General features: G+C 36.2%; 2 protein-coding genes across 2 annotated transcripts; both read right to left on the minus strand.

The window, feature by feature from the left end:
• Window positions 1–209: 209 nt before the first annotated feature.
• On the minus strand, window positions 210–31,672 carry LOC124369197 (proton-coupled amino acid transporter-like protein pathetic). The gene is made up of 8 exons (XM_046827062.1): window positions 31,517–31,672; window positions 25,195–25,425; window positions 22,939–23,060; window positions 21,512–21,596; window positions 12,234–12,506; window positions 9,812–9,990; window positions 7,120–7,286; window positions 210–3,836 (listed from the first exon to the last, which is right to left on the minus strand). The coding sequence occupies exons 1-8, from the start codon at window positions 31,670–31,672 to the stop codon at window positions 3,451–3,453; spliced, it is 1,599 nt and encodes a 532-aa protein (XP_046683018.1). The 3' UTR covers window positions 210–3,450.
• A 16,717-nt stretch (window positions 31,673–48,389) lies between these two features.
• Window positions 48,390–50,071, minus strand: LOC124369255. Its single transcript, XM_046827191.1, has 2 exons — window positions 49,361–50,071; window positions 48,390–49,295 (listed from the first exon to the last, which is right to left on the minus strand). Exons 1-2 carry the CDS (start codon window positions 50,069–50,071, stop codon window positions 48,480–48,482), a joined length of 1,527 nt encoding a protein of 508 aa, XP_046683147.1. The 3' UTR covers window positions 48,390–48,479.
• Between the last annotated feature and the right edge of the window lie 22,018 nt (window positions 50,072–72,089).

Below are 72,089 nucleotides of genomic sequence, written 5' to 3' on the forward strand. Positions count from 1 at the left end.
CCATTTCTGAAAGGATATTGCAATGTCTCATTAATTTCTTACTCTAATCAATAACTGTTTACGTTTAAACCATTTTTGCCAATACTATCAGATTATTTATGTAATTGTTCCAACACTGTAATGATATAACAATCTGTAAAAATCAAACTCAATATATGGGTTTTCCTTATATCAGAATTGGGTTTAGGATACAGTATATAATAAAGTAGTTTTACAGTTTAATAATATATTTTTTATTAAATTTTTACAATATAACCGGTATGTTAATCTAAAGGCAAAAGCCAACTAGTCCTTTTAGTAAGGATTTGTTTTAATTCACACATTGTAGAAGAAGATTTATATCAAACATTTTCTTAGATTATAATAAAGTGATAACTACATACATACAAATGAAAAATATTTACAGTTTACTGTAAAAAAATGAACAAATAAATTTTGTGTTTATAAAGAACCTTACAAAATAAAAACATTATAAAAATAACAATAAGATAAAATGACATTCTAATAAGGCAACAAGGCAATCACTGTTAGCTTAAAAGTCTAATACAACAGGAACTTTGTGAACGCATCTTATTGTAGATAGCCTAGAGCCTTTTTGTTTGTGAAACATGGAATATGAACATTCAGTAAATGGATGTTTAATTGGTGTATAAAGTCATTATTTATGCTATAGCACACCTTACAAAAATTGTGTATAATAATTCAAATGTTTGTCATTCAATACCAAGTTATACATTTACAGCTATGTTGATCAATTAAATAGCTAATCAGTGAAAAGTTGTACGATTGACTATTTATTTTAGCCTAGAGCCTTATATTTATTTTTGCATGGCCTTATATCATTAGAATATGGAATTCCATCTGCAAATTTTAAGTACACAAATTGTCAAAATAAATAAAAAATATATGTGTGAATATAACATAGTTCTTGAAACTTCTGTTCATTAAGTTACAAAAATTTTTACTGTAATAATTAATAATTATACAAACAGAAGTACCACTTCCAAGGAAAGTTATATACTCGTAACAAATTATTGTATGTTACCTTAATAATATTAAGTACAAATTTACAACTGATGCCTCAACACACAAGAGGTTGCACCCATTTCAGGATACTAAAGCAAGTTGCACTATTTCATAATTAAATGGGAGATAATAAATGGAATAAATCTAAGTATAGTGTCTTTAACTGTCTTACAAAAAAAGAGTTTATAAACACGTTTTTTTTATTAAAAAATATCTACAATACTGTTATTTGATCAGTATTGCCATTGCAGTGTTCTACACAAATGCCTGTATGTGAGCAATTTAGAGTGTGTACATAGAATGTTAAAAAATTTTGGGAAAATATTTTGGGATATAACTAAATAGTAAAAATAAAAAAATAGTTTCTATAGAATTATGGTCTATTTCACTTCGTTTAGCGTCTGTCTGTCTCTATTTTAATTAAAATATTAATCTCAGAACCGTTTAAGTTACGCCATTGTATTTTTGCATGTTTGTATGTTTTATTAGGATGTTACTTTTTGCTGGGAGAAAAATCTATTATAAATAGTTTCAAAATTGAGGCCCTAATCCACTGCTAAATTATTGACTGGATTGGATTGCACCAGTAGTAAACACATTTATTTCATTGATAATTATACATTTATAACAAGTAACAAGTAAGGTTGAAAAATATTATAAAGGCCGCTCTTTTGAAACTATTAACAATAGATATTTTTCTCTTAGCTGGAAGTAACATCCTAGTAAGACATTCAAACATGCAAATTTACCATGCTGTGACTTAAAACTGTTTCTGAGTTATGAAATTTTTAATTAAAAATACATACAGATGCTAAACAAAGTGAAATAAACCAACGTATTATAGGAAGAGTTTGGTTTATTTTTTCATACATAACAATATACCAAAATATCTCCTCTCATTTTTTGAATGCTCTAAATAAATTTGTTTATAAGTGTAAATCCAAACATGTATCTACTAATAGATAGCATTAAAGATGTTACTGAAAGTATTACATGAGTATAGAAAACCTTATTCATAAACATCAAGTCGAGTACAAGCCTCGTGTGAGTTTTACAACAGTATAGTGTGCTCAGACAGTTCGGGTGTAGTAAAGCGACCGACTGCCTCAGGTCCTCATGCATGCTGAACCAATAAAAATAAAAGTCTAAGAACAACCAACAACCTAACCTAGTTGGACGAGATCACTGTTCTACCACTATAACAGATTTGATATGTTTTCTTTTTGTTTGATTTATCAACTGACCAAAACAAAATATCTCAAGGAACCTCTTCATCTTACCCTAAATTATAACTTACCATATAATAAAGTATGCAACAACTTTATATTACTCTTTTTGATTTAAAACTTTGTGAACAAAATATTTTCATTCTTTAAATTTATAACTTCTTTGAATACATTGACTCAGTAGATGATATAAAAGGTTGATAAACTATAGTAATATCCTTAAGTACATTCAGTCTATCATTTTTTCTGAGACATACTATTAAAATAAGTGTTATAAAAAAAGACTTTGAAATGATTTTATATTCAATATTATTATATGTTTTGTAAAATTTAAACTTTTACTTTACTGCTTTTCAAATTCTATATTTAATTTCAAAATTGAATTTAGAAGATAACTCACTTTTTCAGATAAGTTTCTTATTTATTTAAGGATGGATAATGTTATGTAATAGATTACATCAATCTCCAGGATAATATTTATTTAATACTGTATCACCACATCACGGTTAGTTAATTATAATAGTATAAGAGCCAAGAGCCAATTTGTACTGCATAACCACACAACTTGGTTTTTCTAAGAAAGAAATTTGTCATCAGCTGCACTAGTTTTGGTGAAGATAGGAATGGGAGAGTATCAAAAGGATTAAACATATTATAAAATAATGTTTTTCTCAGATCATAATTTCATGATACAATTAAAAATGACCACCATACAATATATCACCCTCAGACATGAAATAAACAGACTGAGGTTGCCATTTTCAGCCAAATAGTCGGTCTGTATATGGTTAGCTAACACTGATTTAACATTTACTTACTGTATGTGTCTGACATATGTGTTGCTGAGTGTGTTACACTAAGAAAAATATTATCTAAAAATAATATTGTTTCATACAGTATTTTTAATTCCTTTGATAACCTCCCATTTCAACTTCTGCCAAAACTAGTGAGGTTGACTATTGATTTCTTTCATAAAAGAATTTTATCTATGGAAATTAAAAAAAAAAAACATGTTCTGTGCCTATACAATACAAACTGACTCTTGGCTCCTCGACTATAACTCATTTATATAGTCAAAAGTTATACTAAAAATATTAAATCATAAAACATTAAAATATACTTTTTTTGGAATTCTTAAATTTAAACACCTTTTTGTAGTGTTTTCAGAATGTAAAAGGAAACCTAGAAACACATGTTCCTATGAAAAGGAGTCAGTTAGGTTGGTTACAGCTGCAAGCGTGTTGTTGATAATTTCAGATGTGTTTAATGGTGTCAGGGTATTCTCTAGCAGTTCTAACATCTCTGTTGTATTGGCACCGATCGTACTGTTCATGTTGTCGGAGGGACTGTACAGTGTAACGATGTCCCGGATGCTAGTGTAGGAGCCAAACACAAGAGCAAATAAGCCAAATATGAAAACCAGAATGTTTTTGTAGATGACCCAATTACAGGGGCCGAAGCCAATGTCCCAGTAGGTGATGATCTCAATGAGAATGGGGATGATGAGACCGAGGAGGGAAAAACAGAAGGCTCCGATGAGTCCGATGAATGGACCAATGGAGGGGACTGCTACAGCCAGGAAAACTGTAAACATTACACAACTTTAGTTAATCTTGTTACATAATAAGATATTTGTGATACTACAATATGTAAATATATCAAGGAAGTTTGTTTGTGTTTCAAAATTGAGTTGTGACTCTTAACATCCACGTGAAAAAGATGAGCCAACTATGATTGAGCACAACATAACAAGAATGGACTTGATGTGATCAATACTTTTTATAAACAATGTCTTTAAGACATGTTAAACTGTACTACAGTTTAAAATGCTTCATGTCTAAAGTTTTACTCATGCATGCCACTTATTTTAGATTTCAATCCCACAGCACAGAACGTATATAGAAATAACTATCAATAATGCACAGATTTTTTTAAATACATCTCTGCAGCCTGGACTTAAAATTTTCATAATCCAGATTGCTTTTTTCTGTATTGCATAGCATGGTAGAGATTGCCTGCCTAGGTATCATTTAAGACTGAAATATGGCTTTCACATAATGCATGGTATGCTTTTATTGTTCCTTCAGAGGCTCTCGTTGTGACTAAAGTTTTTTTTTATCTGACCATTCTAAGAAACATCAACATGTATGACATAATTATTTGTTTTGTCAACTGCTACAAGATTTAGAAATTTTTCATGCTGAAGTTTTTTGTCAATATAGATTTTATTAACCTAGCTTACTTGTTTATACAGCCTCTAAACTGCACAGTAAATAATTTGTTATGTATAAAAATAATGTTAAGTTAAATAAATATAAATTATTGTAAATTTTGTATATTTGTGTTATTTATATGTTAAAAAATACAATCGTGTTAAATGGCAAGAACTTTTTTATTTGTTGTTTTGTACAGGGTGAACCTAACCACCTGGGCCACCAATTGTAACGGTATAAAATAATGGTCCTATATATATATAACTAAAAAGTTCAATTCCCAAAAAACTTTGACCGGCAGGTAGTTGTAGAGTTTCATACCCATGTAGGAGGGTTTTCGCTTACATAGCCTTAGGTGATGTGCTGAGAGGTTGAAGATCATATGCAGATCCTTGTTCCTTTCAAGATTCTTCCCATCAGCGTACCTTTCACATCATAAATGTAGAGTGAGATAACAGTGATGATCTTCAAAGATTTAAAAGAATCTCTACAATCTCCTGATGGTAGAGACTGTTATTGGTCCTCTAGACTGCCTCAAACTCGCCCCCCTGGACATTGTTCTTCGGGCTATGGCCAGGAGGAGTGCCTACTGTCTTCAGCAAGTAGGACTCTGGTCGGGCTGCAGCGGTGGGCACTGTAGAATTAGCATCATGATTCAGGGGGATGCTCTGCACATGATCACTGATCAGATGCCACAAAAATTTTCTTTTGACAAACCCTTTAGGATTGTAATACCTCCTAGGAACAATTGGTCAGAGGGAAGGAAACTTCTTCCACCAGCGGAGCTTGAATGGTTTACAGACGGCTCTAAAACAAAAAGCAGCACAGGCACTGGAATTGTGGGGGTGAGACCATGCTTGCAGGGAGCTGGTAGTCCCTATAGGTCCTTATCCAACAGTTTTTCAGGCACAGCCATTATGGAATGTGCTCATGAGAATCTTCATCTGCGTTATAGGAGTAAGACGATCAATATTTTCACGGATAGTCAGGCAGCTTTGATGGCACTGGACTCTTGTGTGTTCAAATCCAAACTTGTCTGGGATTGCTATCAAGTCATTTGTTCCCTTACCAGAATCAACAATCTTACTGTTTTTGTTTTGGGTTCCTGGTCATGAGGGGATATCTGGGAATGAAAGAGCTGATGCCCTGGCCAATTTGGGCTCAGCGTCCAACATGACAGGACTTCAACCATTCTGTGGTATTTTTAGGTATGAATCCTTTGGACTGTCTTGAAATGGGTGCATGTTGAACATGAGAGAAGGTGGAGGCTGCATGCTGGCCTGAGAATGAGCAAAATGCTCCTACATTAACCTTCTTGCATGGTGGCATCTGACCCTCTCTCCTTAAACAGACTGTTCTCTTCTCAGGTCTAATTATTGAATATGATTATCTGAGGAAGCATCTTCACAGAGTCAGCATCCTTCAGGAGGATCCGCTCTGTAGAATGTGTGACGAACAGGATGTAACTGTCGAACACTTGCTCTTTGATTGTCCTACAATAGCAAGGGAGCGGTATGCCATCTTTGGCATCATTTGGACAAGAGTGGTGAATTTTCCCAGGAGGACCTGATAGGTTATTTTCGGCGGTTTATGGAACTACTGAAATCATAGACTGATAGGCCTCATCGTGTGCTTCCGGGATGCGCAAAACGCCCTTGAGGCTTAAGTGCATGGCAGTAGGCTGCCCCATAGAAGAAGAAGAAGATGGTAGAGGCCTGCTAATGTTCTGTCACTTTGTTTTGTACAATGATGATTTGATGGATTCATAGCAAATCTGCACCCCTTGCAACAAGGCCATATCATATCTAGGATTTGAAAAGTGAGACGTGTACTATTTTTGCTATTTGCTAAGAGAAACTATTTGTTTCACCAAAAAGTGGCTGGTGTTAAGTTTCTTGCTGAGATTTTCCCCGTGCTGAGTCCAGTTTAAGTTGTGTTATGCTAAGAAATGTAGATTATTTTTCTAAACTGACACTAGGAATGGCCGGAACTTCTGATGATATTCTTACAAAAGCAATTTGGTTGGTTTTTTAGAGGTTTATCACAAGACAGTTTGTATAGTATACACAATATACTGAAAGACCATGTTAAAGACATAGGATGAAAAACCTGGCTATCTGCAGTACATTGATTCAGGAGCAGAATTGAATCATTGGAGCCTTCTAAAACTTTAAGACTGGAAGATATTTTGTTGATCTTTGCGGATATTTTTGTTTCTAATCAGAGATTACATAAAATCATTAAAATGTTGGTTTTTGTTTCCATTTGTACTGTTTCATGTGGCTTGGCAAATGTAATCTCTATTCAAAATTTGGATAATTAATGAGTGTGATATTAGGTGGATGGAAGCTCTCAACACAGGATAGTATGTCACCAAATCAGACAAATTTGTGTTTTTAAGTGACATGTTAGTCTTTCAAATATCTTCTGTGATCTTGGGTTTCAAAAACATTGAAGTTAAGTAAGTTTTGTACCTTTTTTTGTAATTTTAAATAACATAAAAGGTTACACTACATTTTTTTATTAATATTGTTAAAGTCTACTAACAGAATATATTGTCAAGAAGCAATAATATCTTAATATTTCAAGATTGATTCACAGATTGATTATTATCTTTGAAAATTGTAATGTAAGTAAACTTAAAAATATCTCACCAGCGATGGCTGTCAGAGCTGTCCGGACCACGTATTCCGCTAGTCGTGCATTCTTGGAGTATCTATCCTTGAGTCCTGACCATACAATGTCCAGGCAGACGTAATACTGCAACCCGTATGTACAGAACACAGCCAGACCTACCAATACCTTGACTGATTGTGCCAGCCTGTAAAAAATATGAAACAATTGTCAGATATGCTAGGTAATATAATCCATCAGTAGCAGTTAGAACTATCCCCGTCTATGTACTATGCAATTCGTATAGTGCCTTATAACAAGATTCTCCTGCATCTCAAAATTCCCACAACAAAATCAAAGTTTTCCTACAACACCATCTCAGACCGGTTAAGGAATGAGGTTATCTACATGGTTAAAGAATATTTATATGATTATAGAATATGTAATAGTCTCATTCACTCACATCCACAGATATTTTAAACCAGTATAGTATTTAGATGTTGTAATATGCAGTATCATACAGTAAAACAATGATTTGTTACTATCGATGTTATAGTATCGAAATCTTTAACGCTTCAATAGTATGAACATTTTTTTGTTTTTAACCTCTGAAATCCATTGTATACTTAACTTGGTGTGCATAAAATTTAAAAAATCAAAATATACATGTACCCCAAATTTAATGCTGTTTTCATAAATGTATAGCTTATATGACATTATATACATTAATGTACTATGTATTTTTAAAAAATTCATAAAAATGTACAAATTCAGTTTTTTTTTTCTAAAGAAAGTGCAATAAGCATATAAGTATTCCGTCTCTCATTTATAAAAATACAATAAAACTGTTTTTAATCTTCATATTTGAGAAGTTTCGTACTCTTTCTTTGCAACCATATAAATTTTATTGCAATCAGGTAATATTTACTACTGCAACACTTTGTCAAACAGTTCAAACTGTAGTCATACACTGCTATAGTTTTGACTTTGAGTAAGTCATCTTCTGGTGTTGGTGTCAATAAACAAGCGAGGATTATCTATCTCGCTTTTAATATTTATTGACACCAACCCCAGAAGATGACTTATTAAAAGTCAAAAGTACAGTAGTGTATGACTACAGTTTGAACTGTTTGACGAAGGTACGTAGTTATTGTTATTATCACGCACTTCTGGTGGCAGGTTGTTTGACGCATTCCTATGTTGTATTTCCATACCCTAATAATATCAAATGAACATTAACTGAAAAATAAGTGGCAAAAGAGGTGAAATATATTCTTATCATTGCTTGGAAGGTTGAGAGTAGTAATGCCGTTTGCTGTATCTTCATACCTACTGTAGTCAAATAATAGAAACTAATTAAAAAAGAAATACAGAAAGAAAATAAATATTTACCATTACTCAGTTTTGGGTGGAGTGTTTGCTGTCCTCTGTTATATTTGCTATATTACTATATTTTATGTAGTGAAACTAATATTAATGTAGAAGAAATGGTGAAAGAGAAAAAATATTTACCACTTCTCGGTTAGCAGGTTGAGTGTGATGTCCTCTGTTCTATCCTCATACTTGACGTAGCAAACTAAGTATTAACTAAAAGGGAAATAAGTGAAAAAGTAACAAAACTCTTTATAAACTTTCGGTTGACATAGGTTGAGTGAGGTCTTGTTCCCTGTTGTGTCTCCATAATTGATGTAGTTGGACAAATATTAACCCATTGGCTTACACTCTATCTCTGTTATGAAACAAAAGGTCCTCTGTCTTATATGAGATTATATGAGAAATAGTTTGCAATTTAACTGCTAGATCACAGTGTTACCAGTTTCTGTTGAAGTAAAAGTTGTAAAATAACATAATTATTAGCTAAAGTTATTTATTTCATTAAGTTTCTGTCCTGTTTTACACAAAGTTTAAACACTGAACTGTATATTGATAGTCATACATGTGATATATTGTGAATAGTAATGTGTAGCGAGGCAAACAGATAATTATTGTATCAATTTTATTTTGTCTTTTATATTATATTGTGCAACAATGAAAATTTGTTCTATTATGCTGAGCCCATCAAGTGAGAGATCTGGATTCGAGTCTGCTACAGTCCTAGCAAGTTCTTTTTGTCAATGTTTATTGAAATTAGATATATATGTATGTATACATATACATAGTACATTCATAAAATTTTTATAAATGGCAATAGCCTAATTTAATTTTAATAAATATTTAATCACAAAAAGTACGTGCTCTGCCGGGACACCAACACAGATCTCTCACTTGTCGGGGGAATTCTCTACCACTACACACACATATATTGTATTACTTACTACTTACTACTTTTAAAATCTTCGGTTTGAAAAATTATGTGTTATTAATAACACATGCCAATAACTTTTTGCCACCAAAAGCCAAATAGTTCTTTTAATGAAACTTTTTTTCCATATACTTGCATTTTAAATTTTGATTGTATTTTAATTGTACAAGTATAAAAGAAATTCGATATAACTTGTAGATAATGTAATTGTACTATAATTTTGACCAGTTAAATGCTAGTGTATGCTTCAAACAACAGTTAGGACTATGGGTTAACTTAAGTGAAATGGTGAAAAAGCAAAAAAAAAAAAAATATTTTTCACTACTCTGTTGGTGGGTTTAGTGTAATGTTGTCCTCTTGTAACCCCATACTTGACGCAGTGAAACAAAATATTGGCTGAAGAATAAATTGTGAGAAAGAAAAATATTTACCACTCCTCGGTTGGCAGGTTGAGTGTGATGCTATCTGCTGTTGCATCTCCATACTTGACATATCCAAGGAATCCCATGAGAATGTATATCAGTGTGACACCACTCATTCCCTGGTTTAGGACACCGCAGAGCCCGGTGAAGTGTTGGGGATGGGTCATTGAATTCTCCAAGGGCATAATCTGTTACAAGAACAATCCAATCACTATCTCTTATAAGCCAGATCTTTTCAACTTTATATTTCCAATAAGTTTAGGAGGCTATTAGTGGTTATAGTGATTTTCTTGTCAAGTTGACAATCTTAGTACCGTACCATTCTGATGTAGCCTTAAATTTCTCTCCGAAGTATTAATATGTTTAATCAGATGTTAATTTATTGTTTGACTTGATACAATAAATAAGATAACGAAAAATAGTTAGCAAAAAATTAAATTTTTGAAATTAAATTTATTTATACAATAATCATTCATTGTGTAGAAATCACTGATTTGTCCTGAATATATCCCAAGTATCCCATAGTATATCCCATTTGAAGTTACTTAAGACATACTTAAACAAACGAAAGAATGTGATGCCACTATAATATAGTGGCACATATTATGTGGTCTGCCTGAGCTTCAAATGAACCACCATCAGTACTGTTCAGGTGATCACAGAAGGCGATTAGACGGAAATTTTTTTTTAAATTTATCAACATTCATATTATTAATAAAGTTTGAGTTTTAAGAACTAAATTCTTTGTATATTGATTCAGGGATGGTTAGTTTACAATAGCTACTTTATTCGAATGCAAAGACTGAATGTAATGCTCTCTCTTTAACAGCAAAGCTGATGCGGTGGTGGTGAGCCAAATCACACATCACATCATCATGACTCAACAAAGCTCACCTCTAAAGTTGTTATTTGGACTTTTACATTTAATTATTCAATTAGATCACGATTTCTTTTAATTATAAACATGTTTGAAAAACATCAGAAAAATCTGTAGAAATAAGATTAGACACCAATTTTATTAATGTAATATTATGTTCATAGCGATTGCGTAAGTGTGCTAATGGTGTAATATTACATATTGTTATATTTTTCATTTTTATGCCATTGTCTACCCTAGTCCTGTCTGTGTGTACTAACTGTGCAAGCTCCTGATATTTTCAACTTGTATTTTGTCCACAACATTTTGTTATGTCCATGCTATATTTGTTTAGCACTAAATAAACCAACTATAGCAGTCATTTAGTCCAGCTTGCAGAAAAAAACATATTTACATTTGGACCCTGTTAGTGTTTTATTAGATGGTTAGTATTAATACAAAAACATTCAAATCATGTTAATAATTTTTCTAATTTAGAATCATACATAATTGTGAGAGTTTTTCTGTACTTCCTTTCGTTTAGTCTAGATACCATCATATGAAATTAGACCCCCTTGGTTGCCAATTATGAACAACAAATATTTAAAAAAACCTATAGAATCAAACAGAATAGAGATTTCTAATATGGAGTCACAGTATGATTATAAGGATTTTACCTAGAACGAAAACTCTTTTAACGTATTAAAAAGGTTTAGGGAAGTTTGTGTAGTAATACATTTTATTCTTTGGAAGAATTCTTTAGTACCATTCTTTAATGTAAATCAAAGTGATTGGCCGATATAAGATTATGGTTTGATTGCAAATTTTGTGACAGGTATGACATAACATTAATTAATATTTTTTCATATGTAATAATCTTTTAATTTATTGTTACTGGTTTTAAAGCACTTCATTATTTTTAATTTTTGTTAAAATTTTCTTTTTAATGTTAGGTATTATAACTGTTGCATTTTTATACTTCACTTATTATCATACAGTTTTTATTGAATCTTTGCATTTGTTAATCATATAAACTAGAGCCTTCTCTCTTCTCTTCTTCATAGTGCATTTAATATACTGTATTTAGAAAATTATAACTACTATACTTTCCCATAATTTATTTTGAGAATATATATTTAAACTGACAGTTGTCTTTTAATACTGGTACATAATTATTGTAGCTTAAGTAGGATATATAGAATTGTATAATAATGACACATGTCAGTACAAAATCTGTTTCGGTAACAAAGATATTGATTGAATGAATGAACAAACAAAAAAGACCCATGTCCGTTTCCTGATTTTCTATAGTCATGTTTCTGTCTTGATGACTGCCACTGGTCTGTTCTCAGTGATTGGTCATTGTGTGCATATCTATCAATCACACATTTGTTATGATCCCCTGGCTTATGTAAAATACAATGCTTTGGTATGATTTCCTTATTTTAATTTATATTATAGTTATGTGTTATGTTAGTTATCTACCTGAGAAAGATACCATAATGATCTGGAAATGTGTTACTGAATTTTTGGATCACTGAATGATGGCAAATGTTAAAAAAATGGATGACTTACGACTCCAATGGCCTCCATAGCAAAGATGCAGATGCTGAAGAAGGCAGGGATGCCTACGATGTTGAACTGTGGCTGCTCACGAGGTGAAGGCATATCCTGGACCAGATAGTAGATGGTGATGCCGAGTCCAAGTCCCATGAACAGATTAGCCACCATTGACACCGGGGCTAGAGATTTGAGATTAGGCACCCAGCTCAGCAGGATCAGAGGTAGTAACAGAGCTATAATGTAGACTCGAAGGTCGAGTTGTACATCAAAGTAGTACTCTACCACCTGTTCATACAACATTCTTTAAGACTACAACAGGCTTTACTACTCTTACTTGCCAAATTGTTTCCTACAAATCTCCTAACTACAAGCATAGTATTTATGATTGGATATTTTTGTAGTTAAGTGGGAGTGGCAAACATCCTGTTCAGATCTCAATAACTGTTTAAGATAAAACTGTTTGGTGTGGAATGATCCACTCCTTATACATCGTTTTAAAAGTTTTCTGAAATTAATAATAATTTGAAAATGGGTCATCCTTACTATTTAATTATAAATTTGGCGATGAATTTGGGTGAGTGCACCTAAAAGTTGTATGCAATTTTTGTAGAAAATGTAAAGAAAAACGGCTCATGCAAAGTTCTTTTTGAAAAACTTCCAAGAAAGTGAAAAAAGACAAAAATGTACCTAACCTATTTGGTGTGTGAATTTTACTACACACAAAACTATCTAATACCTAGGTTTATCGGCAATAGCCAATTTTAAAGAAATCTGTAATGGCTCTATACATTCAATATTCACGTATTTAATGACAATGAATCATATTTTTATTGCTTATGGAATCACAAGTGTCTAATAACTAGTAGTGTTTTATCGTTTCTCTAAGAATGTCTTCAAAATTATATGAAAAGTTTACCATAAAAACTGCAGTATTATTATGAAACTCTGCTAGAGATCAGAACTGTAACTTTACTATGATAAGGTTTTGTTCATGGTTCAGCACAGTTTGTAGTGTAGAGGTTGTTCAGTTGTTTCTGTTAAGAGGCCATTGCTTCAAACAGTGTGATAAAATTTTTGGATTAGTGAGAGCTGTCGGGGTCTTGTGTAGTGCACTTGTGTATATAATGAATTTGAGGATATATAAATAAAAGCTCATTTTACATAACTGGTTTATTTAGCATTATGAGGAAAACCATATATCACTTGGAATAATCAAGGAAGAAGTAAACAATAACTGTTTTTGATATTTTTAGAAACATATGTTTGATTGTTTACATTGAGCAACATAAAAGAATAATAGTACAATATTTTAAACATCTGGTTAAGACACCGTAAGAGTACACACAACAAAAGAGGTCATTGGAACTGCAAGCAATGGCTGAAACACAGAGAAACTATACCAGAGAGTGACAATAAGCACCATTATTGAAGTGAAGCAGGCAATCGCCCTAACATGGTGGCAGTAATGCCTGACTCAACCTAGTGTCGTCCGCTAATCACTTTTCCAGCTGTCATCGCTACAGTCTCCCTGAGCTCTTACCTTCGATAACATCACTGAGACTGTTTAATTCAAATTTCAATACTGATATCCCTTCTTGTATAGGAAACGATTGCAGAAACTAATGAAAACAGTGTGCAGATGGCATAACATTTCACAAGTAAGTTCCAAATAATAATGAATAAATGTTATTTTGCAAAGTGATCGGAATTATCATCGTCATTAGCAATTACCATTAGTCTAGTGAGTACATGGTGTACATTCAATATGCACTTTAAGTAGTAAATTTGTAATTGTCTAGTAATGTTTACTATGATTATATTTTAAATATTGCCTAAATGAGAGTGCATTGAAACTATTATCCTCAGTGGTGTAGTGGGGCCGGAGCAGCGCTCCGGCATAGCTTTAAGAAGCAGAGCATCGCTCCGGCATAGCATCTAGAGCCGGAGTTGTGAACTGGAGCGCCACCCACCTGTAAGGAGTGGTAAAGTAAAGTAAAGAATGTCTTATTTTACCAGGCGAAGTTAGGGCTAAGAAGCCCTCTCTAACACTTAACCTAGGAACCAACGGCTTAAAGGTGACTTCCGAACCACCACCAATGGCCGGGCAGGCGGGCCGCTTGCAAGGACAGGATCGCTCAGCGGTCACCTGTCCAAGCAGCAGCCACGCTCGGCGTTGCTTGATCTGGTTATCTTGCGATAACCGCCGTACCCACTACACTGCGCCATTGGCGTGGTAGGCGGGTGACAAGTCCCTGGATAATAAAAAGGCCAGAACAAACCCGCATTACTTATATGTCCGTTGAGTGGTATCAAGGTAATTGTAGGCGCTGTGCAATAGACAACTTTTGTAACTCACAACTAGCGCCTTCATAAAAATTTCTCACTCTCCCTCTCCCCCTCCCATGACAGGTGTGCCACATCATCCCGCCCGTCCATCTCCTACTAACTGCAGGAAGTGTATACTTACACAGACAGGTCGAGACTTGTTATTCGTGTTCCCGGTCTCTATGTTGTTGTGAGTGCTTGTATTAAGCTGTTATTGTCGAAAGTCTTAGTCGTAGTGGTTGAATTCAAACAGCGTACCGTATATACTGTTAGTTTTGTTTGAGTCGAGTCCTCTATAATACATTTGTGAAAGCCTATTTCAAATTTTTTAATTGTTAGTTTGTGAATTTTGTGAAGTGATGGAACCAAAATCTAAACAAAAATATATAACGTTATTTTTTAGTGCCCCTAATGTATGACTGACTCAAATCCAATTCCTGGAACATCAAATTCAAAAGCTAAAATTAAAATAAGTAACCTCGCTGAGCCTGAGCCTAATGAAAATGAAGTTTGAGCAGATGACCCCCCCCCCCCCCACAAGAACACAGTGGCCTGAAATTTGGACAGAAGGTATGTGGGAGAGAAAGAAGGCGGCTTTTCCTTGGATAGACTCAAAGGAAGGTAAATTAGGCTGTAAAATTTGTTTTGAAGTCAGTAATTTGGGAGCCTATAAAAAAGAAACATGTTTTGCTTTCTTATGAGTGGCGTTCGTACAAAGTTTGTTTTTATGGCTCAAATAAAACAAATCAACTCAAATCTTTGAGGAAAAAGATTATTTAACATAAACAGTCGAAAGCTCACCAAATCGCTCAAACAATTATTGACAAATCAAACAAACATTCGATGCCACAAGTAATTGATCAAATGAATCAAGGTCAGCTTGATTCAACTAAGGCTGTGTTTAGATCAGCATATTTTATTGCTCAAAATGACCGTCCGTACAGTGACCATTTCAGATTGCTTGAGCTACAAAAGCTAAATGGGGTAGATATCGGCGTAGGCCTTCATTCAAGGTATAGCGCGGTCGAAATAATAGATCATATTTCAAAGGAAATGAAAATGCGCATTTTGAATCAAGTAAAGGAAATTTCTGGAAAACTGTCAATAATCATTGATGAATCCACAAGCATTAGTTCTAAATCCGTCCTCATTGTATATTTAAAATGTGAATTTAGCAAGGATAAACCACCAAGTATTTTATTTTTGGACTTAGTCGAGCTTTCTCATCAAAAAGCTTAGACAGTTTTTAACAGTGTTCACCAGTGCCTTGAAGGATATGGTTTTAATGGCGAGTACTCAAAACAAAACTTGGTTTCCTTTACAAGCGATGGGGCGAACGCCATGTTGGGAAAGCACTCAGGTGTAGCAAGGAGATTTTTATCTGTTTACCCTAATATTATCATATGGCACTGTATGAATCACAGACTGGAACTGGCTATTGGGGATGCCATAAGTGAAGTAGCCGGGGTTAACCATTTTCAGTCATTCATGGATAAACTTTATTCATTTTACAGCACATCTTCAAAGAATAAGCGAGAGTTAAAAGAATGTGCACAGGAGCTCGATATTCAAATGAATAAAATCAGCAGAATTTTAAGCATGAGGTGGGTAGCAAGCAGTTTTCATACTGTTTCAGCCATGTGGTTTGGTTATCAAGCCTTAGCCAGCCACTTCTCTAAAGCAATGGATAATCCGGAGAGAACATCCACTGATAGATGCAAATATAATGGTTTATTGAAGAAGCTGACTTCCCATAAGTTTTTGTTAAACTTAGCATTTATGTATGAAAATCTTGCTGAATTGGCTTTGTTGTCTGAAAGTCTGGAAAACAGAAGCACGTCCCTTGTATTTGCAGACAAACTGATTCATAGATCAATCAGATATCTGGAATCTTTGAAAGAAAAATCTGGGACAAGAGTTCTGGAGGCACAAGTCACCATGAGGGAAGGCTGTTTTGCTTCTGTAAAGTTAAATGAAAACCCTAAAATCGTATCATTTAATGGTGAGCAGTTGATTTCTAGTGTAATCAGCAACTTAAAGAAGAGAATGTTTACCGCTAGCTTAGGCGAAGGAATTGTCAAGAACGAGGAGTTTGTAGAGCAACTAAAAGTTTTGGAACCCAAATACTGGCCTACTGATATTCAACCTGGGTTTGGCCAAACTCAAGTGGAGCAGCTATGCAAACACTTCAAGTTGAACATCAACAGAGCTGTGACTGCTTACAGGGATTACTTGGACAACAGCAGGCAGGTACCTCATGGACTGCAAGAGCTTATAAACTGCACTAAAATAATACCCTGTAGTTCCGCTGACTGTGAAAGAGGGTTCAGCGGTATGAATAACATACTCACACCATTAAGGAACTCATTGACAGTAAGTCATGTCTCAGCCCTACTGTTTTTAAAACTCCAAGGTCCCCCGCTCCTCAGATGGAAGCCTGACCCCTATGTCATGACATGGCTAAGAAGACATCGTTCAGCAGCCGACACCCAAACAAGAATAGCAGAACCTCCAAAGGAAGGAAATGGGAATGGAAAAGGAGAGGAATTTTGGAACATACTTTAGAGGTTATCGCACAATATTCATTTTCATGTTACCGTTGAAAATATGTAAAAATATTACTTTTACAATATTTAATAGTTTTTAAAATGCATTTTTACGGTATTCTTTTTCAGGCTACAATAATGTATTAGCACGACAACACAGTAATTTTTCAAAGTATGTCTAAAATCATACCTTATTTATTTGTCATTACAAATTATGTTAGCCTAGTTTACGAAATAAAATGTCCTTTATTAATAATCAAAAAGATTTTTATTGCTATACCCAGAAACTCGCCGCTTCCATGGTGTAAGTATAATATATTTATATTACAGTTTTCACCATGAAATAACTACTGTTATAAAGTATATTTAATAATGAACCAGAATATATAACATTTATTACAATCGCTCTAGTTTAAGTGGGTGAAACGACAGTTTAAATAGAAGTCTGCAAATGTAACGCTGCCGTTGGAACGCCAAGCTGACGACACATGCCCGACCTGTGCGAGGGGGGTGGGGGGAATCCACGCGGTAGCACAACTATTATACTTACACTATGGTTGCTCTGGCACAGCTAAATTCGGCACTACACCACTGATTATCCTATTGTGTTTTTACTCTATGTGCCCTTTTCTGGTAATGTTGCCAATTGTTAAGAAAGCTTATGTTATGAGAAATAAAGAACTTCAATTGTTGAAGTCTTAATTGTTTGAAAGAAAATAAAGGGTTCTTAAAGATGAAAAAATCAAATTTTAAGAAAGGTTCTACAGAGTTCCGTCTGAGGTCTTTTTGTTTATAGTTGCTGTTATAATGACTTCTTTCAATGTACTGTGGTTTAGTATTGTATGCAGATGATACATTCTAATGAAAGCATACAAGTTTAGGGGAAGAATATTTCATGACACTAGCTTTAGAATGGATTAATGTCAATGGTTTGGCTATATGAATACCTGTGTATTAGTACTTTAACCCATGAGAGGTCAAGCTCTGAAATCAAATCTAACATTTTCAGTTGTTCTGAAGAATTTCCCATCAGATGACCCTGATCTTCTAATTATGCTCTGTATGGTATATCTAGCAATGTTTTAATATAAAACGAGTGGTAAATGTAGTGATGTATGGTGTAAGGGGTTTGGATAAGTGAGGCAGGTCATTAAATGTTAGTTTGCATCTAACAGTGTACTACATGAGTGCAAAGTTAGGAGCAAACTAATGGCATGACCTACCATGTTAGTGTACAATAGTTTGTGGCAATAGTTAATTGTAGTTTTTATTTGTGTTTGTGAATGAATATTAAGTCTTAAATGGTTTTATTCCACAATTAACAATGATGAGAACATTCGTTGGTGGTTGGAAGAATGTTCTAGTAAAAGTAAATGTTAGAAGCAATGAAATGAGTCTAACATGGACGATGATTCTGAGCATCATGATGAAGACACAAACAAGGATCAGTCCATCTACAAAGATCCCTTACAGACTATTCAAGGAGAAGCTAGGAACAAACACACATCCTTGCAAATTCTTCAGGACGTTAATGCTGGGACCTTCTCAGTAGAGGGACCACTCCAGACTCCGAGTATCTGTTTTATACCTGTATAAGTGTCAAGACTCAGGGACCAGTAAAAATATTCATAAGCCGGTAAGAAGAACAACTGGGTATTCCCTTCCTGTTGAGAAATGGGTAACACTTCCGTGCATTATCATACAGCCTTCTGATTTTGACACAGGAGCTGTTCAGCTGACTTCTCCTAACCTTAGTATTTTTGTATAAATAATAAATGTATAGACTTCATATTTGTATAATTAACTGCATTACAATTTCTACTGTTTCTCACTATAATTATCTCTCATAACATTTTTTGTTTTTCTAAGTCAGCCAAATATTAATACTACGAGTAATATTTTTGATATATATATATATTATATGGTCTTCCGATCATATGTTAGTTTGCTTATTTCAATGCATATGTGACAGATACGGCCAAATACAAAATAATTGAATCGGAAAAAGTAAGCGCTCTGTGGTGTAATGGTAGCACATTCACCCGGCAAGTGAGAGATCCGGGTTCAACTCCCGGCGGAGCAAGTACTTTTTGTGATTCAATGCTTATTGAAATTAAATAAGGCTATTGCCATTTATACAGTTTAATGTAAATAAAAGTCGTTTGACAGGTATTTGGTCTTCCGTTCATATGTTAGTTTGCTTATTTAAACGCATATGTGACAGATACGGCCAAATACAAAATAATTGAATCAGAAAAAGTAAGCGCTCTGTGGTGTAATGGTAGCACATTCACCCGGCAAGTGAGAGATCCGGGTTCAACTCCCGGCGGAGCAAGTACTTTTTGTGATTCAATGCTTATTGAAATTATATAAGGCTATTGCCATTTATACAGTTTAATGTAAATAAAAGTCGTTTGACAGGTATTTGGTCTTCCGATCATATGTTAGTTTGCTTATTTAAACGCATATGTGACAGATACGGCCAAATACAAAATAATTGAATCGGAAAAAGTAAGCGCTCTGTGTTGTAATGGTAGCACATTCACCCGGCAAGTGAGAGATCCGGGTTCAACTCCCGGCGGAGCAAGTACTTTTTGTGATTCAATGCTTGTTGAAATTATATAAGGCTATTGCCATTTATACAGTTTAATGTAAATAAAAGTCGTTTGACAGGTATTTGGTCTTCCGATCATATGTTAGTTTGCTTATTTAAACGCATATGTGACAGATACGGCCAAATACAAAATAATTGAATCGGAAAAAGTAAGCGCTCTGTGTTGTAATGGTAGCACATTCACCCGGCAAGTGAGAGATCCGGGTTCAACTCCCGGCGGAGCAAGTACTTTTTGTGATTCAATGCTTATTGAAATTATATATATATTTCAGATGAATATAATTACTTATGTTTTGCTCAAAAGATGACTAATATTCATATTTTTAACTTTTTCAATAAATTACCAATTTTTAAATTATTGTATATTGAGATCTATTTAACCTACCAAACTATAACTGGTACCAAATGTTAGCAGATTTATTTTCTTTGAAAAAACAATAGGAATACGTTTTTCAACAGAATACAGCTTTTAGGAAAGAAAAAAAACAAGAACTAAAAAGTTAGAAAATTGCAAAGTTCATTAATTACCGTGCAGCACTTCATCATAAATGTTTTGAAACTGCAGATTGTTTTACACCACTATGTATAAATCCTAACAATTACCAACAAATCAAAACACAAATTTTTGTACATATGGATGAATGGAGTGACTGGCCTATTATATGTACATGAAGCTTAATAACCTAGTGTTGCATAAGACGAGAGGCTGTTGTACATACAATTAGATACCAGCTCACCATCTCTCCCAGTGAGAGAAGAAACACATCTACATGAGTATGAAGTTACATAACATATTACCTGAAGAGATAAGAGTCAAAACACATATCTATGCATGAGCATGAAGCTTCACAACTTTGTGTCAGAATAGACACGTATTTCATGTCATAAGAATATGTTTCACTTTATATTGTGTTGTCCTGAATCTGATAATACTTTGTTTTGGATTTTATAAGACTTTGCTTAGAGTGTATAATGTCTTGAATACAATTATCTTATAATATTGACTCACTGATGATATACCCATTGAAGAAGATTTGACTCAAACTAGATAATGTCTTGAATACAATTATCTTATAATATTGACTCACTGATGATATACCCATTGAAGAAGATTTGACTCAAACAAGATAATTAATCCACCTCTAAAACTTTTCCGCTATAAGAGGTCTTTGACTTTTTGGTCACAATTCTGCACAGTTAAACCGGTCTGCCTACGCAAAGTGTACAGTAAATCAGGAGTGCCAAGATGTTTAAGGTGGTACTCCCTAGACACCGGGTCAGTAAGCCTGGAGGCACAGGCTTGATTCCCACTCCAGACAGTTGGAATTTTGTTGCCTGAAGCCTATTTTCCTATATCTGGTCTACATGAAATAAAACCGTGTTCAAAAATATATCTTTAGTGCTGGAGATATATGTTCTATGCTGAACTAGTCTAGTGTAATTAGGCTATTTTATATATTCTATAAAACTAATATTCCAATAACATATACATATTTTTACATAACACATGTTTTTTTTTCTTCAAGTAAGCCTTATATATATATATATATATATATATATATATATATATATATATATATATATAGTATAGTGCGATTTGCCAATTTGAATTCAAACAAAAAGCTCTATGACATTAAATTTGTTTTTATTAATGGCTTAAAACGAACAAAGGTCTATTTATTTTTAAGGACACAAGTTTAATATGGACAAACCCACTAATAACAACAAGTTAAACAAACCATTTGGATGATTACTATTCAAATTATATTTAATAACAGAGAGTTGAGTGAATGATGCACACAAACCTGCTCAAAGTTGGTGCCAATGAGGACTGTGTAGACACTACAGGTGCCAAAATAGGCAGAAAACAGTCCAAGCTGGATAGCGATCCTGGACAGACAAGATAATTTATTTGTATTGAGTAATGGATTATTGTTGACCTGTTACAAGTTGGTGCCAATGAGGACTGTGTAGAAACTACAGGTGCCAAAATAGGCAGAAAACAGTCCAAGCTGGATAGCGATCCTGGACAGACAAGATAATTTATTTGTATTGAGTAATGGATTATTGTAGACCTGTTACAAGTTGGTGCCAATGAGGACTGTTTAGACACTACAGGTGCCAAAATAGGCAGAAAACAGTCCAAGCTGGATAGCGATCCTGGACAGACAAGATAATTTATTTGTATTGAGTAATGGATTATTGTTGACCTGTTACAAGTTGGTGCCAATGAGGACTGTGTAGAAACTACAGGTGCCAAAATAGGCAGAAAACAGTCCAAGCTGGATAGCGATCCTGGACAGACAAGATAATTTATTTGTATTGAGTAATGGATTATTGTTGACCTGTTACAAGTTGGTGCCAATGAGGACTGTGTAGAAACTACAGGTGCCAAAATAGGCAGAAAACAGTCCAAGCTGGATAGCGATCCTGGACAGACAAGATAATTTATTTGTATTGAGTAATGGATTATTGTAGACCTGTTACAAGTTGGTGCCAATGAGGACTGTTTAGACACTACAGGTGCCAAAATAGGCAGAGAATGGTCTGAGCTGGATAGCTATCCTGAACAGGCAAGATAATTTGTATTGAGTAATGGAAGATTGTAGACCTCTTGAAAGAGTTGGTGCCAATGATTAGAGTGTAAATATTTATTATGCATGTGTTTAATGTCATGAGATATGTCTTATATTCTAGAGATGGAATGTTCTGTTTTGAGATATATGTATTATTTAAATATATCACATCTCCATTGAGGTCAGAATGTCTGAGAAGTCATCCCAAAGAACTATGATTAAATTAACTTTGTCTCTGTATTCTAGCACTGGTGAGAGAAGAAAGGGATCATGCTCGTCTTGAAGATCTATTTTTTTTAAATAGCTGAGGAATTCTCCTGACTGAATATTACCACTTTATATTGATGGATTATTCGGTTTATACACCTGCTTTTAATCTTATAACTGAAAATAAATATTATTGCTCCCCACCTAATAATACTGTAACTGAAGCTTTTACCTAGACAATTAATATTATGAGTATAGGATAATATAGAAATGTTTCAGGTATATGTTTCAGTGGTTATTAGCAAACTTCATTAATTTGGTTAAGCAGAAGCCGTCTGCTCACAGAAGATTCAAGCAGTCTGGGATTAAGGATGACTTAAGGAGTAATTCATAAAACATCTAAGATACTTTTCAAATAATTCATAAATAATATGATGAAAAACAAGTACCTTGCCACTTTAGCGAATTTTCTTCCCCATGGAGGCCCATTAGCGAATGCTGACTCCCCGACATCAGCAAAGCTCATTGCTGGAACTCTTGTTTTGTAATATAATACATGTGCACATTTTACCTACAATGAAACATTTGGTTAGATGATATATACATTCATTAAATTTGTATAAAAAATGTCACTAGCTGGTACAGCAAGTAATATATATATATATATATATATAAAATATTTAGATGATCAAATACTTTACATCTTTTCAATATTCTGTGTCAACAAACAGGACAAGATGAATCGTAATTTTAAAAATAGGAAAATTCTCTTGTAGTTTAATTTCATCCCTAGATAGATCTTTTATCCAGGGCTAAAATACATTCTGTTTTAAGATTTATATATTACAGTTTATAAATCTGACACAGCTTCATCAAGGTTAGAATGTCTTAGAAATTATCCATAATGACTATAATCATGTAGACTTACACCCTGACACAGGACACTGTAATACTGAAGGATTTCTGACTTTCTTACCACAACAAAACCTTAACCTTAACAAAACCTTATGACTGGATTGAAGTTTCTCTACCCTTGTCTCAATACAGCTGCTCTTTAAACTCAGTGATTAGTGTATCTATGAGGAAGGATATCATACATTGCAAAGAAGAATATGTTTCTGGTTCTCTTACCCATTTCATTACTCATGTTTAGTGCCAAAGTCTCACACAGGCTATAAACAAGTTCTTAATAGTTTCATGTTGACACTCAGAGGGTTATGCAACAGTGTGAAGAAGGAAACATTACAAGTTTTGCATATTATATCAATACAAAACTTACCAACAATCTTAAAACCAGACTAAATGATTCAGATAACTGCAAGTGGCTTCATCCACTTTTATCATTTTATTTAAGCAGGAGCGTTCTGCTCATATCAAATTTTAAGTGGTCTGGAATTATGTATAATTTATGCATTGGACTTTGGATCCAACAATTTAGTTAGCTGTGGAATTAACAATATTCTGCTATTTTTTATTAAACAGATATATCTGATGATGTTCTCACTTTTCTTTGTTCAAGTGGTTTTTAATGATATGATAGTCTACATCGATCAATTTCAAACCAGATCTTAAGTATAATTAGCCATCCTGTTATAAAAGAAGGAGATTGTTTCTGAGAGTTTGGCTCATTTATAATATAGCACATTAAAGAGAGCTGTTGGGTAACATTACAACTTGCCAAGCTTTTAAATCATTTCATAACTTTAGATCTTTTAAAAGCTTTTTTAAATATTTTGTGAGGGTACTGCTGAAACTGAATACTATTTGTATAATACCACACATTGGAAATGAAAATTGTAACTTTTATGAATTAATATGCAAAACCACTTTCTCGTTTGAGCATCATCAGTATGAGTGCTCTGTATTAGCACCTCTGATTCGAGCAAATTTTATTTTGGACGTTTGCTGTCTTCCCACGATTAAGGGCACTGTAAGAATGTCCATGTAAAATTTCAGTACAATTTGTTGAATAGTTTACGCATGAAAGCAAAACAATCAAAGACACCCTTGTATTTATAATATTAATAGGATAATAATACCCCAAATAGAGAAAAACACAAAACATTTCAACCATCAAAAATTTACCTCAGAAAACAAATTTGTATTGTATATAATTAACCATTGCTGATAATAATTTGGGTGTACAGATTCTCATCACGTATCCATTAACCTTTAAACTGCAAACTCAGTTGTTGCAAGAAATCCATTTCTTTCACCTTGTGTTATCAAGAAAGTCCAGTTGGGTGGTCAGTTAAATAAAAATCTCTAATGCTGATAACTGTGGAATAAAAATGCTCATCATGTACTCCTGAACTCTCAAAGCTTATAAACATTTGTAAGAAGATATTTTGTAAACCGAAAGCTTCATAATCAGCATAACTAAAATTCTATTCAAGCTTAAAATAATGAATCATGTGCGGAAAGATTTGGGCAATGCATTGAAGAAGAGTTTTTTTTTAATAATTTTATATTGAAAGATGTAATAGGAACTTCAATAAGTGAATGAGGGAAAATATTTTTTAAGGATGCTATGTTCTAAAACAGTGACATTTTAATCAGTGTTAAATTAAATTGTCCATTAAACATCTTTAAAGGAAAATAGTCCAAACCCATTTGCAAATTTCCCAAAAAGAGCCCTCCAATTTCATCACAAGTATACTAAACAATCAAGATTGTAAATACAGATAATAATATAGTTTACTTACAATGATATAACAACAATGTGTGCAGACAACTGCTACTAAGATGGTACAGAAGACACCAAGGGCGACTCCTGTGTTCTTGAAAGCTAATGGCATTGACAAGATCCCTGAGCCAAGGGAGGCCTTCAGGAGGTGAGTAAGAGTATCACAGTCACTGAAAACAATGGAAGATAATAAAGTTAAATGAAACAAAAGCGTAGAACTTTTAATTAATTTGGTATTGTATGTTGGTTCCTAGCAATAATGAAGGCAATTATTGTGCTGTGTTGCAATGCATGTCTTGACTGGTAAACAGACTGTAAGTCCACGTTGTAAAACTGTTGGGGCTATTTCTTACCTACTTTTTAAGAGGAGGACACTGGGTCCACAGTCCCGACTTGGGACCCATTGTCCGACTGTTTTCTTTTGACGAGGGATTGACAAGTGATCATACTCAAACTACGGTACCTGAACATTTGTTTCTAGATCTAGAGTTGTGAGAGAAAGGAATATTAATGCATGTAAGTTGTTTTATCTTGTATAACCTTAAGTTCCAAGTAACACTTTATTTTTTATATTTTCAAAACAAAATGTGAACTGCATTTACTGAAACTAATTATTACGCTAGGATATTCATTTTACAGTTTTAAATCAAATATTTTTTATGTGAGGTCGTTTTAAATTATATCAAAAATGTTAGAACGCCTTATTATTACAATGCATTATCATTAGGCTACTTTAGGATACTTAGCACCAACTGCTATCTATCTACCTGCTTACATTATATCTTGGAAACGAACTGACATAGACTTGAAGTGTTACATGAAGCTTTATTTATACAGGGTGACAATTAAGTCTGGAACCTCTTTTTTAATTTTTGAACCACAATAGAAAGAAATACCAAAGTTCAGACGTGCTTACTGGTGATAGTAACGCACACATCTGCCCAATTACCGACCGGATAATCCCTTTGGGGGACGGTCCACAAGGAGTCTCACAAAATTCTTAAATAGCAGCATAGGTCAAGTTTGGTATCAAATTAAAGGTCTTACTTAGCAGAGTACAATGCCGCAAACCGGACTTCAAAAGGTGGATTCATTCAGTAGTTATAGCTATTTGAATTTTAAAACAATTGAACAATGTAAATTATTAAGTATTACAAGTAAACGCCAATTTTTAAGTACCTGTGATCAAAGTAAGTGTTCAAAATGTTCAAAATGTTCCCCTCCCATCATCTGACAATGTAGTAATCAAAGCCAGGAATCAATAATTATTACCAATAACACAACTACTGTTAGAATGTGAAAGTGGCAGATTGAGTCATTCACAGCATCCACAGAAACTTAACGTTTGAGCAGGTATTATAGGAAATCAAATTATGGGCCCATTATTCATCAATGGTAATTTAAATGGTGACTCGTGTCTAGCAATGCTCCAAAATGAGATAATTCCTGCACTACAAGCTGCTCTTGGTCGACAATTTCAAAGAATTTTATTTCCAACAAGATGGCGCGCCACCACACTTTGCTCTCCTTGTTAGAGAATACTTGGATACAATATTCCTTCACAGATGGATTGAAAGATGTGGTGCAGTAGAGTGGCCTGCTCGTTCCCCTGATTTATCTCCGATGGATTTTTTTTCTTTGGGGATACCTCAAAGATAAAGTTTATCGTACTAAGCCTCGAGATTTGGCGCACCTAATAAATCTCATAGTCCAAGAAGCTCAAGATATTCCTCGTGACAACCTTCAAAATGCAGTGGATGGCTCTTACAACCGCCTAGGACATTGCCAGACGATGGGAGGGGAACATTTTTAACACTTACTTTGATCACAGGTACTTAAAAATTAGTGTTTACTTGTAATACTTAATAATTTACATTGTTCAAATGTTTTAAAATTCAAATAGCTATAACTACTGAATGAATCCACCTTGTGAAGTCCGGTTTGCGGCTTTGTACTCTGCTAAGTAAGACCTTTAATTTGATACCAAACTTGACCTATGCTGCTATTTAAGAATTTTGTGTGACTCCTTGTGGACCGTCCCCCATAGGGATTATCTGGTCGGTAATTGGGCAGATGTGTGCGTTACTATCACCAGTAAGCACGTGTGAACTCTGGTATTTCTTTCTATTGTGGTTCAAAAATTAAAAAAGAGGTTCCAGACTTAGTTGTCACCCTGTATACTTGCAATATTGGGTTTGATGATGGTTTATGTTACTACATGATATTTAATTGAGCATGAACAAATATTTCTACATTGGTCTTGTGGGTAACCATAAATTTATAAACAAGCTGAGTACAATCAAATAAAATTTAAACATCTAACATATTAACACATGTAGATAATTAATACTGTAAAAATAAGCAATAGAGTGGAAATCAATATTAAGAGTTAATGACAATATTTGATATCAGTACACTCTTGCTTGTAGTACCCTTTCTATCTCATCGGAACTTTTATTACTTAAACACTGCTATGAAGCTTTTCTCAATGAACAAAAGTGTAAATATATCATGTGGCAAGATATCTCAATGACTTAAAATAGACTTTAAATTTTGCATGAAACTGCATTTCTACTAGACAAGAATGAACTCTATAATAGTGCATGTCCAACTATGGAATTTAGTTTTGCGTAATTTAGGCAATCATTCATTATAATGACACAATATCATTTTGTCTACTAATGGATCTAAACATTTATTTTCTGTATAATATCTGTTTGTCTATCTGACAGCAGGGCATCTAGAGAATGAAATAAGCTACAGATTTGGAATTTTGCATGCAAATTCAGCGAAACACGTAATTCGACACATGGCATGGCGCACTTACACCTTGTGATTAATATGTAAGTACATTTATTTTCTGTGTGAATGCCTTATTCGTACTTTCCTAATTTTATGAATTATTTCAATTTAAGGAGCTTTAATGTAATCATCTAAAACCACATAATCTGTAAAGGGAGCATATCATTCAATTAGGTACCGTTAACTAAAAAATGATGTCTAATGCCTTTAAATATTCTTTTTACTCAGAATATAAATTAATGCTACATATTTTTAATCCCACATTTTCTAAAATATGTAATTAGTTGTCTATAATAATACATTTATTTGAACTGTTATTACTTTTTATGGTTTAGTACTTGGATTAGATGAGGATTAAACGTCATAGCAAAATCGTGAATATCAAATTCGATAGTAACTCAAAGAAAAGGTATGAACAACGCAAGTTTTAGAGGTATTTATTCACTTTACATCTGACTATCTAGATTCTTAAGATTTTTGTAATTACAGTTAACTTTCAATGGGGATATACAATTTAATGTAGCACTATCTTACAAATCTCTAGCACTAAATATTAACAATATGCACAGAGGTATAATATAAATAAGCAGTTTTAGTGATATCAATATTTAACTAATTACAATTCTTTTATTTAGTTAACCTACCTTGGCTTTGGACAACAGCCTACAGTACACATTTATCAAATTTGCATAAGCTGCAATATCGTTAAATAAAAATATCTGGTGGAAAAGCACTTTCCTATCCGAATTATATTCAACTTTGATATAAAAAGTAGAAAGTTAACTTCAGTTTTAGGCTAAAGTATTTTTTACTATACAGTTCAACTTTCATTGTGAGATTCTAATTAATCATGTATTTGGTAATTCAAAACTAGGAATTTCTAGTAACAAATAATGAATTTTCTAAACTTTTTGAGAAGTTGTTGATATTGCAGATTTGTTACCATATTAACATAAGAGTAGATTTTAGTATGAATTATTAGTACATTTTCCTATGTGTTATCTTTGTCCTTTTCGTGACAAAAGTCCGAAATTCTGTTATTCTGACATTTTTCTAATTGCATTATATTTCTTATTACAACTTTAATTTGTAATATAATTTAGCTCCTGATAAGACATTTTAGCACTCCTTTATACAATTACTCTTATTATATAAGCTAATTAAATCTGTAGACAGATAAGTTTTGTTTCATTTTGGTTTATTGGCCAAGTGCCACTATTGAAGGTAATAAAATATACTGACTTCGTATGGTTAACTATTTCATGTAATTTGATACAATTATAAATGTGACACATTAGAAGGATAACACGTTTTCACATATTTGCCATCATTATATGTTACCAAAATGCATAAAACTACATTTTGAGGATTGACATATTAGGGGTATGAATCAAATGGTTGTTTTAATTCTTGATAGTGTTAATAACACAATAGAATATCCATTGCAGTTAACATGCAAGTCTACTGCATATACATAATTACACCAACGATGGAACAAGAGGGCGAATAATTAATACAAACCTACTTGTAAATGAATATTGCTCATTAGTATAATAACGTATTACTCAGATAGTAATATGATGCTGTGTGTGTTGTGTAATCACAGTTAGTAACCCATTTGGTATGTGGTAGCTTAAGTTTTTATTTGAATAAACTATTTTTCATATTTAGTAATTTAGCAGTTTGCTGTGCGAATTTAGTGGGATGTGTTCAAGTAAAAAAAGATGCACGACAAGGTCAGATATAGAAAGTAGGATCGGGTGTCCACGGGTGTCGGCGTGGAATAATTGTCCTACCCTACAAAAACGTGATGTCAGACACCTTGTCAAAATTAGGCGTGTGCCTAAATAATCCTACAATCGTCTTGACTACATCCTGAGTCTATTTACTGAATTGAATCTACACAAATCACGTTTATTCACTTTTATAAATTTGTACCTCCATGACAGAACTCCGTAAACATATAATGCTTTTATATTATATTATCTAAATCGTCTTGTTTGATTAAAATGTTAATTGTATTAAATTTACAATCCACAAACCTATATGGACACGAATATAATCGACCGGGCAACCAACCTTTGGTACGCGATCACCGGCTCGGCTCGTACGACGGACCGTCACGAGGGAAGTCACCATCCAGCAAAAACACATCGTTTTGAACCTTTGCTCACGGTGCTCCAAATAGATGTCAGGATCTAGTAGGCGAGATTCGGCCTTACACACGTTCAGGTCCCACGAAGGTAGCACAACCGGCCGCTCGACTTAAGTGCGTGAACCAAAATGTCCGAAGCTAAGGTTCCTTTCGTACTGAGCAGTATAACTATGGCAACGACTCACCATCAGTAGGATAAAACTAACCAGTCTCACGACGTGACGGTCAGAATAGATCATTTCAGTGCGGTAATCATGTCCATGTGCTAAATAAGCACCCATCAGGCGCACCGTTAGAGCCCACGGTGTTTTTTTTTTTTTTCGGGTGAACTTAGTAGGCATTAACCAGCGACCAAAGAAGAACATAGACTGGCAATCGGGGCGCGCGGCTGAAGCCGGTAATCACCAGAGTGGTGGGGATGGCAGTGGATGAGTCACCCACTACCGAGCGTCCGTGTAGCAGGAAGGGCTCGTTTTCGTTGTTTGCTTTTGCTTGCCACCGATTATAGAATTTATATTATTGGAAGTTGGATGTTTTTTTAAGAATGATCAACTAAAATATACTTCGCTGGAAGTTGTGTACATTTTATTTCATTGTAAGTAAGGAATATAAACTAAATACAATAAAGATACTGTAAAAACTATACTGTAACCTGAATTGAATGTTAGAAATCATTCATTGATACATACTGTAACACCAAATAAACAGTAACATTGTAAACTGTAACATCACATAAAAAGTAAACTTACTATTTAAGTTAGACATTTAAGTTATTCCGTATTGTAAAAGGTTGAATTTATAGGCTTTAAATCGTACATATAATATTTCATTTTATTATGTACTTGTGGTTTTTGAAACCCGCTACAACGATTAGTTGATTTAATCAAATTTAGATATATCCCCATAATAAGTTATTAATGTTTATAGATTTGAGTATAAAAAAAGGTTGAGCATTTAAACATTTAACCTATTTGCAGCGTATGGAGGCGAGGCGGCGGATACGTGTTTGCGCCGCATGAAATTTGTATCTGCTTTATACCTCGTTTTTCGACAAACTGTTCACTCCAAAAATTTATAAAAAATACTACGGTAAAATTTGGTTTATTATCTCAAACTTTCTCGCAGACGAAACTCGCCTGACCAATAAATAAAAAAAGTAGCAGCCGACTCATTATTTCATGTTCATCGCCAAAGCTCAATTTGGTTTTAATTAATTAATATTTATTTTATAACACTTGTAATAAACTTTTAAAATGTTTATCTACTACATCATCATTGCCATAGTATTGACTAGAAAATTGTGAAATTTCAAGTTTTTATCCCAACTCTAACTGTATAATCCAACGGTGTTAATGAAACGCGGCAAATTAAAATGTATACTCGCCGCGAGCTGGTGCCCGGCCGGTTTGTCACCAGAGTGGGCGTGGGTTGGCTTCAACTGCCGTAATGTATTGGGTATAGGGATTTCCAGTCTATGTTCTTCTTTGGTCGCTGGCATTAACAGCCACCTCTCAATAGATTCGTGAAGTCCAGGTTTCATTCTTGAGATTTCATTTTATTAGGCAGCATGTTGAAAAGTTTAGCTCCTACGTAGACAGCTTTTCTTCAAACAAAAAAGCACTAGTTTTTGCGCTGGTAAACTGAAATTTTTCAAATGATGAGTCGAGGGCATGTAGATCACTGGCTATTGCCTGTTCTTTTTATTCTATAGGGAGCCAGGCCTAGACTCAGCAAATACTCGCGGAGCCAGCTTTCATGACACAACGATAGTAATTTAATGCACACAACCTCAATTCTTAACTATACCCTTTAATGTGTTTTATTACATATTCTGTTTCTTCGAAAATGCAATATTCTAATTTGAGCTATGTCTATCAGATCGCTCTCCAATTCACCGGAAAAAGTGCATGAAATTTAAAATAACGGCTCTTGGTCCTCGGATGTCGATTGACATGTTTTTCTTTACTCTAGGAAAAAATATAATGTTTAAATAGTAATGAATTGAAAAGTCTTTAAATTGGTCTGAACATAATAATCATGGCAACATAAAAACATGGAGTAAACAATTTAGTAAAGAAACGAACAAATTAAGTTTACAGTATTTACGGGTATCCATATGTAATTCTGCATTAACTTACAAGCACGCGTTATGAAGATACTTTGGGGATCGGTTGGTTTCCCACAAAGAATGAATATTTTAGCGTAACCTGCAATTTAGTCTTCAAGGTAAATAAATGACACAAAGCACGCCATTTTTACTAAAGGTTCTTGACGAAAAATAGGAGAACTTCATGTATGGTAATTCAATAGCGAGGGTAGAAATGGGCGTTCGGAAGCACAATGTAGACGGTAGATAAGTCCGATAAACTAAATGTCCACTGTGAATCCCCCTCACCATGGGAGGAGAGCAATTGCAAGGAGGGCACTTGTAAAATATTATAGATGGGAAATCAGGATTCTAGAAAACCCAAACTATAGTCCGATGTAAGTAAACGGTTTGTTTATCAAGTGATATTTCACAGGCATCGCTGTAATACTGTTCAGCAGTTATTGCTTCTTCTCTTATTATTTTCAAAAATCTTTAGTTTTAAAAATCAAAACCGCATAAATAATCCGTCTTTTCTAGCCTTACTACTGTGCTTAATGCGTGTCTTGAGTTGCAGTATGCCGTACGCGTGACTTGTATTCAAACAACTTGACTTGTTATATAACCAGCACACGATTTCAGGCATAAAGCCGGTGATGAGATGGCAAGCTAACTTTTGAATTGCACGTCCCAGTTCCATATAAATTATTTTATTTGTAAGCTGCCTTTTATTTAACTTATTTCTAAAACGCCAAATTCCTAATAATAATTTGTAGTCTTTTCACTCAAACTTTATAAATCATATGTTTATTATCTTCATCATTTATTGAGTTTGTTTCTTTATATTTCGATACTTTTATGACCATACTTTTTTTCTCAGTATTCTATTGCTCAGCATTCAACTTAGATGTTAGTCAGCCTAAGAACTAAAATGTGATCTCAATCTTTATGACACAACGATGGTAATTTGATCATGCACACACAACCACACACACTAATGAATAATCTTTTGCCATCTGTCTGTCTCTTAACAGAACATTTTTTTACCTCAAAGTATCCCGTAACGAATACAAGTGTAATTCCAAAATTCATGATACATTGAAATAAATTTATCTTGGCGCTCAGAAATTCTGATGTAAAATAAATTCCCAAATATTTAGGTAGTGAGCTCACACATTATCCGCTAGTTCTCACATATATGTTTTTTAAAGGCAAGTCCTTTATAAATAGCGTTCCTGAGATTAACTGTTAGTCGATGACCTGATTTCAGGAAAAAGTTTTGACATACATACACATAATTGAATTTCCAAACACGAGTTTCTAAGTCTATGTGTAGGGTTTGAAATCTGCGGGCAAATTAGTTTCTTGGTGTTTAGATATGAAGGAACGTGGATATATATACATTATTTACATTTACATTACATTTTGTTAAATAGATCTTAAGGTATGTTTTTACATTTGGGACGAGTAATTCTAAACATTTGAGTTGTATTTTTTTTAGATTATAAAATTCACTGCACGGTCTTAAAATCAATCGTTGACCCCTAATATAAACATACGAGTATGTGTATATTAAAACTAGTATTATTGGGCTTGAGAATAAATCAAGAAAATAATTCCACTCATTCTATGGACTGTACCTCTAATCTTACTGCCACTTATTACAAAATGTTGTAAAACATCTCTTGTAACGTATCTACAATTTCCAGGACAGGGAAAAAGTTAGAGCTATCTGTAATATTGTAAAATATCAAACTAGAAGGGTGTGATGATATGTATCATAGTTGTATCATAGGGTGTAGAAGTCATAGTTGAGATACATCCACATTTACTTCATACAGATACAATGACACAATTATGGATACACACGACAGGTATTTTAATTGTTATTGTGTTAACCCCAAACCATTATTTAATATCTTGCAAGTAAAAGATCCACAATCTTATTTTGATATTCTGTCCTTTGTTCACGAGGTCTATAATGCTGACATGTGACATCTGTACAATTTTTAGATACTCATATAACGATGGTTGTTTTTGTATCATGTTACTGTTTAGTTGCCAATAGCAAAATCTTGTGAAAAACCTCGAACTCATTCATTACAAATTATTCAATGACAAGGCTTGAAATGTAGTTTATTCTTAGGCGATAAGGGTTCGCAAAAAAGATTTTTAAAAAATATAGCAGAGTAATAACAGGAACAGCAAATGCCCAAGATACCTCTAGTGACAATTTTTTTTTCGCATTGGTGTCTCAAAAATTACAAATAGCATTACTCCTACAATACTCCTATAGTATTCTCTGTTGTTTTAGAATTCAACTAATTGGGAGAATGTGTGGGAAAATCGCGTTTGGACTCACTTACCTTATCGCGGATTTTCCGAAAAACATTGCTGAGTTATAAAATCGCAGAAACCCGCACAGAGTTTAACCCATTTAGTCTAAATATATCTTACAGGTGTTACAATTTATCGCCTGCGATTTATGATAAAATATCTACGAGAATATTTTGTGTAAAATAATGTATGGTGGCCCTAACACCGATAACCTTCCAGAAGCATTTAGCCTACGACTGCAAGAACGCGCGGACGCCCGACGGGTTTCAGAGCTTCTCCACTTTGACCCTCGGTTTTACTTGTGTGCGTCGCTTCCCAGCCCTACGATAACTGCTCGAGTCTCGCTCTTCGATGCTCCCCCCCCCCCCCCCACCCCCCCCCCCCCCCACCCCCCCCCCCCCCCACCCCCCCCCCCCCCCACCCCCCCCCCCCCCCACCCCCCCCCCCCCCCACCCAGGTATCTATTATACTGCTTATCTTTAATTTCCTTATAGGTCAGGTCAACTTACAAATAATAATTTTTCATTATTTGTACAGATCATATTCATACAGTGTATAGTTTATAAATGTCCTGTAGAGCTCTAACAGAATCGAATGTCTTCTAAAAAAGATTCGATGAAACAGATAATAGGAAAGGCCCCTTTTGTTATTTTTTGAGTCCTTAGACCTCCAATGATAAATGAACATATGTAATTCCATATACATTATAATTTGTTTTCTTTAACCGGTTATTGTAAGGAATTTGAACAAATTTAATACTTTTGTTTATTTACTGTATACATTGTTTTGTACGGCATAATGTTTATACACTACACGCTAGTAGTTCATTTGCTACTCCTGTCTTGCGTATCTTCTACTCGAACTCTCCGTCTCGGTACTAAAACCTAACGATTCTTGTTTTTAATCACAGAGCTATAATGTAAATGTCTATGCTAATACTATTGTACTAACTAAAATGAATTAATTAGGAATACCAATTAAAGTTACATGTATTTATGTTGCTCGGAAACAAATAATAATCGAAAGAAAAATATTGTACACAAATCTAAATCAAAAAAGAAATAATAATTTTTAGTATTTGTAGTTTATAAATTATTCTTAATTTGTTTCTAGACATGGGAAAGAAAGATAAGGACAAGGGAAAGGGTAAAAAAGGCAAGAAAGGAAAGCCGTCTGTCGAGAATAAACTCCAAGTCGATCCAGAAGTACTCAAAGAATTAACAAAAGATCTGAAAGACACGTTTAGGGTTTCTGGAACGAAGACGCCTATGTTGGGCAGTTCAGTGATACGGGCCGAGGGTGGCATAGCCCGGGGATGGTATCGGGAGGTACTTCTCGGCGGACGGTCATGTGTTCGGTGGTCGTTGGGAACAAGATATCTTGGTGGAGGCCGATAAGATCTCCTATCCCGACGGCTGCTGGTACAAGGGAGTTTTGGACTCCCAAGGGTACACAGGTTCCGGTCACTACAAACCTTCCTCACTTGGGGATCCTGGACTGTGTCTTCCTCCAGAGTCGGCCTCTCGGTCCCGTTATTCTGACTGACGTAGACGGACACCCGTGGCAAGGTGCTGCGACCCCTGGTACTCTCACACTGGTTTCCCAGAAACCACTTCTTCGACTCGGAGGACGCCTTGTTTGAAAGCTAACAGTCTCTCAGAGAGCCGTGTATCAAGACGGAGTACTACTAGGAAATAGCAAGGTATCATTGGATGTTAGGTTATCAAATGATAACATTTGAACAAAACCTGTTTTTTATATACTATATTTAAAAAATTGTTTTTTTATTCTAAGTGTTGATAGGCCAATAAATTAAATCGATTTTGAGAATTTAAAATTGTGTTTAAAGTAAATAGAAGATTATTTTCTACGGAATGTTTTGTTTAACAGCACCACTTTAATATGACTCATGTACCGACCGTAGAACTGTGGGAGTAGTAGTGATAGGTCTACACAGCAAATCAATGTGTTAAAACACCAGGTTTATTAACATACCTATTTGGTTAATACATCAACACTACTATGTCTTCAGTGTACAATAACAATAACGCTGTCTATCACGGGATTTACAATGTCTAAGATATCGGGAGACATACAATACGACTACTGGAACCACATCTGGTAACTGAGGGGCCAGTGTCTCAGATCATCGCCTCAGAAATTCGGGTTAAAATCCCATTTGTATATCCGCATCCTAACAATAATCTGAATATAGCCAGAAGTAATGTGATAGTGTTTCTGTTTCTGTCAAGATTCGAAGAATCCACATAAAAACTAACATACGGTAGCGAATACTTTGACATTAGAAAATTAATATTGGCTATAAATTAATTTAACAACTAATCTTCGAAATAAAAAAATATTGCTCACAAATACGATTGCTAGGGGCACAGATGCTTGTCAATTACTATTCTATATGGTTTGGGATACTTTTCACTACACTACAAAGGCCAGTCCTCTGGGCATCAACTTAATTTAGCAAATAGTGTTCCGTGTAGTATAAAATCACGATGACAACTAAGTCAAGTGGGTAAGTTGTGAAATTTCGCAGAAGGTGCAGGAATCTAGCGAGGAGGAAAGGGAAGAGAGATCAACACTCCCTGAAAGGAGGCCAAGGACTGACATATATCACCAGGATGCCAGGAGCGGTCAGTTGTGTAATTGGGTAGAGTGATGATGCCAGGTCAAGTTACACAGAAGATCGCACAAGGTCTTCCTATAAATTATGCAACACGAATACTACTAGTTAAACTTTTTAGAATTAAAAACGCTCAGTCAAAAAACGACAATTTAATTGCCCGTTGTTTATGTTTGCGCTTGTTCTGTTTTAAACTATTGTTATATTTATAATTTGTATTGACAAGGACCGAATCGGTCAGTTTTATTAATTGTAAATTTTTTTTATTTTAAAGGAAAATAACTGGTTATAATTTAAAAGATTAGCATATAAATAAAATCAAAGTATTACAAAAGAATAATATTGTATATTTTTACACACAAGAGGTATTACATATGAATCTTTATTCTGGTCTGTGTATGAGATTAAAATCCCTCATAAACCATTACAGACATGAAAGTTTCTAAATGAATTTGTACCCGGAAGATTTTTCTTTCTCGCCACGGAAAATGTTAGAAAGTTACACGGCGATGACGGCTTACATAATTTAATCAGAGTTTTAGAGTAAACATCCTCAGGGCGGGCGCTGTCCGCCAGGTCACAACCTTAATTGGCTCGGAATTTCCCACGGCGTGTTACGAGCAGAACTAGAACTGCGGAGAAATTCCCCGCTGTGGGAAGTGCCTGAACCTGTTGTGGGTAGACTTGCTGTGGGTACTCAAGGCCGGGTTACGACACAGACAAGGCTAGGATGAAAGCACGCCATGTGTAGCACTGAGAGGGAAAGTGCCGAGGCCGCCGCGACCTTCAGTGAAAGTGGTCAGATAAACGAGATGCTTTGATTTAATAATAGCTCTCCTCTCTCTACTGTTTTGAATATCTTCCTCGTATCCGATACCATCACTACACGACGTCGGTGCTTTGTCTCCTGTGAGATGGTGTGCTTGAGGTACACCCCTCGTTAACTCATCCTCCCACCTGTTTGTTTTCCCCCTGTCAAGTGACCAAACGTTATAACCGCCACGCGCCCACACCCTTGCAAATGGTTGCTCTTATCTCACACCCAGACGTGTTATTTTTAGCAGTGTTCCGGACTTTATTTCAGCAATATTTTTTCAGAATGACGGTTTACGTTGCTGTCCATAAAAGAAATAACCACATTGAGCGGCACTTTGTCTTCTCCATCTTTATTAATGCACACATCCTACTTCAACTTTCCTTTTCGTCGTTAGAAATCTTTCCGTGCGGTTCCTTAACCGCATATGGAGATTTATAGTATTTAATATTAAGGTGTAATTTAATAATAATGTTAATGTTAATTTGAAATGTATCAAAGCAATTGGAGTTTACTGTAATATCAATGCGTTATGCCCGCTTTCTTCGTAGTGAATGATTTTTTATCTTGGAGATAAAAGATTTAAAATTAATTAGAAATACTTTATAAATACATCTACCTACATGTCCAGTAATAATCTCCATTGTTGTAGTAGCTAATTTAAGCCATGTGTCAGAAATTATTTTTTTGTGAAAAAGTTAAATTTTTTGGCTAGTGCCATCATAACTATTTTTTTGTCCATGGTATAGCAAATGAAAATTGAAATATTGTTTAAAAATATGTACTTCTGTTTTATTATGTAATAGTTAAAATTAACAGTACATTCAGTGCACGCCAGTTTATTTAATCCGATTATTCCATGCCAACGTTAGTCAATATTTTTTCAAATTCCAAGATTTGCCCACAATACTGAATTTGAAAAGTCATCCAGCAATAATTACCTTTTTCATAATACATAATGTATTTGCCCTTGTCATAATAGAGTTTATATGGTTAATTGTTCTTTCTTTAGTAATTTACTCGTACCCTTGAAACTGTAAAAAACCTTGAAACGATTTTGCACAGTAACAAGCGAAGGTGCAGTGACATTTGTCATTATTCATATATTTATCAAAATCACTTGAATTACATTCACGAATAACTTGTCAAAACCTTATCAACTTCACAATCCTGCAATTGGTCACACGTAATCTGACTGTCAGGCAATACAGTGTCCAGCAGAGCTGTCAGGTAATAATAAGAGAACAAAAATTAAAAATCAATACAAATCAGATGACAGCATGCGCGAAAAGAAAATAAATTCGTTAGTTGCATTTAACAACTTAGTAAGGAACACCCAACGACATCTAGTGGAAATACGGCGAACTACGTGAACAGATTGCATGTAACCAGCGCTAGACTTAAGATCTGCTGATCTCTTCCTTACGTGGATAATACACTTAACACATTTTACAACTAATTTTACAACTAAACTAAAAAACAGAATTTTGTTAGATGATGATTATTTGTGTACCGCTGAAATATGATAAAAGTCCGAAAACTTCCTGTTACCTTACATTGTAGCTAGATTCTAAATCTAATATTTATTTGCTGTGGAAGTGTTTAATTCGCTATGTACAAAATTTTATTCATTCCGAATTTTCTTCCTTAGTTTTATCTAAATACTTCTAGGACGGGTATTTAATCGCACACTTGTGTCAGTTAACAGTACACAAAATCAAACATTAAACATCAAAGTCACTTCACATCATTGATGTAAAACAGAATTCTTGACTAATGGTAGGCAATACTCCAGCAACTAACTTTTCACGAAGTTTAATCCATTCTTTTGCTAATACTTTAATATAATTAATTATTTCAAAATTTAAATATATTTAAATATTGCATGTTCTTCTTAAATTGTCACATATTGAATTAAGGTCCCTACAGCAAATTCTTCATGTGATAAAATAAACGGAAACAATTTAGACTTAGTTAAGTTTTTTCAGCCTCACAACTTTGTAATCAAACATTTCATTCTTAAAACATGATAACAGTTTTTTTTACATTTTTTGTAGATAATCGTATGAGGAATAATTTTTATAATGACCTTTGTTGACCTCCAAGCCATAGGTTGCGAGATATTCGCGAAAAACTGATTTTCGTGACCTTTTGACCCTTATAACTTTTTTAGCCGGCACGATATCAATGTAGATTTTTCACATCTTCATTAAAACGCCATAATGAAGGTGTATACCAAAATTCAGCTCACTAGGAATTTTTCCGCAGATAAAACCTTACATGACTGGACTATAGGCATATTTCTATAAACGCTGAGGCAACTAATAGCAGGAACTGGGCTTATAATATTTTCATAGCAAAGAGGACGATAACATTCGAGGTCGGAGCACCTAACAGCCGAGTCGTGCCTTGTATAATGGAGGCTTGTTGCGGATTCTGTAGCCCCAAGCGCTGACATTTAAATATGATAGTATTGTTTTAGCGTCTCCTGACCTTTAGTCATCATGCTACTTCCGCCTATATCAGACAGGAACACTACTTCCTACTTCCCCTACACATCTCCACTGGTTTACCAAAACAGTTTATGACCATTACAATATAATATTTGGTGTAATGGAATACACTTACATACAATGAATATTTACACATGATTTTGATTTATATGTTTATTGTGGCATTTATTATATTTTAAAATGTAAGCAAGGTATTCGGAGAATTCTTAGCACTTGAAACGATTACTAATAGTTTAAATCATTGCCGTCATCAGATAGTCAATGACATTCAAGAGTTCATTAATTCCATCAAGTACTACACCTTCCTATTAACAGAACTTCAACTGTGTCGCGCGTGGAAAATACGTTCAAAGCGTTAACGATATTTAAAAGTTTTTAAACATACTGATAAAACGTATTTTGGAGAAAACGTTTGTTCAACTCATTGGCCACATTTAAGATTTGTCCTCATATCTCATTCCTTGAACTTGCTGGCTCACTCCGGTCATAACACTACTCAAAACACCATATTAATATTTAATTTTAGTTTTCTAACCTTATTCAATTGGATTCGGTGGTGCGTCTAGTTGGTTTCATGTATTAAGCTACATAGCTATAAGTTTTAAATCAAAGTTTATATATTTAGAGTTAAATAGGAAACACTGCATTTTATTTCAAAGAATAATACAAATTTTACAGGTTTTCGTATCATTGATATTGACCCAATAATCTAGTAAATTAAAGTTGGCATTGCCTTAGACAAGAACTCGTTGATTTCATGAGTTTCTTTAACAATTTGATGAAATTACTATGCATCATGTATTTTAAAGAAGCCTAGATATTTTTCAAATTTCTACGATCTAAGCCAATACTCAATAATGGCATTGTTAGGAATCTATCTGCTCTGTAATCCACGATTGGGGTGAGCCAATGTTAAGTATCAACATACATTTGTTTACTGATTAAAAACGTTATTTTTAATTGTACGAATATATTATTTAACATCAACCAATATTCTCAATTGTTTACTAACTTATATTTTTCATAGAATTATTTGTCTTTATTATTATTACTTATCATTATTTCGCCTCTGTTGGCTTTTTGTTCGCAACTCGCTCATTTCAATGATTGCATCAACTTTTAATATTCTACATGTCATGACGTGATCATGTTTATATTGTTACGTATTTGTTATTTATAAACTCTGCTTTTTATAATTAGGGCCCAACTGGTCTTTCTTGAAATTTGTATTTGTCTGTCTGTCCGATAGACTGGTACTTGTCTAGACTTGAGAGACTTGTCTAGGCGAGTACTTTATAGATTTTTGGGGCCAAAAGGTCAACATTAAGATAAAAATAAAATTCTTACGGTTTGTTTTGATACTGCCCTTATGGGAACCATGTTGGCAACGAGAACATCACCGAATAATAACATTTTAAACAAACTGAGTAAAATTGTTTGACATTTTATTATGTGACAGTAAAACTTGTGATGAAGTTGTTTTTATATATATTATTAGTGATGAAATATAAATGTATTTTTAGCTCGCATGTACATTTATTAGTATTATTCTGGTTTATATATATATATATATATATATATATATATATATATATATATATATATATATATATATATATATAATTACAGACTCTATTATTTATCTTTTTTATAGATTATAATAATTATTTGTTATATATTATATATCAGCGGGAACAAAAGGTGAAGTACGACCGAACAGAACAGACGTCAATAGATGTGGTATATACAGTTTTACACTCATACATCTATAGTTAAAAGTTCATGTGGAAAATTATTGGAATTTAAAATGTAATATTATTGATATCACAATCCAAACAAACAGCTAGAAGACCGCATTTGTAAGAGCTAGTTTCAAACCACAAGAGTGATTAGTAATGTCATTTTTTTAACTATATATCGTCAACCCTATACTACAAATGTAAGTAGATTGCTTGTGTAAAGCTCTTTGTCTAAAGTAAATTGAGTAGTCTTAGAATGTAATCTGTTATACGGATAAATCCACTGGTACTGTCAGTGTAAGTTGACTGGTACTGGTTGTCTGTTGGTGGCCTTTACTACAGGTATTTTCTCTGATGACCTGTTGTGATATCGACGCGAGTATTCAGATAGATAATGTTAAACTAGGAAGAATTAAGCTCTCAAAAGCAGAGGTGCTATTACACCCTGTATCTGTTAATATTCTTATCTTCTGAAGAGTTATCAGTTAAAATCAAGTCATTGTAGCTGTTGACTCTGTCGTGTCTCTACAGTTTGGAAACAACTGTGTTTTGTATGTATAAATGCGCCTTATCCATACACTTTCATGATACACTGAGTATTGAGAATGATCGAAACGGCTGTTACAGAACGGTGGTTTGTGAACCTTTGAAGGCAGGCGTCAATTCCCTCAACAGACTGCCCAACTCAATCAAAAATACCCCAAAGCTCAAGGACTTAAAAACTCGTCTGAAACGCCTTTTGACGTCACACGCATTTTATAACACAGGTAAGTTTTTAGCATTCGATTCGGATGAATTATCCTTTGTTTAAAGTGCGTTACAGTTGTGAAGTAGTTTTATCCGAAATAAAAATTATTTGATTTCAGCTATTAAAATTCCTCAGTTGATAGACGTTTGCACTGAATTGTGAGTGGTATAAAACCTTGTTAAATTATTGATATTATTATTGGACAAAGCAGAGATGAGGCGATATTTGGTACTGCAGTCTGGATTTCAGCTCCTTATGAACATGTTTAGACCAGAACTGATGGGGTTCATATCGTTGTAAACTCGTAGGATTCTATTTATTTTACATCAATCTCGCATGATTAATTTATAACACTCACTAAGCAACTTTCAAACGTAACTACTAACTCACAATTCAAATCAGAATGTTGATTGGATAATTTGTATTTGTATATAATCTTCTATTTGGTCCACCAAATAAGAACAAATCCTCGTGGGCCCAATGGATTCCTTCTCTCTAACGCCACTGCCGGAGACGAAGCTGCGACATCGGTGGACCTACAAGACAGGTGTTTTATTCAAGCACACAGGCGGTGGAGAATATTCCCATCTTCCGGGATCAGATGGCGAAACACCAGACGAAAATCAGTATTACTTCGTTAGCAATCTGGTATACAGAGAGGAGAAACAGCATTAGGACTTGAGGGCGCTCCCATCAATACTTGAAAGTAGAAAGATAACTCTTGGAATAAGAGTCAAGCAGGCAGTGGGGTTGAGAATTTTTTAATTTACGTCTTTTTCCTGCTCACATCTGCCTGTAGAGCTAACTGCCGTTAGGGTTTGACCATTTGAAAACCTTACATTTGGTTCTAAATGGCTATTGGTCTATATGATTAAAATAAACTGATTATGTCTCTTACACATTTATAACCTTCATAAAAATTGAAGTGTTGAGGAGCGAATTCACCCACTTAACAACAGTCTAAATAAAGGAATTCGCAAGAATTTGCTAATTATTTCTAAAAAAATCTAACATTCTAACAAAAGTGAGGAAAAAGATGGGATATCGTCTGACTAATGTCTTTGATACACTTGCCACTTTTAGTGTTGTATTGAATAGTTAGATACAGAACAATAGTGTCGCCAGCTAATCTAAAATAAAATTTAAAAAGTGATCCTGTGAAGCGGAATCTGTTAATTATCACCATATTTAACAAATTGTCATTTTTTACGTTCAGTTGTATTACCTTGCCTTGCATTGCATTCCCGGATTGGAATTAATTTTTTACATTGGGCAGCCAATCATTACATTATTAAAAGATAATCCCGGATTCATATTTTTTCGAATTTACATAATTTCTTGGTTTATAATTTACTGAGTTTTTTCTTTCACTCCTCCACTGCAGATTTCATTTTGTACTAAAAGAGTGTTGATTATTATTTTAAAGTGGTGTAAACGCTTGACTATTCTTAAATTTCTATTTTTATGCTCGATTATTAATTCCTTAAATAAATGTGACTGTGAAATAAAATTATCCCAAAATATACTCTGATTATTATATTTAAAAATCAATTTGTATTGTTTTTTTCTCCTACAAATGGATATGTTGACAAAATATAACAGCTTCATAAAAAAGTCTAATTTCAATACAACCCCATTAGTTTTATTGTGATTACTTGATTGAAAAAACTTAAAACCAATCCTGACAAGGTATAAGGTACGGATATACTTGTTACAGCGATATGACGTTAGTTCCACATAGTTAGTTCCCGGCTGTTTAAGAACAGCGGGCTTCCATTATATGAGTTTAACTACTACCCAACAGAGAGCAGACAATGTGAACACTAATGTACAACAGACAAGCGTGAGCAGCGCGCACAAAGCCGTCAGACAAAGATGTGCGGCGTCTGTGTGGACGTCGACCAGAGGTCCTGCGGCGCAGATCCTGCGCTCTGGTGAAAGTTACGTGACTGCAAACAATGTGTTAATAACAATCAGAGGTTTTATGGCAGTTTTAAGGGGTTAAGGTTGTATATCCTATGAAGTACACCAAATCGTAATGACGTGTTACGTGTAACATATAACAGAATTGAAAATAATGTCATGGAGTTATTTGTGGTATGAATCAAAAGTTACAATTAAAAATAATCCATTTCCGTTCGTTTGCCCGATACAAGTATTGATCCTGGTGGTCTGATGCACTCTGTATACACACAGATTAGTTTGTCAGGCATCATACTGATGATATTAAGACTTTTCTTCCGATCGTGGGAATGACAGACCATTTAGCTTTGCAATCAACCAGTACTACTATATAATAGGCTTAACTCTTATCACATAGCCCTTAAATTTGGTAGATACTTTCATTAGTGAAACCATTCCTTCGATCGCTTGTGTGATATTAAAGGCGGCAGGATTGAGAGAAGGCATATCGTACAGTATTTTAAAGTACACCTAGCAATGTTAGCTCAAAAGCTTTTTTTTGTTCTCTTAGGACAAGAAGCTTATAAATTGCACTTTGTCCTGTAAGAACCTTAGCGCTGCTTCCGGAGTGACAGGATATTTAGTATGGAAAGTAGGGGCCGCCTCCTATCGATATCCATGGGGAAGAAGGAAGAATTAGGGCACTAATCTCAAAGTCCCCGGAAGAAGGGGAGGCCAGCTCTGAAGCAGCCTATCCAGCCAAAGCAGGCAACCTTAACCATTGTTGAGGCTAGCAAGAAACTCTCGTAGTTTAGGGAACGAAGAGTCATTTCCCGCAGTAGACTAGACTTATCGAATTGCCCATGAACCCCAGAATCTCCACATTTGCGGTTAGTGATGTGCCGCTCCTGGACATCCATAGGGTTGCCCAGATTTAAGTGACACATCGGTTTTTACTGTGCTCAGTGGTAGGTTCAGCTGGAAGGTATAATCCAGCCAGAAGTTATCTCTGCTGGATAGTTCAAAAGCTTAGAGGAACTTTACATGAATGCAGATCGCCATACTTCTAACATCTTTGATTTTTAATGGCGCTTAACAGATCATTGGCTAAGGGTCATATTGAGTATGCCACCGACGTCTCCCTGCCTTCTTTTAGATGTGCTGGTTTTGTAGGTATTCTATAATTATCTAGTTAAGGTTATCAAATTTTATTTACATATGAATTGAAATTTATCCACTGAGTTTTATCAAAGCCTATCGCTTGTGTGGTTGGAAAATATTTATGTCTGTCTGTCCGCAAGATATCACAGGGAATTCTTAACATCTAAGATAGAGCAAGGAACAAGAGTACCCATGCAGGGTCTATGTAGGCTACATGTCGCGTCGGTGTCTGTGAACGTGCAATAAAACGCAATTTGCTGTTTTACATAGTAAACACTCGTGTATATTTATAAAAATATATCCATATTCATAGGATAATATCCTTAACAGAGGGATTACTATCTGCAAACGGAAAATCAATACATTTAAAATTTATTTTCATGGGTTTTCAGACGCAAGTGATCTCGGTTGGTGTCTACTTTTATACAAAGAATAAAGAAGAAAATTATTAAATTGTAGGAACTTTAAATCGTATTTATATATTTCAAATTAGCCATCGCGGTTGAGCGCCTAGCGCAGTCTCTCGCACTCGTTGATGACGAAAGCGTATTTCTATTTTTGCGTGTTTCTGTATTTATAAGCGACGCCTTTTGGATGCGATAGCTACGAGAGTTGAAATTTGGTTTGAATATCCATCTTTGCTTCATCCACAATTCAAGATGTCATCCAATGTTCTGTGAAGCGAAAGCGAAGCCTCACACATGACCCAAAGCCTGATGTGCATTTAACCTCGTTTATCTCGAGTTATAGTTCATATTATGTTTCTTTTAAAAACTCTATCTGTTATTGCATGATTTTGAGAAGTAAAAAGTTATTTGTTTTTAATTGCTTTTACCATTGCAAACTGTATTATCTTACACCATAATGTAGACTTTCGTTGTGGCTGTCAATTGGGTTAAAGAAACCCCACTACTGGAGGGGTTGCTCGAAATGTAGCAAATTGTCAGAGTATATGTTAGAGTTATTAATATTGTTATATTTCCATTACAGTGCTATTCAAGGAACTATGCTAATCTTTAGTATCATAGTTACAGAAGCTTATTATTTTATTCAATAAAAACGTCAAGTTCCTTGCTTCTCTTGTATTTTCTATATACTACTTTACTAGCACTGAATATTTTAGAAATGTTATGAATATGTTTTAGAAATTAATTTTTAGCATTGTTAATTGTTAATGGAAACAAAACATATTAACCATAATAAAGACGTAGTCTTGCAATTATATATTCCAAGTGCATTTAAAAATGCATTACGATTATCTGGAGAGTAGATGTAGCATGTACTTGTATGTAGGGGATCGTTACGTATGAACTTTGTAATCAATATTTATACATGAAATGTATTTAAAAAATTATGAAAATTAAAAAGAGTAAAATATATTCTAATGTTTACCTCTTAAACTAGGCGTATAAGCCACTTTGTTTTGTGTTTTATGTACACTTAGCAGTGAATAAAAAGGAAACAAAGATGCAACAAAGGCAATCTAATATCAACAGTTATAATCTAAACATATGTTCAACCGTATATAATCAATTGCACTAAATTTATGGGGTCCTTTAGAGGAAAATACGTGAAGCTAGGTGACTTCACCGTTGGACAAGTTAAGTTTGATTTTACGCTAGAACATAACCTTATAACGAGAAATCGACTCTGTGTCTGATGCGATCGCCTACCTCATTTATGAGGTCGTTGAGAATGTTTTAGAACAATTAGGGAAAAAGTCGACCTAATGTAATCAAGTGAATAACTTATATTGCTATTTCAACCAAAATTGTGCGGAATACTAGGTGAAAAACCTATGAAAAAAACCCAACTAGATACTGTATATCAATATCCACTGTATGACCGAAACATGATACAGCTCTCCCTAAAGGCATATATTCTCGTTATTCTACATCATAATGTGATTTATGTGATTTTCTTTTACAATGAAAAATTGCATCGTTGGCATGGTATTATAAATCAATCACTTTTCATTGACATTGGTTTGGAAAAATAAAATTGAATTTATTATGATCCTAATCCATTTTAATTTTATTTACATGTTCATACAACAAAATTTATAATTATTCACAATTTTGTTTCATGTTCAAAAATGAATTTAATAATATATATACTGTATAAGAGTATTTTACTTTTAAGTACTGAATAGCTTTATGAACTTACAGTACGTAAAGGTTATACATTAATTTTTCCTATATTTACTGTTTTTGAAATATTAAGGATTTTTTCCAATTTCTAGTTCATTATGTAATAGACCAGCCTACTACTTTCCATACTTAAAGCGTATAGGGAATAGGATCAGAGAGCGATAAGATATAACAAATCTACAACTTTATATAACAAAAATTTGTACAAAAAAGGAAATATTTACAAATTTGACAGATAACAAGAAGATGTATAGGAACATCAAGGATAAGGACCTCCATGATGTTCTTCTTCAGGTACACAGGCTTCGTGCCAGACTGGCTTACTGACTTTCTTCCACGCAGGAACTTGGATGTGCTTCACAGCTGGAACCTGCACTTGCTTCCAGACTTCCTTCCAAATCAACTCTTTCTTTGTTACCCATTCTTGCTTCTTCTCGGTTTTCCATATTTTTATGTGTTTCTCTTTCCATATTAACTTCTTTTCTATAACCCAAATTTGTTTCTTCTCTTCTTTCCAGATTTGCACCCACTCTTCTTTCCACACGAGTTCCTTTTTCGTGACCCAAATCTCCTTCTTTTCGGACTTCCAAATTTTCTTCCATACTGGTTTCCAAATCATCTTTTTAACCCACTTTCCTGAGGCTGAGCGGTCCCATCCATGCTCATCAGGAATCCACTTTTTAATCGTTACAGGTACCCAAACTTTTTTCCAAGCAGGAACTTGCACCTCTTTCCAGGCTGGCACTTGTTTTTCTTTCCAAATAGGTTTCTGTATTTTTTTCCAAGCAGGAACCTTTTCAATTTTCCATCCCGGAACCTCTTTCTTAATCCATTCAGGTACTTGAATAGTTTTCCATGCAGGAACTTGAATTTCTTTCCATATTGGAACTTGTACTTCTTTCCAAACTGGGACTTTTTCTTTTTTGGATTCAGTTTTCCAAATTTTCTTTTCTTCAGTTTTCCATACTTTAATCCATTCGTCTTTCCAAACTAGTTTCTTTTTTATTTTGCAGGATTGTCCATGACCACCCCACCCCCTCCATAACCTCCGCCCCCTCCTCCATGGCCTCCTCCACTCCCTCCATATCCGCCTCCTCCGCCTCCATGTCCACCTCCTCCTCCGTATCCTCCTCCACCTACGTCCCAGCCCCCTCCTCCTCCATAGCCTCCTGCACCTCCTCCATAGAGTCCTCCACCTCCTCCGCCACCTACATGTCCACCTCCTCCTACATCCCAGCCTCCCCCACCTCCTCCTCCATGGCCTCCTCCACCCCCTCCATATCCGCCTCCGCCTCCTCCATGTCCACCTCCTCCTCCGTATCCACCTCCACCAACGTCCCAACCACCTCCAACAGCTCCTCCTCCATGATCACCACCTCCTCCGCCTCCGTATCCTCCTCCACCTACATCCCAACCCCCACTACCTCCTCCATAACCTCCATCGCCACCCCCATGGCCTCCTCCTCCGTGACCTCCTCCCCCACCTCCTCCATGACCGCTTCCCCCACTACCATGTCCACTGGAATCCCACCCTCCTCCTCCACCTCCACCTCCTCCTCCATAACTATCTCCTCCGCCCCCACTTACATCCCAACCTCCTCCTCCACCGCCATTACTGGAGTCCCAACCTCCTCCGTTTCCTCCGTGTCCATCACCGCCTCCTCCCCCACTCCAACTATCCCCACCACTTCCACTTGAATCCCAACCTCCTCCTCCCCCGCCATTGGAGTCCCAACCACTGCCACCCACCTCCTCCTCCTCCTCCATTCCATCCTCCAACTCCATTTCCTCCATAGCCATTGCTTCCGCCTCCACTTGAATCCCATCCATTTCCACCGCCGCCTCCTCCATTGTTCCATCCACCTCCTCCTCCCCCTCCTCCGCCTACATTCCATCCACCACCTCCTCCTGAATCCCAACCTCCTCCTCCTCCTCCGTCTCTACGTTGAATCTGCGTGTCAACACTGAAACAGAGAAATGTATACATCCAGATTAGTCTACGTGACCATGGTAAGTAACAAGGCATGCATTACTTTGTACAATATGCTACTTCCATCGATGATACTTAAGTTTATTATTAGATACTAATTACCATAACTAAATTTCTTAAAAACCAATGTTTGTTCATATCGTAAATCTTTTAGTTTAAAACTTGATTTTATCGGACATGTGTCTGGTAAATCTGACAATTAAGTAAAAATGTATAAAAATTGATACTTATAATGTTATTTGTGTTCTGTTACTTCAAGACTATAAATAAATAAATATATATATATATATATATATATATATATATATATATATATATATATATATATATAATGGTAGCACATTCACCCGGCAAATGAGAGATCCGGGTTCGACTCCCGGCGGAGCAAGTACTTTTTGCGATTCAATGTTTATTGAAGTTATATATATATATATATATATGGTACTGTTACTGGGTAAAATGCATAGCTTTTATAAAGTTTGATTTAAAAATCATATAATTGGTGTTCAAAATTAAAAAAAAAATCAAATATACTTTTTAAAGGGGTGTAGCTGGACTGTGACGTTAGTGATTGGCCAGTACCAGTTCTCTCAAGTGTATTTCATGCTATACAGGTTTATAATAAAATCCTTGACCTTGCCCTCTTTTAGAAGTACGTTACACTACGTCATACAATTTGGCTTCGCTGAGGTTGGATACAAAATTTCAAAAGCATTCATATGCTACAATGACATGTAAAAATTACACATTATTATACTCAAATTGATTTAATCAGCGATTTTCTCATTGTTGTCATTATTACCTATAAGACTGATGTTAAAATATGCTGAATTGCACAAAATTGTATTTTTTAAACTGTTAATTTCACGTACCATCTGGCAAGAGTTTCGTTTGAAAGAGTAATAATTCTTAATAATATAAGCAGTTTAAGTTTTAATTTTGAACATTTTAGTTCTCACTCAAAACTGTTGAAGATAGACAAATGATTTGAATGTAAAAATTTTCTTGTTCCGTAGACGTTTAAAATGGGATAAACATAGTTTACAGTCCTTTAACATTTTTCAGTATCCACTTTAACTTTTTCCAAATATTTTATTTTTGTTTTAGTTCGAATCATTCTTCTTCTCTACGTTTAGGACACCTTAAGTGACTCACCCTGTATAAAGACTTCAAATTTGATCTATACTGAGTGATTTTGACAAGCCGTAACATTGTAGTCTACAATGTCGCGTCTGCCGCAGTCAATGTGTTGAAAGTGAAATTACATTATTCGATACCAGCCGTGTCGTTATTACCGGAATAAGTAAGAGAAGTGTAAATTGTGAGCAGGACCATTGTTTCAGCTTCTAATTGGTGGGGCTTTTACTGAAGTAATTGCAGCAGCAACCGTGACTTTAGATCATGGTAGTGATTAATAATGGAGAATATCTCTGAGGTCGAGGACGCCTTCGACACTTTCAGATTGTGACCACGTTACACGTTACTCGTGAATCTAATATATATACAACCGCATGTGTAACTGACTGACTGACTCACTCACTCACGTATACTAATTCTAACCTACTTCCAGATGAGTTAGAGACTTGAAATTTGGTACACAGATAGCTTTCCACGTGTAACCACCAGGAAAATCCCGAAAAGTGAGAATTTTTCATTTTCAACCCCTCAAAAAAATTCCCAAAAAATCGCGCATTCTTCACCCCTGCAGGCATTTTTTTGTAAGCCCGATAGCGGGCGAACCGTTGGAGCTAGCTCGGATCTGACGGAAAATTCATGGTCAGGAATGAAGTGAACTACAAAAAAGGTCTAATGACTTTTTGCTCTATCTTCCATGGTTAAGCGACAAAACGCTCGAACATTTGAAATTCCAGAGATTTTTTCGATAAAAATAATGTTTCAAGCCCGATAGCGGCCGAACCGTTGGTCCGTAGCTCAAATCTGATTTGACCCATCAAATTAGCAAATTGCGCGATCTACAGAAAAGGTCCAGTAATCTTTTGCCCTATCTCGATTGGTTTGGCCGAAAAACGTCATTATGTACAATTTTGTTGTAATTTTTACGCGAAACTTTTGTTTTTGGGGTCGATAGCGGCGAAACCATTGGTCGGAGGTCAAAATAAGACTAACGTTTTATTTAGGAAATAAGATGACCTACAAAAAAGGTCCAGTGACTTTTTACTATATTTCCCTTAGTTTTGACCGCAAAACGCGATTAAGTGAAAATATTGGACATTTTCGCCTAAAAATTTACATTCCGGGCTTGATAGCGGCTAAACGGTTGGTCGTAACTCAAAACAAATTTTAAACGTGATTTAGGAAATCACGTGATCTACAGAAAAGGTTCAGTGACTTCGGGAGTTGGCTGAGCGTTAGCTAAGCGTCAATAGTAGATAGGGACAGAGGAATATTTATTATGTTCACAGACACAATACCCTCTAAAAAAGGCCCAAGTGTGTCATTAACCCCCGGTAATATTAATATTAACCCCCCCCCCCGGGGATTTCCTGGTATGACCTGATAACCTCCTGAGTACATTCAACCCCCTGATGTGTTAACCCCCCTGGTAACATTAAACCCCCCCAGGGAATTTCCTGCCATGACCTCATGTCCGAATTTTACCAGTCACCAAATCTCTTAACCCCCCCCCCTGGGAAGATCCTGGTATGACCAGATAACCCCCTGGAGACTTATCCCCCGGTAACGTTAACCCCCCCTGGGAATTTGTTCATATGACCAGACAATATCCTGACGAAATTAAACCCCCTCTTGTCTTAACCTCCTTAACATTAATCACCCACCCAGGGAATTTCTCGCCTTGACTAGATAGTCTCCTGGTGATATTAAACCCCCTGTTCGACTTAAAATACTGCCTTGAGGTCGGTTTTTATTATGTTTATACTAAACAATTCAAGATAGCTGACCCGTGCAGACTTTTCTCCCGAGCTCATTTCTGGCTAAACCATAGGTCGTAGATCAGATCTGAGGGCACAATCGCAAGACAAAATTAAATTTCCAACAAGAAAGGTCCAGTCACTTTTTGTCGTATCTCTAACGGTTTAACCGCAAAATGCCCTCAAAGTCAAGAGTTTTTTCCGAATCCGGAAAAAAATCTATGAAAAAGGTCAATTTTTAAATCCCTTGTCATTTACTTAATGTCCGGACTTAACCAGTCACCGAATTCCGCTTATCCCCGAATTTGCAAGCGTTTACTTTGGGGGCCTGGGGGCGTAGCCCCCAGCGAGCCGAAGGCGAGTCTAATATATATACAACCGCATGTGTAACTGACTGACTGACTGACTGATAGGTGATACAAATTCTAACATAGTTCTAGAAGTGCTGGAAACGTGAAATTTTGCACGCACGTCGTCGCACCTATCTTCAAACCTCCGGGAAAAGTCTGAAAACCGGATTTTTTTACTTTAGAACCCCTCAAAAAAATTCCCGAACGGACCCCTGTTTTTGCCCTTGCAGGCTTTCCTTTGAAGCCTGATAGTGGGTGAACCGTTGGAGCTAGCTTCGATCTGACGAAGATTCATAATCAGGAATGAAGTGAACTACAAAAAAGGTCCAGTGACTTTTTGCTCTAACTCCATCGGTTCGGCCGCAAAACGCGATTACATTAAAATATTTTGAAATTTTCGCCTAAAAATTTACCTTTCGGGCTCGATAGCGGCTAAACGGTTGGTCGTAGCTCAAAACAAATTTTCAATGGGATTTAGTAAATGGCGTGATCTACAGAAAAGGTTTAGTAACATTTTGCCCTATCATCAACGGTTTGGCCGTATAACGCGTTTTAAAAGTATTGATTTTCTAAGTTTTACGTGAGATTTTGTTTTCTGGGTTTTATTGCGGCCAAACTCCTAATTTTAGCAGAGAATAAAAATTTTATTTTATTACTAATTAATGCGATCTACAAAAAAGGTCCAGTGACATTTTGCTCTATCTCCATGGGTTCGGCTAATAAATGTAAATATTTCGTAATTTCTTTTTAATAACTTTGTTTCTAGAGTCGATAGCGGCCAAACGGTTAGTTCTACCTTAAATCTAAAAACTTTTATGGCTATAAATTGATGGGATCTACAAAAAAGGTAATGTAACTATTTGTTGTATGTCCTTTAATAAGCCAGAAAAACGCTATAAATAGCTAAATATTTGTCGTAGATTGGCAATTTTTGGAGTTTTTAAATTATTATGTGACTAATATTTGTGTAATTCATTCCAGATTCAGTTTGCACTTGCTTTGCTACGTTAACGAGTGAATACAACTCCACATTAGAAACTGGCTGAGCGTTAGTTAAGCGTCAATAGTAGATAGGGACAGAGAAAGATTTTATTATGTTCACAGACACAACACCCTCTAAAATAGGCCCAAGTGTGTCATTAACCCCCGGTAATATTAACCCCCCCCCCGGGGATCTCCTGGTATGACCTGATAACCTCCTGAGTACATTCAACCCCCTGATGTGTTAACCCCCTGGTAACATTAAACCCCCCCAGGGAATTTCCTGGCATGACCTCATGTCCGAATTTGACCAGTCACCAAATCTCTTAACCCCCCCTGGGAAGTTCCTGGTATGACCAGATAACCCCCCGGAGTCTTATCCCCCGGTAACGTTAACCCCCACTGGGAATTTGTTCAAATGACCAGACAATATCCTGACGAATTTAAACCCCCTGATGTCTAACCCCCTTAACATTAATCACCCCCCCCCCGGGAATTTCTCGCCTTGACTAGATAGTCTCCTGGTGACATTAAACCCCCCGTTCCACTTAAAATACTGCCTTAAGGTCGGTTTTTATTATGTTTGTACTAAACAATTCACGATAGCTGACCCGTGCAGACTTTTCTCCCGAGCTCATTCCTGGCTAAACCAAAGGTCGCAGCTAAAATCTGACGACGGAATCGGAAGATAAAATTAAATTTCCGACAAGAAAGGTCCAGTCACTTTTTCACGTATCTCTGACGGTTTAGCCACAAAATGCCCTTAAAGTCAAAACTATGGTTAAATCTGGAAAATTCGATTAAATGGGTCTTATTTTAACTCCCAGATCCTTAATCTAATGCTCGGACATAAACTTTCCCCGAATACCGCTTATCCCCGAATTTGCAAGCGTACATCATGGGGGCCTGGGGGCGTAGCCCCCAGCGAGCCGAAGGCGAGTCCCATATATATACAGCCGCATGTGTAACTGACTCACTGACTGACACATAGGTAATACTAATTCTAACATAGTTCTAGAAGTGATGGAAACGTGAAATTTTGCACGCACGTCGCACGTATCTTCAAACCTCCGGGAAAAGTCTGAAAACCGGAGTTTTTTTACTTTTGAACCCCTCAAAAAAATTCCCGAACGGACCCCTGTTTTGCCCCCTCAGGCTTTCCTTTGAAGCCCTATAGCGGGCGAACCGTTGGAGCTAACTTCAATCTGACGAAACATTCATAATCAGGAATGAAGTGAACTACAAAAAAGGTCCAGTGACTTTTTGCTCTATCTCAATTGGTTTGGCCGCAAAACGCGATTACATTAAAATATTTGGAAATTTTCGCCTAAAAAATTACCTTTCGGGCTCGATAGCGGCTTAACGGTTGGTCGTAGCTCAAAACAAATTTTCAATGGGATTTAGAAAATCGCGTGATCTACAAAAAAGGTTCAGTAACATTTTGCCCTATCATCAACGGTTTGGTCGCATAACGCGTTTTAAATTATAGATTTTTTACGTTTTACGTGAGATATTGTTTTCTGGGCTCTGTGTTAGCGGAACCTTTGAAGTTAGGGTAGAATAAAAATCGGATTTTAATACGAAACAATGTGGTCTACAAAAAACGTCCAGTGACCTTTTACTCTATCTTCCATGGTTTAGCCGTAAAACGTGATTATGTTGAAAATTTCACTTAAAAACTTACATTCTGGGCTCGATATTGGCCGAACCGTTAGCCCTAGCTTAAATGTAAAATTTTTTGTAACTAGCTATTCATAGGATCTAAAAAAAAGATTCAGCAGCTTTCTATCGTTTATCTTTCCGTAAGCCTGATAAATGTTATAAATGGCTAATTCTTTGTCGTCAATTTTAGGTGTTTTAAATGTTGCAACTATAATTAGTGCGATTCATGCTGGTTCCATATTGACCTTGTATTACTACGTTAACGAGTGACTAAAACCCCCCCTCCACGTCGGGAGTTGGCTGAGCGTTAGTGAAGTTTCAATAGTAGATAGGGACAGAGTGTTTTTTTTATGTTCAAAGACACAACACCCTCTAAAATAGGCCCACGTGTGTCATTAACCCCTTGTAACATTAACCCCCCCCCGGGAATTTATTCATATGACCAGAAAATATCCTGACTAAATTAAACCCCCTGATGTCTTAACCCCCTTTAACATTAATCTCCCCCCCGGGAATTTCCCGGCATGACTAGATAAACCTCTGAGCAAATTAAACCCCCTAAACAACTTAAAAATAATGACTCAGGGTTGGATTTTTGTTATATTTACACTAAACAATTCACAATAGCCCACCAGTGCAGTCCTTTCTCCACAGCTCCGTACTGGCTAAACCAGACGTCGTAGCTAAAATCGGACACCAGAACCGAAAGAGAAAATTAAATTTCCGACAAGAAAGGTCCAGTCACTTTTTGTCGTATCTCTAACGGTTTAACCGCAAAATGCCCTCAAAGTCAAAAGTTTGCACGAATCCGGAAAAAATCTATGAAAAAGGTCAATTTTTAAATCCCTTGTCATTTACCTAATGTCCGGACTTAACCAGTCACCGAATTCAGCTTATCCCCGAATATTAAGCGATTACTTTGGGGGCCTGGGGGCGTAGCCCCCAGCGAGCCGAAGGCGAGTCTAATATATATACAGCCGCATGTGAAACCACTCACTCACTCACTCACTGATGGATGTATACAAATTCTAACATAGTTCTAGAAGTGCTGGAAACTTGAAATTTGGCACGCGGGTACCTTTTGTCGTGTAACCAACAGGAAAAGTCTGAAAACAGGACTTTTTTACTTTTAAACCCCTCAAAAAAATTCGAGAAAATTTGCGCATTTTTCGCCCCTGCAGGCCTTTTTTGTAAGTCCGATAGCGGGCGAAACCGTTTGAGCTAGCTCGGATCTGACGAAAAATTCATGGTCAGGAATGAAGTGAACTACAAAAAAGGTCCAGTGACTTTTTGCTCTATCTTCCATGGTTAAGCGACAAAACGCTCGAACATTTGACATTCCTGAGATTTTTTCGCTTAAAATAAAGTTTCGAGCCCGATAGCGGCCGAACGGTAGGTTTTAGCTCAAATCTGATTGACCCATCAAATTAGCAAATTAATGTGATCTACAGAAAAGGTCCAATGACTTTTTGCCCTATCTGCATTGGTTTGGCCGAAAAAACGTGGTTATGTGCAATTTATTTGTAATATTTACGTGAACATTTTGTTTTGGTGTCGATAGCGGAAAAAACCATTGGTCGGAAGTCAAAATAAATGAAAGGTAAGATATAGGAAATGAAGTGATATACAAAAAATCTTTAGTAACTTTTTACTCTATCTCCATCAGTTTGGCCGCAAAATGCAATTAAGTGAAAATATTTGGAAAGTTTCGCTTACAAATGTACATTCCGGGCTTGATAGCGGCTAAATGGTTGGTCGTAGCTCAAAACACGTAATTTAATAAGTTTTTGTAAACGACGTGTTCTACAAAAAAGTCCAGTAACTTTTTGCCCTATCCTAAATGGTCTGGCCGAAAAACCTGTTTAAAAGGAAATATTTTATAATTTTTAGGTGAAAATTTTGTTTCTGGAGGCGGTAGCAGCCGAACCATTGATCATAACTTAAATCCTAAGTGTTCAATAACTAGACAATCTAGAGATCTAAAAAAAGGTTAGGTAGCTTTTTGTCGTATATCCTTACGTAAGCCCTAAAATCTCTTTTAATGTCAAAATCTTGGTCGTATTTTGCAATTTCATTTATATATCGCAATTTTTTTCGCATATTTTGCAATTTTTAAATCCCTTGTCATTTACTTAATGTCCGGACTTAACCAGTCACCGAATTCCGCTTATCCCCGAATTTGCAAGCGTTTACTTTGGGGGCCTGGGGGCGTAGCCCCCAGCGAGCCGAAGGCGAGTCTAATATATATACAGCCGCATGTGAAACCACTCACTCACTCACTCACTGATGGATGTATACAAATTCTAACATAGTTCTAGAAGTGCTGGAAACTTGAAATTTGGCACGCGGGTACCTTTTGTCGTGTAACCAACAGGAAAAGTCTGAAAACAGGACTTTTTTACTTTTAAACCCCTCAAAAAAATTCGAGAAAATTTGCGCATTTTTCGCCCCTGCAGGCCTTTTTTGTAAGTCCGATAGCGGGCGAACCGTTTGAGCTAGCTCGGATCTGACGAAAAATTCATGGTCAGGAATGAAGTGAACTACAAAAAAGGTCCAGTGACTTTTTGCTCTATCTTCCATGGTTAAGCGACAAAACGCTCGAACATTTGACATTCCTGAGATTTTTTCGCTTAAAATAAAGTTTCGAGCCCGATAGCGGCCGAACGGTAGGTTTTAGCTCAAATCTGATTGACCCATCAAATTAGCAAATTATGTGATCTACAGAAAAGGTCCAATGACTTTTTGCCCTATCTGCATTGGTTTGGCCGAAAAACGTGGTTATGTGCAATTTATTTGTAATATTTACGTGAACATTTTGTTTTTGGTGTCGATAGCGGCAAAACCATTGGTCGGAAGTCAAAATAAATGAAAGGTAAGATATAGGAAATGAAGTGATATACAAAAAAATCTTTAGTAACTTTTTACTCTATCTCCATCAGTTTGGCCGCAAAATGCAATTAAGTGAAAATATTTGGAAAGTTTCGCTTACAAATGTACATTCCGGGCTTGATAGCGGCTAAATGGTTGGTCGTAGCTCAAAACACGTAATTTAATAAGTTTTTGTAAACGACGTGTTCTACAAAAAAGTCCAGTAACTTTTTGCCCTATCCTAAATGGTCTGGCCGAAAAACCTGTTTAAAAGGAAATATTTTATAATTTTTAGGTGAAAATTTTGTTTCTGGAGGCGGTAGCAGCCGAACCATTGATCATAACTTAAATCCTAAGTGTTCAATAACTAGACAATCTAGAGATCTAAAAAAAGGTTAGGTAGCTTTTTGTCGTATATCCTTACGTAAGCCCTAAAATCTCTCTTAATGTCAAAATCTTGGTCGTATTTTGCAATTTCATGAGTTGTAAATTTGATGCGACTGTAATTTGTGCAATCCGTTCTTGTTCTGGATTTAACTTGTGTTACTAATTTAACGAGTGACTACAACCCCACATCGTGAATTGGCTGAGCGTTAGAGAAGGTAACATTAAACCCCCCTGGAATTTCCTGGTATGACCAGATAACGTCCTGAGTAAATTAAATCCCCTGATGTGTTAACCTCCCGGTAACATTAACCCCCCCCCAGGGAATTTCCTGGCTTGACTAGATAATCTCCTGATGATATTAAACCAACTGTTCAACTTAAAATACTGCCTTAAGGTCGGTTTTTATTATGTTTGTACTAAACAATTCACGATAGCTGACCAGTGCAGACTTTTCTCCCGAGCTCATTCCTGGCTAAACCAAAGGTCGCAGCTAAAATCTGACGACGGAATCAGATAAAATTTAATTTTCCGACAAGAAAGATCCAGTCACTTTTTCACGTATCTCTAACGGTTAAGCCGCAAAACGCCCTCAAAGTCAAAAGTTTGGGTAAATCCGGAAAATTAAACTATGGTATACATACGTCCTCTGACTTTGGTTAAAACCAAATTCTTCTTGTCTCCAAATTTCACGAACACATAACTTAACTCTTCTACCACATCAATTGATTAATATTATACACCACACATCTTTTGGCTGAGCGTTAGCGAAGCATTACGACCCGTAAGATTCTCGAGAACGGATACATAAAATTTGGAAACTTCACGTCTGAATTTAACCAATCACCGAACTACGCTTATCCCCGAATTTAAGCCAACACCCCAAAAATGGGGGCCTGGGGGCGTAGCCCCCAGCGAGCCGAAGGCGAGTCTAATATATATACAACCGCATGTGTAACTGACTGACTGACTGACTGATAGGTGATACAAATTCTAACATAGTTCTAGAAGTGCTGGAAACGTGAAATTTTGCACGCACGTCGCACCTATCTTCAAACCTCCGGGAAAAGTCTGAAAACCGGATTTTTTTACTTTAGAACCCCTCAAAAAAATTCCCGAACGGACCCCTGTTTTGCCCTTGCAGGCTTTCCTTTGAAGCCTGATAGTGGGTGAACCGTTGGAGCTAGCTTCGATCTGACGAAGATTCATAATCAGGAATGAAGTGAACTACAAAAAAGGTCCAGTGACTTTTTGCTCTAACTCCATCGGTTCGGCCGCAAAACGCGATTACATTAAAATATTTTGAAATTTTTCGCCTAAAAATTTACCTTTCGGGCTCGATAGCGGCTAAACGGTTGGTCGTAGCTCAAAACAAATTTTCAATGGGATTTAGTAAATGGCGTGATCTACAGAAAAGGTTTAGTAACATTTTGCCCTATCATCAACGGTTTGGCCGTATAACGCGTTTTTAAAGTATTGATTTTCTAAGTTTTACGTGAGATTTTGTTTTCTGGGTTTTATTGCGGCCAAACTCCTAATTTTAGCAGAGAATAAAAATTTTATTTTATTACTAATTAATGCGATCTACAAAAAAGGTCCAGTGACATTTTGCTCTATCTCCATGGGTTCGGCTAATAAATGTAAATATTTCGTAATTTCTTTTTAATAACTTTGTTTCTAGAGTCGATAGCGGCCAAACGGTTAGTTCTACCTTAAATCTAAAAACTTTTATGGCTATAAATTGATGGGATCTACAAAAAAGGTAATGTAACTATTTGTTGTATGTCCTTTAATAAGCCAGAAAAACGCTATAAATAGCTAAATATTTGTCGTAGATTGGCAATTTTTGGAGTTTTTAAATTATTATGTGACTAATATTTGTGTAATTCATTCCAGATTCAGTTTGCACTTGCTTTGCTACGTTAACGAGTGAATACAACTCCACATTAGAAACTGGCTGAGCGTTAGTTAAGCGTCAATAGTAGATAGGGACAGAGAAAGATTTTATTATGTTCACAGACACAACACCCTCTAAAATAGGCCCAAGTGTGTCATTAACCCCCGGTAATATTAACCCCCCCCCGGGATCTCCTGGTATGACCTGATAACCTCCTGAGTACATTCAACCCCCTGATGTGTTAACCCCCTGGTAACATTAAACCCCCCCAGGGAATTTCCTGGCATGACCTCATGTCCGAATTTGACCAGTCACCAAATCTCTTAACCCCCCCTGGGAAGTTCCTGGTATGACCAGATAACCCCCCGGAGTCTTATCCCCCGGTAACGTTAACCCCCACTGGGAATTTGTTCAAATGACCAGACAATATCCTGACGAATTTAAACCCCCTGATGTCTAACCCCCTTAACATTAATCACCCCCCCCCCCGGGAATTTCTCGCCTTGACTAGATAGTCTCCTGGTGACATTAAACCCCCGTTCCACTTAAAATACTGCCTTAAGGTCGGTTTTTATTATGTTTGTACTAAACAATTCACGATAGCTGACCCGTGCAGACTTTTCTCCCGAGCTCATTCCTGGCTAAACCAAAGGTTCGCAGCTAAAATCTGACGACGGAATCGGAAGATAAAATTAAATTTCCGACAAGAAAGGTCCAGTCACTTTTTCACGTATCTCTAACGGTTTAGCCACAAAATGCCCTTAAAGTCAAAACTATGGTTTAAATCTGGAAAATTCGATTAAATGGGTCTTATTTTAACTCCCAGATCCTTAATCTAATGCTCGGACATAAACTTTCCCCGAATACCGCTTATCCCCGAATTTGCAAGCGTACATCATGGGGGGCCTGGGGGCGTAGCCCCCAGCGAGCCGAAGGCGAGTCTAAATACTTATACAGCCGCATGTGAAACTGACTGACTCACTCACTCACTGACAGATCATACTAATTCTAACATAGTTCTAGAAGTGCTAGAAAACTTGAAATTTTGCACGCAGGTACCTATTACCGTGAAACCACCGGGAAAAGTCTGAAAACCGGACATTTTTACTTTTAAACCGCTCAAAAAAAATTCGAGAAAATTTGCACATTTTTCACCCTTGCAGGCATTTCTTGTAAGTCCGATAGCGGGTGAACCGTTGGAGCTAGCTCGGATTTGACGAAAAATTCATAATCAGGAATGAAGTGAACTACAAAAAAGGTCCAATGACTTTTTGCTCTATCTTCCATGGTTAAGCGACAAAACGCTCGAACATTTGAAATTCCAGAGATTTTTTCGATAAAAATAATGTTTCAAGCCCGATAGCGGCCGAACCGTTGGTCGTAGCTCAAATCTGATTGACCCATCAAATTAGCAAATTGTGCCATCTACAGAAAAGGTCCAGTGACTTTTTGCCCTATCTCCATTGGTTTGGCCGAAAAACGTGATTATGTGCAATTTCTTTGTAACTTTTTACGTGAAAATTTTGTTTATGCGGTCGATAGTGGCGAAACCATTGGTCGGAGGTCAAAATAAAACAAAGGTTAGATTTAGAAAATAATTTGATCTACAAAAAAGGTTCAGTGTCTTTTTACTATATCTCCATTAGTTTGACCGCAAAACGCGATTAATTGAAAATATTTGGAAATTTTTGCCTACAAAGTTACATTCCGGGCTTGATAGCGGCTAAACGGTTGGTCTTAGCTCAAAACAAATTTTCATTCGGATTTAGGAAATCACGTGATCTACAAAAAAAGTTCAGTAACATTTTGTCCTATCTTCAACGGTTTGGCCGCATTACGGGATTTAAACTTTAATTTTTTGAGTTTTACGTGAGATTTTGTTTTCTGGGCTCTATTTCAGACAAAATATAAGTTCTAGGCCAGAATAAAAATTTGATTTTAATACAAAATAATGCGACGTACACAAAAGTTTCAGTGACTTTTTACTCTATCTTTCATGGTTTAGCCGTAAAACGTGATTATGTCGAAAATGTCACTTAAAAACTTACCTTCTGGGCTTGATATTGGCCGAACCGTTGGCCCTAGCTTAAATGTAAAATTTTTTGTAACTAGGTATTGATAGGATCTACAAAAAAGAACCAGTAGCTTTCTATCGTTTATCTTTCCGTAAGCCTGATAATTGCTCTAAATGGCAAATTCTTTGTCGTCACATTTAGGTGTTTTTAGCTTTGCAACTATAATTAGTGCGATTCATGCTGGTTCCAGATTGACCTTGTATTACTACGTTAACGAGTGACTAAAACCCCCCTCCACGTCGGGAGTTGGCTGAGCTTTAGTGAAGCTTCAATAGTAGATAGGGACAGAGTGTGTTTTTTTATGTTCACAGACACAACACCCTCTAAAATAGGCCCACGTGTGTCATTAACCCTTGTAACATTAATCCCCCCCGGGAATTTCCTCGTATGACCAGACAATATCCTGACTAAATTAAACCCCCTGATGTGTTAACCCCCCTGGTAACATTAACCTCCCCCCCGGGAATTTCCTGGCTTGACTAAATAAGCTCCTGATGATATTAAACCCCCTGTTCGACTTAAAACACTGCCTTAAGGTCGGTTTTTTATTATGTTTGTACTAAACAATTCACGATAGCTGACCAGTGCAGACTTTTCTCCCGAGCTCATTCCTGGCTAAACCAAAGGTCGCAGCTAAAATCTGACGACGGAATCGAAAGACAAAATTAAATTTCCGACAAGAAAGGTCCAGTCACTTTTTCTCGTATCTCTAACAGTTAACCCGTAAAATATCATTAAAGTCAAAACTTTGATTAAAACTGAAATATTCAATAAAATCCGATTTATCCGAAATATCCGGGTCCAATTTAATTCCGAATTCCGCTTATCCCGAATTTGGCCAACACCCGAAAGGTGGCCTGGGGGTGTGTCATTAACCCCCGGTAACATTAATCCCCCCCGGGATTTCCTGGTATGACCAGATAATCTCCTGAGTAAATTAAACCCCCTGATGCGTTAACCCCCCCCCCGGTAACATTAACCCTCCCAGGGTATATACTGGCTTGACCTCATGTCTGAATTTTACCAATCACCAAATCTCTTAACCCCCCTTGGGAAGTTCCTGGTATGACCAGATAACCCCCCGATATCTTAATCCACGGTAACATTAACCCCCCCCCCGGGGATTTCCTAGTATTACCTGATAACCTCCTGAGTACATTAAACACCCTGATGTGTTAACCCCCCCCGGTAACATTAACCCCCCCGGGATTTCCTGGTATGACCAGATAAGCTCCTGAGTACATTAAACCTCCTGAAATGTTAACCCCCCCGGTAACATTAACCCCCCCCCCCCAGGGAATTTCCTGGCATGACCTCATGTCCGAATTTTACCAATCACCAAATCTCTTAACCCCCCTTGGGAAGTTCCTGGTATGACCAGATAACCCCCTGATGTCCAATTTGGCAAACACCCAAAAGGAAGCCTGAGGTGTGTTATTAGTCCCCGGTAACATTACCCCCCCGTGGATTAACTGGTATGACCAGATACTATCCTGAGTACATTAAACCCCCTGAAGTGTTAACTCCCGGTAACATTAAACCCCCCCAGGGAATTTCCTGCATGACCTCATGTCCGAATTTTACCAATCACCAAATCTCTTAACCCCCCCTTGGGAAGTTCCTGGTATGACCAGATAACCCCCCATGTCTTAACCCCCGGTAATGTTAAACATCCCCCCTTGGGAATTTCGTGGCATGACCTCATGTCCGAACTTTACCAATCACCAAATCCCTCTCATCCCCGATTTTGCTAGCGTACATCAGATCTACCAATCACCAAATCCTTTAACCACCCCCGGGAATTTCCTGTTATGACTAGATAACCTCCTGAGTAAATTAAACATATCTCTAACGGTTATCTAAATACTTATACAGCCGCATGTGAAACTGACTGACTCACTCACTCACTGACAGATCATACTAATTCTAACATAGTTCTAGAAGTGCTAGAAACTTGAAATTTTGCACGCAGGTACCTATTACCGTGAAACCACCGGGAAAAGTCTGAAAACCGGACATTTTTACTTTTAAACCGCTCAAAAAAATTCGAGAAAATTTGCACATTTTTCACCCTTGCAGGCATTTCTTGTAAGTCCGATAGCGGGTAAACCGTTGGAGCTAGCTCGGATTTGACGAAAAATTCATATTCAGGAATGAAGTGAACTACAAAAAAGGTCCAATGACTTTTTGCTCTATCTTCCATGGTTAAGCGACAAAACGCTCGAACATTTGAAATTCCAGAGATTTTTTCGATAAAAATAATGTTTCAAGCCCGATAGCGGCCGAACCGTTGGTCGTAGCTCAAATCTGATTGACCCATCAAATTAGCAAATTGTGCCATCTACAGAAAAGGTCCAGTGACTTTTTGCCCTATCTCCATTGGTTTGGCCGAAAAAAACGTGATTATGTGCAATTTCTTTGTAACTTTTACGTGAAAATTTTGTTTATGCGGTCGATAGTGGCGAAACCATTGGTCGGAGGTCAAAATAAAACAAAGGTTAGATTTAGAAAATAATTTGATCTACAAAAAAGGTTCAGTGTCTTTTTACTATATCTCCATTAGTTTGACCGCAAAACGCGATTAATTGAAAATATTTGGAAATTTTTGCCTACAAAGTTACATTCCGGGCTTGATAGCGGCTAAACGGTTGGTCTTAGCTCAAAACAAATTTTCATTCGGATTTAGGAAATCACGTGATCTACAAAAAAAGTTCAGTAACATTTTGTCCTATCTTCAACGGTTTGGCCGCATTACGGGATTTAAACTTTAATTTTTTGAGTTTTACGTGAGATTTTGTTTTCTGGGCTCTATTTCAGACAAAATATAAGTTCTAGGCCAGAATAAAAATTTGATTTTAATACAAAATAATGCGACGTACACAAAAGTTTCAGTGACTTTTTACTCTATCTTTCATGGTTTAGCCGTAAAACGTGATTATGTCGAAAATGTCACTTAAAAACTTACCTTTCTGGGCTTGATATTGGCCGAAACCGTTTGGCCCTAGCTTAAATGTAAAATTTTTTGTAACTAGGTATTGATAGGATCTACAAAAAAGAACCAGTAGCTTTCTATCGTTTATCTTTCCGTAAGCCTGATAATTGCTCTAAATGGCAAATTCTTTGTCGTCACATTTAGGTGTTTTTAGCTTTGCAAACTATAATTAGTGCGATTCATGCTGGTTCCAGATTGACCTTGTATTACTACGTTAACGAGTGACTAAAACCCCCCTCCACGTCGGGAGTTGGCTGAGCTTTAGTGAAGCTTCAATAGTAGATAGGGACAGAGTGTGTTTTTTTATGTTCACAGACACAACACCCTCTAAAATAGGCCCACGTGTGTCATTAACCCCTTGTAACATTAATCCCCCCCGGGAATTTCCTCGTATGACCAGACAATATCCTGACTAAATTAAACCCCCTGATGTGTTAACCCCCCTGGTAACATTAACCTCCCCCCCCGGGAATTTCCTGGCTTGACTAAATAAGCTCCTGATGATATTAAACCCCCTGTTCGACTTAAAACACTGCCTTAAGGTCGGTTTTTATTATGTTTGTACTAAACAATTCACGATAGCTGACCAGTGCAGACTTTTCTCCCGAGCTCATTCCTGGCTAAACCAAAGGTCGCAGCTAAAATCTGACGACGGAATCGAAAGACAAAATTAAATTTCCGACAAGAAAGGTCCAGTCACTTTTTCTCGTTATCTCTAACAGTTAACCCGTAAAATATCATTAAAGTCAAAACTTTGATTAAAACTGAAATATTCAATAAAATCCGATTTATCCGAAATATCCGGGTCCAATTTAATTCCGAATTCCGCTTATCCCCGAATTTGGCCAACACCCGAAAGGTGGCCTGGGGTGTGTCATTAACCCCCGGTAACATTAATCCCCCCCGGATTTCCTGGTATGACCAGATAATCTCCTGAGTAAATTAAACCCCCTGATGCGTTAACCCCCCCCCCCCCCCCGGTAACATTAAACCCTCCCAGGGTATATACTGGCTTGACCTCATGTCTGAATTTTACCAATCACCAAATCTCTTAACCCCCCTTGGGAAGTTCCTGGTATGACCAGATAACCCCCCGATATCTTAATCCACGGTAACGTTAACCCCCCCCCTGGGAATTTCCTGGCATGACATCATGTCCGAAATTTACCTATCACCAAATCAATCTTATCCCCGAATTTTAAGGCACTTACTTTGGGGGCCTGGGGGCGTAGCCCCCAGCGAGCCGAAGGCGAGTCTAATATATATACAGCCGCATGTGAAACCACTCACTCACTCACTCACTGATGGATGTATACAAATTCTAACATAGTTCTAGAAGTGCTGGAAACTTGAAATTTGGCACGCGGGTACCTTTTGTCGTGTAACCAACAGGAAAAGTCTGAAAACAGGACTTTTTTACTTTTAAACCCCTCAAAAAAATTCGAGAAAATTTGCGCATTTTTCGCCCCTGCAGGCCTTTTTTGTAAGTCCGATAGCGGGCGAACCGTTTGAGCTAGCTCGGATCTGACGAAAAATTCATGGTCAGGAATGAAGTGAACTACAAAAAAGGTCCAGTGACTTTTTGCTCTATCTTCCATGGTTAAGCGACAAAACGCTCGAACATTTGACATTCCTGAGATTTTTTCGCTTAAAATAAAGTTTCGAGCCCGATAGCGGCCGAACGGTAGGTTTTAGCTCAAATCTGATTGACCCATCAAATTAGCAAATTATGTGATCTACAGAAAAGGTCCAATGACTTTTTGCCCTATCTGCATTGGTTTGGCCGAAAAACGTGGTTATGTGCAATTTATTTGTAATATTTACGTGAACATTTTGTTTTTGGTGTCGATAGCGGCAAAACCATTGGTCGGAAGTCAAAAATAAATGAAAGGTAAGATATAGGAAATGAAGTGATATACAAAAAAATCTTTAGTAACTTTTTACTCTATCTCCATCAGTTTGGCCGCAAAATGCAATTAAGTGAAAATATTTGGAAAGTTTCGCTTACAAATGTACATTCCGGGCTTGATAGCGGCTCTAAATGGTTGGTCGTAGCTCAAAACACGTAATTTAATAAGTTTTTGTAAACGACGTGTTCTACAAAAAAGTCCAGTAACTTTTTGCCCTATCCTAAATGGTCTGGCCGAAAAACCTGTTTAAAAGGAAATATTTTATAATTTTTTAGGTGAAAATTTTGTTTCTGGAGGCGGGTAGCAGCCGAACCATTGATCATAACTTAAATCCTAAGTGTTCAATAACTAGACAATCTAGAGATCTAAAAAAAGGTTAGGTAGCTTTTTGTCGTATATCCTTACGTAAGCCCTAAAATCTCTCTTAATGTCAAAATCTTGGTCGTATTTTGCAATTTCATGAGTTGTAAATTTGATGCGACTGTAATTTGTGCAATCCGTTCTTGTTCTGGATTTAACTTGTGTTACTAATTTAACGAGTGACTACAACCCCACATCGTGAATTGGCTGAGCGTTAGAGAATGGTAACATTAAACCCCCCTGGAATTTCCTGGTATGACCAGATAACGTCCTGAGTAAATTAAATCCCCTGATGTGTTAACCTCCGGTAACATTAACCCCCCCCCAGGGAATTTCCTGGCTTGACTAGATAATCTCCTGATGATATTAAACCAACTGTTCAACTTAAAATACTGCCTTAAGGTCGGTTTTTTATTATGTTTGTACTAAACAATTCACGATAGCTGACCAGTGCAGACTTTTCTCCCGAGCTCATTCCTGGCTAAACCAAAGGTCGCAGCTAAAATCTGACGACGGAATCAGATAAAATTTAATTTCCGACAAGAAAGATCCAGTCACTTTTTCACGTATCTCTAACGGTTAAGCCGCAAAACGCCCTCAAAGTCAAAAGTTTGGGTAAATCCGGAAAATTAAACTATGGTATACATACGTCCTCTGACTTTGGTTAAAACCAAATTCTTCTTGTCTCCAAATTTCACGAACACATAACTTAACTCTTCTACCACATCAATTGATTAATATTATACACCACACATCTTTTGGCTGAGCGTTTAGCGAAGCATTACGACCCGTAAGATTCTCGAGAACGGATACATAAAATTTGGAAACTTCACGTCTGAATTTAACCAATCACCGAACTACGCTTATCCCCGAATTTAGCCAACACCCAAATGGGGGCCTGGGGGCGTAGCCCCCAGCGAGCCGAAGGCGAGTCTAATATATATACAACCGCATGTGTAACTGACTGACTGACTGACTGATAGGTGATACAAATTCTAACATAGTTCTAGAAGTGCTGGAAACGTGAAATTTTGCACGCACGTCGCACCTATCTTCAAACCTCCGGGAAAAGTCTGAAAACCGGATTTTTTTACTTTAGAACCCCTCAAAAAAATTCCCGAACGGACCCCTGTTTTGCCCTTGCAGGCTTTCCTTTGAAGCCTGATAGTGGGTGAACCGTTGGAGCTAGCTTCGATCTGACGAAGATTCATAATCAGGAATGAAGTGAACTACAAAAAAGGTCCAGTGACTTTTTGCTCTAACTCCATCGGTTCGGCCGCAAAAACGCGATTACATTAAAATATTTTGAAATTTTCGCCTAAAAATTTACCTTTCGGGCTCGATAGCGGCTAAACGGTTGGTCGTAGCTCAAAACAAATTTTCAATGGGATTTAGTAAATGGCGTGATCTACAGAAAAGGTTTAGTAACATTTTGCCCTATCATCAACGGTTTGGCCGTATAACGCGTTTTAAAGTATTGATTTTCTAAGTTTTACGTGAGATTTTGTTTTCTGGGTTTTATTGCGGCCCAAACTCCTAATTTTAGCAGAGAATAAAAATTTTATTTTATTACTAATTAATGCGATCTACAAAAAAGGTCCAGTGACATTTTGCTCTATCTCCATGGGTTCGGCTAATAAATGTAAATATTTCGTAATTTCTTTTTAATAACTTTGTTTCTAGAGTCGATAGCGGCCAAACGGTTAGTTCTACCTTAAATCTAAAAAACTTTTATGGCTAATAAATTGATGGGATCTACAAAAAAGGTAATGTAACTATTTGTTGTATGTCCTTTAATAAGCCAGAAAAACGCTATAAATAGCTAAATATTTGTCGTAGATTGGCAATTTTTGGAGTTTTTAAATTATTATGTGACTAATATTTGTGTAATTCATTCCAGATTCAGTTTGCACTTGCTTTGCTACGTTAACGAGTGAATACAACTCCACATTAGAAACTGGCCTGAGCGTTAGTTAAGCGTCAATAGTAGATAGGGACAGAGAAAGATTTTATTATGTTCACAGACACAACACCCTCTAAAATAGGCCCAAGTGTGTCATTAACCCCCGGTAATATTAACCCCCCCCGGGGATCTCCTGGTATGACCTGATAACCTCCTGAGTACATTCAACCCCCTGATGTGTTAACCCCCTGGTAACATTAAACCCCCCCAGGGAATTTCCTGGCATGACCTCATGTCCGAATTTGACCAGTCACCAAATCTCTTAACCCCCCCTGGGAAGTTCCTGGTATGACCAGATAACCCCCCGGAGTCTTATCCCCCGGTAACGTTAACCCCCACTGGGAATTTGTTCAAATGACCAGACAATATCCTGACGAATTTAAACCCCCTGATGTCTAACCCCCTTAACATTAATCACCCCCCCCCCCCGGGAATTTCTCGCCTTGACTAGATAGTCTCCTGGTGACATTAAACCCCCCGTTCCACTTAAAAATACTGCCTTAAGGTCGGTTTTTATTATGTTTGTACTAAACAATTCACGATAGCTGACCCGTGCAGGACTTTTCTCCCGAGCTCATTCCTGGCTAAACCAAAGGTCGCAGCTAAAATCTGACGACGGAATCGGAAGATAAAATTAAATTTCCGACAAGAAAGGTCCAGTCACTTTTTCACGTATCTCTGACGGTTTAGCCACAAAATGCCCTTAAAGTCAAAACTATGGTTAAATCTGGAAAATTCGATTAAATGGGTCTTATTTTAACTCCCAGATCCTTAATCTAATGCTCGGACATAAACTTTCCCCGAATACCGCTTATCCCCGAATTTGCAAGCGTACATCATGGGGGCCTGGGGGCGTAGCCCCCAGCGAGCCGAAGGCGAGTCTAATATATATACAGCCGCATGTGAAACCACTCACTCACTCACTCACTGATGGATGTATACAAATTCTAACATAGTTCTAGAAGTGCTGGAAACTTGAAATTTGGCACGCGGGTACCTTTTGTCGTGTAAACCAACAGGAAAAGTCTGAAAACAGGACTTTTTTACTTTTAAACCCCTCAAAAAAATTCGAGAAAATTTGCGCATTTTTCGCCCTGCAGGCCTTTTTTGTAAGTCCGATAGCGGGCGAACCGTTTGAGCTAGCTCGGATCTGACGAAAAATTCATGGTCAGGAATGAAGTGAACTACAAAAAAGGTCCAGTGACTTTTTTGCTCTATCTTCCATGGTTAAGCGACAAAACGCTCGAACATTTGACATTCCTGAGATTTTTTCGCTTAAAATAAAGTTTCGAGCCGATAGCGGCCGAACGGTAGGTTTTAGCTCAAATCTGATTGACCCATCAAATTAGCAAATTATGTGATCTACAGAAAAGGTCCAATGACTTTTTGCCCTATCTGCATTGGTTTGGCCGAAAAACGTGGTTATGTGCAATTTATTTGTAATATTTACGTGAACATTTTGTTTTTTGGTGTCGATAGCGGCAAAACCATTGGTCGGAAGTCAAAATAAATGAAAGGTAAGATATAGGAAATGAAGTGATATACA

Source organism: Homalodisca vitripennis, chromosome 1, assembly GCF_021130785.1.
Source record: "Homalodisca vitripennis isolate AUS2020 chromosome 1, UT_GWSS_2.1, whole genome shotgun sequence".
Lineage (NCBI taxonomy): Eukaryota > Metazoa > Arthropoda > Insecta > Hemiptera > Cicadellidae > Homalodisca > Homalodisca vitripennis.

Excerpts from the sequence above, each read along its gene's own strand:
- LOC124369197 (XM_046827062.1), bottom strand. The coding sequence starts at position 31,672 with ATGAAACCTGGACTTCACGAATCTATTGAGAGGTGGCTGTTAATGCCA. Across the intron at positions 25,426-31,516 it reads CGGCCGGGCACCAGCTCGCG|GAACCAACATACAATACCAA; the intron begins GCGAGTATACAT and ends CATTATTGCTAG. Across the intron at positions 12,507-21,511 it reads TTGGCACCAACTTTGAGCAG|GTGGTAGAGTACTACTTTGA; the intron begins GTTTGTGTGCAT and ends TTGTATGAACAG.
- LOC124369255 (XM_046827191.1), bottom strand. The coding sequence starts at position 50,071 with ATGGAGGAGGCGGCGGTGGAAATGGATGGGATTCAAGTGGAGGCGGAA. Across the intron at positions 49,296-49,360 it reads GAGGAGGAGGGGGCTGGGAC|TGGAGGAGGCCATGGAGGAG; the intron begins GTAGGTGGAGGA and ends ATATGGAGGGAG.